This window comes from Magnolia sinica, chromosome 3 (genome assembly GCF_029962835.1).
Source record: "Magnolia sinica isolate HGM2019 chromosome 3, MsV1, whole genome shotgun sequence".
Classification (NCBI taxonomy): Eukaryota; Viridiplantae; Streptophyta; class Magnoliopsida; order Magnoliales; family Magnoliaceae; genus Magnolia; species Magnolia sinica.
Window position 1 is genome coordinate 106,055,958 of NC_080575.1, and position 72,089 is coordinate 106,128,046.

The window sequence follows — 72,089 nt, forward strand, 5'->3', positions numbered from 1 at the left end:
AATTTCGTTTTTGCTATTTATAGTAAGTTTTAGTTTGAGTATAACTCTTCATCTATTGGGCTTTAGAAGTTGCCCCCAACATTAAAAGTGTTTAGAATACTTAGGGGAACATCATGGTTAGGCTAAATAGGACACTTACTATTTTTGGCCAAAAACCATGCACACTAGTACAAATCATGATCGTCTATAAATAGTAAGTTTACTATTTATAGTAAGTCACAATTTCTAGGAGTTTTAGTTATAGTATGATTCCGAAACTTCTCCCTAGGGCTGGTAGCCTTATTTAAAGAGTTGTAAACTCATTTTTCATCATCAATAAAATGGTAAACTTATAGTGGAATTGCCCCCAACTTCCAAGGCAGATTGCAAGGAATAAGAATGAGATTGAATGCAGTCAAGGATACACCCACCACTTGGATGTGTGATCTTTAATCAAAAGGTTGGATGTCAAATAAATATTACAGTGGGCCTTAGGAATTTTTTAATGGTGTGCATTCAATCACAATTGTTTTCTGTGGTGTGGTTTACCTGAGTTTTGGATCTGTCTTAAAAAAAAAAAAAAAAAAAAAAAAAAAAAAAAAACAACGCACGCACACACACTCACTCCATAGTGGGATTTCACCACCTGTGGGCACTCGAACCCTTGACCGGGTGTTGAAACTCCTAAGGGCCCGTTTGGCCAGGGGGATTGGAACTTAAATCCCAGAATTGGCCGAGCATGCCAAACAAACTGGGTGATCTGATCTCGGGATATAGCAATCCCATGGATCTTAAGACAATCCACTGACAACACCATCATTACCTTTAAATCCCATCCAATCCACCCTAATCCATTCAAATTTGCCTGGGACGTGTTTGGTTCGAGGGATTAGAAGGGATGGGAAGGTTTAATCCCGATATTGGCCGGGCGTGCCAAACAGACTCGATATAGCAATCCCATGGATCTTAAGACAATCCACTGACAACACCATCATTACCTTGAAATCCATGCCATCCACCCTAATACCATTCAATCCCTTCCAATCCACCTGGCCAAACGGGCCCTAAGAGTCTACCACCGAAGCAAGAGTAAGGATCTAGTTTTGGATCTGCCTTATTTTTATGCTCTTACCCTAAAATGAGCTAGCAAAATAGATAGATGGTGTATTGTTGTATTTTGTTTCAAAATTAATATTAAAATCAAAATTTCAAATATTTCGGTTTCCCTCCACATTTGAAAATTTTGTTAGTTTTTGAGTTGTGGGTTTTGTCCGACATCAAATTTAACAAAGGAAAACATCTTATATATAAGATAGGTTTTTTACCTTAGGGCTTGAGCCCCATTCAAGGGACATGTGAATTTGGTCCTATGGGGGGACTGTGCTAATAGATCTAATCTATGTCATTGACTACACACTTGCAGGCGACCGAGCCGAGTCTGAATCCGTGTCTGAGTCCGTGTGTGGGATTGGACGGGACGAGCTGGGCTGGGCACGAGCATGGGTGCGGATGTGAGTGCGAGTGTACTCGCGTGGGGGGGGGGGGGTGTATGGGTACTCACAGGACTTTATTTATAAGAGTGTACTTGAGCTTCTGCCTTTTCATTTTAAACTAGAGAGATGCGTCTGTTCGGTTGGTCGCACCTGTTAGGTTAAACCCAATGGACCTAACTAATTCTAAATGGTGCTTAATACATCATTTCAGACTCTATATAAGGACTTCTGTTCCATTTTCTAAAGTACGAAAATCATTTCTTATATTATAAAACTCTCTCTGTATTCTGGTTTGTGAATTTTGATGCTGAGTTCGTCGCTGAGTCAACTCAGCACTTTTAGGTTAAACTGTAAGTGGTTTGGGCCCACGTACAGTGAGTGCACCGCTGGGACTGGGTTATAGTCATTGTATCCTGGAGGTCGATTACTTTGGAAACCTGTTGCACTTGGGATGCCGTCCAAGGGGAGCAAATTCGATTTCAAGCCGAGTGATTCACGTCATGCCTCGACTCAATTCAATAAGTCATCTTTCTCAAATTTTAATTTCTTTTTTAGTTCTTGATTTTTAATAATCTATTTAATTCAACCAAATATTTCAACATGGTGTGCATAAAACAAATACATCATGGTGGGCTCATATAGCTTTTCTAGCAACACACAGTACCACACAACCCGAGTCAGCATAGGATGGGTTGTGGGCCAAATGTGGAATTGGTTTGCTTTTGCTTGTTGGGTTTGGTCCAAGTTATTATTTTACAAGTGTAGGTCACTCAAAACCATCCAGATTAAATGGTATGGCTTTAGAACGAGAAAACATGGACAATTTAGTTAGCTCTAGCCTAAAAGCATGTATTATATGGCCCCAATTGTGATAATGGGCAGGCTCCCGTCCCATGTCACTGGTTTGAACCCTAAGCTCAGTGTTGTAAGCTTGAATTCATCACCTCTATAATAAAATGGAAAAAAAGAAAAAAAAAAAAAAATAGAAAAAGAAAACATACACACATCTTCAATGGGTGGCAGAGGGTGGTATTTGTTTCTGGTCAAGTTGGCCTGGGTCTAACTTATCCACCAAACAGGCCAACAATTCAATCTCTTACCCATCTTGTAGCTCATGACCAATAACCCAAACCTCACCTATTTACTAATTAGCCTTAGAACTTAAGCGTGTTTCCCACTCATAAACAGAGTATTACGCCCAACTGCCACTTTTTGATTCATTTATTTAAGTGGCCCGTTAGTGACTTTTTCTTTTTAGGACTGAACCATTCCTAGAAGTGGTTTTAGATGGATAGGTGAGAAGCCATTGGTTGGCCCATCTATACTATATATGACATGAGAAGCATTTGGACATTTCTGCACCTATAATTAGTTTCAGGGGTTTCAATATACAAAGGATATCGGAAATCTTTTTAATTAAAGGTAGGGGTACTTTAGAAACTTAAAAATATAGCTGCTAACCGAATGACAGTTCATATTTCACCAGCAAAAGCTAACCAATAGCTTATCTTCTACCAGCGAAAGTCTTTCCACCCGAGTCTCTTTCTCTCTCTGATTTCCAAAATGCAGTGGCCATCTGGCCCATGGACTGACCAGAGTCAATGACCACTGCCAGCTCTAATTTAATGGTCCCCTTGACTTTGGGTTGTGCAAAATAAAACCTTGTAATAGACTAGGCAAGCCCAAACAAATCAGTTAAAATCTAGACCTAATTCATCCATTCTCGGGCCCATTCCATGGAAATTTGCAAAACCCAACAAAAGAAACGAGACTTGACTTTAAAAGTTACTAAAGTTGGTTGTCCATCCGATCCTGGATAGGAAAAAGGAGCAGTACATATTGATTACAACAGGGGAGATCCTATCACTCGTTTGGACTAAACATGACGTGGGTACCACCGGGGAGAGGATGAGAGAGATGTGAGAGAGAGAGGAAAAGAGTATGAAAATGACTTAAAGCTCAGAATTTTACTTTAGGTTTTTGAAAATGACGAAAAGAAGTCATGATGCATGCATAATACCTTATGATTATAATCCTAATGTGTGTTCCAAACGGTTAAGCATAATGCATCATTTTAAAATTTTATAATTAGGTACATAACAAGCTATCTAAGTGGGCCTAGAATTCTTGAAATTGTTGAGGGATCCATTCAAGTCTCTGCTTTGGAAGTTTACCCAGAACTCAAGGGAGAAACAAGGCTCTTTCTTTGCCTTTCCATCAAAGCTTATTTTATTGTCAGTTCATGACTTCACTCTCATCTGTTTTACTTATAGGAATGCTAATTTGAGCACCTCACACATGGAATCAAGCCATACTTATAGGATCCCACCTTTTCTACTGATGTTTCTCAGTTTCTTTTATTCAAAGATAAACCAATGCCACCATAGCAATCATTAGTTTGCAAGAATATTTGTATATATACATATGACATATACACAACAAAGTATATATCAGCCTAAGAGTATTTTTATAATTATTGTATATAATACATCATCTCACCCTAATTAAGGTTATTGAGCATTCTACAAAACTATACTCTTTCTCATCTCAAGAAGTTCTTCCCACATAGCTTAGTAAACGAAAAAAAAAGAAAAAAGAAAAGAAGTCAGGATGAGGGTGCTCATGCAGTCCTTATCTTTTGCCTTCTAAATGTGGCACAGCCACATTTGTCATTATTTGGACTACTGAGTTGAAAAGGATTTTCCTGCAATAGAGATGAGAACAATCAAAAGCTTTCATATGGTCCACACAGCAATCCTAGGGCCATGGTAACAATTGCCTAATGTACACATCACACCACATGCATTGTCTGGTGGAGATGGGATATACCCTGCCCACTAGGGTGGTCTAGACGGCAACTCGCTGGTTTATTATTTTCTATTGTTAACATCAAAAAAGTAAACTTATCTTGGATGGAACAAAATTACGTACTAAATGTATGGAAGAAGTAAAAGTAAAGTGGAGAAAATTATGGGTGGCCCACCTAATGAGTCAATCAAATTGATTTTCGAGAAGGGTGATCTTCATGATGGGGTCTACTTCTTTTCATGGCATAGATACCCTGCACAATTGTCATGCTAGTCGAAAAGTTGGTATGTCACCAAAGTTGTAGTGATCTGTTCAGGCATGAAAAATGATTTGTATGGTAAGTTCAATGGTGCATTTAGATGCTTTATAGAATTGAAAATTTGCCCACCTGATTAATGGATTGGCTTATCCCTTTCCACTTGCCCCACCTAATGATTGGATCTTGCAAACGTGTGCTGTGATTTGGGGTGGTAATGGGTCAGGTTGAGACTGGGCACAAAGCCCGACCTTGGCACGAGCATAGCACCACAAGCCTAGGTTCATTGCGATCCGGTCCTGCCTAACTTGAAAATTGATGAAATATCTATTCCAAACGTTTACGAGGAGGTTTCAAAGGTAGTTATTCCTTTACCCACTATTTCATCTCGTATGACCCACTTAAGTTTCGGATCCTCCTCCCTTTTTGTAGCAGGAACTAAAATGTGCTCGGAAAATGGATGGACGTTTTAGAGTTCTCACAGACATCATAGAGGTCCCACCTAGAATCCTTGGGCAGGGACTTCTTTGCAGGAAATCAGCGTCCAAGTAACTCCTTTTCCTCTTTAAACTATCTTTTGCATGGGGCATCATTCATTAAAATTAATTAGCATTAATTCAGACAACTAGTTGGACGGTCCGACTGGTTGTGTGTAAGCATATTTCTCTCTCTCTCTCTCTCTCTCTCTCTCTCTCTCTCTCTCTCTCTATATATATATATATATATATATATATGGAAATGGTTCCAAGTGGTCGAGCTCATGGGAACTTCCCATGAGCTCGAGCTGTGTGGGTCCCACCGTGATGCATGTTCGACATCTACCCCATCAGTCAGATGCACCATCCCATGGTGGTCTATGAGCTTAAAAATCAAGTCAATCCATGACTTGAGGGGGCCACACCACATACATAAGTTGAGAGTGGTTACCCTCCCATTAAAACATTTATAATCATTTGTTGGGTCCACCGAGATGTAGTTCACAAATCCAGCCCATCCATTATATGTGTCCCACTTGGATGAGGGGTCAGACCAAGTTTCAGGCACATACAAATTTTATGTAGGCCCCATCAAGGGATTTTATATGTTTCAGGCATGTCTACACATGATTTTAGATGGTATGGACCACCTGAGTTCCGTGTATGGCTAATTTTTGGGATATCCCATAATTTAAAGGGGACCCACTAACTACACAATGTTGATGTTCGACACACATCATAGTGGGGCCCACACAGCTCGACTTCATGAGAAGTTCCCATGAGCTCAAACGCATAAAACCATTTCCTATGTGTGTGCGTGTGTCTATATATATATATATATATATAGAGAGAGAGAGAGAGAGAGAGAGAGAGAGAGAGAGAGAGAGAGGCTTCCGACTTTATGCCTCACTTTCTTTGCCTCCCCACTATACCATATGGCATCTTTTTACCAGACCCATGCTCCTGCTTTATTGGAAATGCTTTGTCTCCCATAAAGCATATAGCTACGGATTATAACCGTAGCTATTGGCAAAAATCACAACACAACCACATAATATAACGTGCTTTGAGGGCGTCTCGCTGAATTTCATATTTGCCTGTACATGGATACAGTTATAATTCGTAGCCATAGCTTTAGCTTAATGAATTTCATGTTTGCCTTGTTGAATTTTATATTTTTCTATAACTACAGTTATAATTCATCGTCATAGGATTCACATGAGGGGAACAACAACTTTTAGATATTGGATTTCTTATAAAGCAAGGGTATTTTGGTCAGATGAAAATGCAATCAAAGACTTCCTATGTAAGCGAGGCATTACTTTTATTTAATGAGGACAAAGTTCGTGCAGATGAGATCCACCCCGTCAATCAAGTGTGCCACTCTTATTTGGACGACGGCCCAAAAATCAGGCTGGTTCAACACTTAGTACACACCATGGAAAATAGCTGAGATAAGAAGTAGCATCATTTAAATAGTCCACGTTACATGTGGTGTCCACTTTGGTGCGCATCCACCATCCAATCCACTCACCTGACATTCCACATGAAGATAATTAATTGATTCTCTGAGAATCAAGGCATTCTAAAAATCATGTTGGCCAAACCACGGAATTAACAATCTTTAGGAATGATTTTCCACTTTTCCCTGTGGTGAAAAACCCTCTTCCCTATGGTGCGGCTGATGTAAGTCTCGGATGCCCCTATAGTGTGGATCTTATGCACGTTTGTCACATAATGATTAGTTAGCTAGCACAAGTCATCGCTTCCATGTGCCTACGCCCATGTGCCTACGCGATTCAAGCTATTGCAGTCCTAATTTCTCTCCTTCCTATCTCCGTGTGGCACGCCGCATCTCCTAACCTTTTCTCTCTTCCTTCCTGACCTGAGGCCGAGTACTGGCCATCTAACCCATGGGCTGACAGAGTCAAAGAACATTGCAAAGCTCTAATTCAATAATCTCTTTCAATGTAGGCCATGCAGAATAAAACTTTCTAATAGATTAGGATTGACAAGCCCATACAAACCAGCTTAAAATTTAGACCAAATACGTTCATTGATGGCCCTACTCCTTGAAAATTTGCAAAACCCAACAAAATGGAGACTTGACTCTAAGTCACTAGAGTTGGTTGTCTTAACCTCCCGGTCGTTGTTTGGAAATAAGGGAGGTGCATTGATTACAATTAAGGAGATCCAATCACTGGTTTGGACTGCACATGGTGTGAAGTCCACTGAGAGGATGAGCCAGATGGGAGATGAGAGAAATGTGACAAAGGAGAGTGCGTGAAAACGACTTAAACTTACAATTCTATGTTTTTAAAAATTAAGAAAACAAGTCATCAAGCATATATAATACCTTTATATTATTATCTTAATGAGTGTACCAAATGGCTTTTATTAACATAATGTATTATGCTATAATGCTTTTTTTTCATTATTTATAATTAACTACATTATGAGCTATGGAAACGTGCCTTAGAAGTCCCGCGATATTGGGAGGTCCATTCCAGCCTGCTTTGGTAGTTTACACAACTTGAGGGAGAAACAAAAGTTGTCTTTATCTCTTTCCATCAAAGGTCATCTTATTGCCATTGCATGACTTCATTTGCATTGTTTTACTTTTGCTAATTCGAGTACCTCGCGCGTGGATACAAGCCATACTAGACTAGAGCTGCTCCTTAGGTTATACTAACAATAACTAGTTTCCATGTCTTAAAAACATGGCCTATTGATCATCAGGTGGGCCACACCTATTGAAATGAAATGAATGGTTAGTAGAAAGTGTTCAATGATTCAAATGATGTGTTCTCCCATGAGGATCATATTTGCATGATTTTAGATGCATGGAACTCACACAATGATGATCCATTGATAAGTGCAATTTTATTTTTTATTTTTTTAATTTTTCGGTTGGGCTCGAATTCAATCGTGTGACACGTGTGCTGTGTCGGTGCCAGATCCCTTTTATTTCTTTTCAAAGTAAACAAACCATCAATTTTTTTTTTTTTTGTTTTTTTAATCCGCCCCCAATACAAAAAAGAAAATAGCACCTGAAATGTGGATGCAATCTTCCCAGTGTTGAAAAGGCTAAAGAGGCTTTCGACAATTTGGATGGCGTGGATTTTTCGTTTGTATGAGTGACACATGTGAAGAGGATCGGTCACCACCATTTTCACAGCTGCGACTGCGATTAACTATTACAGAATTGTCCCTTCATACTGTAATGTCAGAATCTTTAAAGAGAATTGAATCCTCCACTTTTATGTGCGGCCAACCGATTGGTCGAAGAGCTCTTCTACAGTTGGAAGTGGCGGGAGAACTGGAATATGGTAGAGCCTTCTCTCCCCACTGCATATGGAAGAGTGATAATCATTTTGGACCGTCTATCTAGTTATTCTTACATCAGATGGAGAATTGATAAAAAATTTAGTAGACATAGATTGAGTAATCTTGACATCCGATCGGTGTCTGTTACACCGACGGTACAAAAATAAACTTGGTCAATTTTCACTATGGAAGATTGAAGAATAGAAAGCGTAGATTCCTATAGGTGTAATTTTCTCAATCATGAGCCATCGATAGTTGGTCTAGTAGATGGATGGGCAGGATCGTAAACCTGCCACGAGTGCTATGTACATATGAATCTACCCTACTCGGGTCCACATCATTCATCTTCCATTCAACTCCATCTCAATGGAGGCAGGTGGAACGCGCCTTATCTCAATGAACGAGTACTATGTACATATGAATGTTTATTTGTTATCCAACCCGCTGATAATGTCACAAAGACGCGGATGAAGGGAAAATACAAAGTTCAGCTTGATCCAAAACTTTTGTGGCCTCGGGAAGTTTTTAATGGTGAACGTTCAATCACAGATGTTTCCTGTAGTGTGGGTCATTAGAGATTTTCATGTCCATCGTTTCTGGGCTCATGCACTAAAATGAGCTGGAAAAATAGATTTAAGGAGTGGATAAAAAGGATGAAAGGATACCTTGCAGGAAATTCCAAGACGAATGCGGGCAACACGATGGCAAATTAGAGGTTACGCGCATGACTTTATACTGTTACCTATGGTGTGGTCCAATCAAGTCTTATATTAAGTTGATTCTTATAATGTAGAGTAAAAATGTGGTGTTACACTTGATAAACGGATTGGATCTTATGCATGCTCCACTCGCACAGATGTAAGCTATCGCAAACCATGCCCTCCGTACACCACTCGGGCTCGGTCAGTCCATTTCTTTACTGCCGACGTGTCCCATTTGTTGAATATCCAGATCTTGCAAAAGGTGTGCGACACCATGATGATACATCCACTCATTAGGTGGGCCACACCTACAATGTAACATCCATCAGCTGTCCCTAGATTTTGACATTGTGGCTCACCCAATGAGGTGTGGCCCACTTTGAGTCGATCAGAGGTTCTATGTGAACCCGATGACGGTTCCAAATGGACGTATAGGAAAGAAATGACAGTATTAGATACAGTTGTACGGTACCTGATAATTTCTCATTTTATTATTATTTTCAGGGCTATTTTATCACGATTTTATAGCCGTTGATGTTGTTTCTATCATCTAAGAAAATAAACTTGATTTACGTATTAATTCACTTCAATCATCCCATTGATTTAAAATTTTTAAAACCATTCATTCCTTCTTTTCAGGAATTTTAGAACCTATAGAGCATATTTCCAGCCATCAATCAATCCTAGCCATTCAAAAGAATGAAGTACAAAAATATGACATTCATTGAACCGATCGCTGTGATTTTCTATCTATGGCCCATCCAGGGAAACTTATGATGAATGAGAAGTTTGGATCACGAAAACAACCTTAATAAACATGTGTTTTTCATGCAATCCATTTCAAACGTTATTTTAAGAAGCCGGTCCACAGCTGCGAGGAAATATAGGAATACATGGCCCACGTCAATCATCATGGTTTGGGTCCAGAAGAATGAATTGCTTCGTTCGGTAATCCTGACCATTTGTATGCTGTCCCACCGTTGATAGAGCATGCCTCAAACAACATTACGGTTTGTGGCCTATAGGTAGACGGTTAAGATGAGAATTGCAATGACGGTCCACATTCATCTGAAAGAGGTCCCAATATTGGTTGCTGGGATATTCAAATCTTGGGAAATGCTCAATCTATGGTCTGACTCAACAAACAAATGGCCTGGATTGACCAAAAAAGGGCTCAATTGTCAAAAATGGAAATTCATGTTTATTAAGTAAAGATGTGGTGCCCCGTATCAGATAATTCTGATGATATTTTGGACAGCTGGGATCTAACGTCAATGTTGCCGGTGACACGACATACGTTTTGGCCCCTTTAATTAGCCACCCTTAATTATTTTAGCCTTTCTTTTTTGATATTTTATTGATATATAGAAGAATATAGCATATCTGATTAGAGGGAATAGATTGTACTCGGATTTTCAGTTTCTTTCAAGTGGAACCGATGGTTTAGTGATCCAAACCGTTGGATGGTGGGATCCATTGAAGGATGGGCCATGCCTTTTCAATTTTGTGGACTACATATAGATAATTGAGGAATAAAACAATAAAATCCACACTAAATTAGAGAAAAAGCCCAAAATTGATGGCTAGGATTTTACAATTTGGGATCTCTGAGGCATGGTCCATCTACAGTGGGACCAAATAGACCAGCAATTTGGATCACCTATTCATCAGTGGGCCCCCACTTGTATGAACTCAAGACCTTATTGTAATGTTTGGAGGGCAAAGATAACAGCCCTCAACCCATATATCTTAAGTGACATATGAAATGTCCCATCATTGATCTGAACCATCCATTCATTCATACCATTCAGGACAAGCCATGGTGAAGAAATCACACCCCAAGGATGTTCTAACCTTCCTAATGGATAACATAAAAAATGGATGGCCAAGATCAAGCAGAGAATAAAATAGGTTCACATCAGCGTTGAACATCTATTAAATAGGTCCTACACGCCGCGAATTACATGAATTGCCATGCTAACCATCCGGCCTATGATGAAAGGCCCTGGACAGAAATGATGTTAACCATACAGTCCACATTGATATTTCAACATGGCATGCGTCACTTAGGACCCCCTTGGATACCACCAAATAAGTTGCCTTTTTAACTTACAGTAGTAGATAAGTAACTTATTTCAGGTAATCGGGTTTGGTTAATAATTAGCTAAGGAAAAAAAAAATAAAAAATTACTTAAATGCATATAATCACTTTAGTTCTTCTTTATTTTTTTTACTTTTTAACTTTTCTTAAGTTGCCGAAGAGACTCTTCAGGAGCAAGTAAAGAAAAGCTAATACATATGTTGTTTGTCAAAAATATTTTTATTCTTAATAAGTAAAGACTAAGATAAGTTACTTATGTTTCAAGTAACTTAGGTTGGTTTCTACTTATTAAAATGAAGTGATTAAATACTTTTAAGTAAAAACATTATTTATAATTAATTATAAACCAAACTTATTTATCTTAAATAAATTACTTATTTACTGTTGTAAGTAGAAAAAGTAACTTATTTGGTGGTAAAGGCTTAACAAATGTACCTTTGGATGTTAGCAATCTCTTTCTCGGTAAACGCCGCGTTTGATCTTGAGTAACCTAAGAAAAGCTACTTATGCCTTAAATAATTTATCTTGATTTCTACTCGTTAAATTGAAGTAATTAAGTAATTAACTTAATTTTATTTTTATTTTTACTTATTATTTGATCATAAACTGAATTTATTTATCTCTAATAAGTTAATTATCAACTGCTGTAAGTAGAAAGAGTAACTTATTTGGTGGGATCCAAATGGTCCGTACATGTGTAAAATTTGCAAGATTATGAGCAAGGTTGGAGAGGCGTCAATCACACTAGTGATGGCCCTTTTGGATGCACTATTAAAAGGGTCATTTTTAAACATTGTTTTAAGTTAAACTCCAATTTACATTGTGAGTTTGGATGCAATTATGCAAATCTTGTAACTTAATTCCCATAGTTTCCAATTTTTATCGGGGCAATGGTGCACTATATTGTTTCGGCATGAGTTACCATATAAAAATGCCAGTTGGAATGTGAGAAAATTTTCATTTAAAAAAAATTCCCAATCACCTCCAAGATTCCCTAATCCAATACTTGAAAGAGGCCTTGTTCAGTGACTACCACACATTTCATTGCATTCAATTATTCCCCTGCCTTTATCTGGTCAAGTAATTTAAAAACATCCCCAGTAGGGATAGCAATAGGCATGGTTGGGTACACTACTTAGAGAGGTGGTATAATGCAATGCTCGGCTTAAGAGTTTAATAGAGCTATCAATGAGCCTGGCTAGTCCACTTAAGGCCTTGCTTGGGGTGGTCCACTAGGCACGAAGTTCAGGTCCAGGCCTTAAAAGTTAAGCCAGTTTAATAATTGGGCTGGGCTTATCTCAATGATCCATTTTAAATGAAGACTTTTTATGTCAATTGATAATTTTTAAATGATGTACCACTCCAAGCTCTATCATGTGTGAATACTCAATTACAAGCGGCAAATAATTAACAAGTTATTCATATGTAGACAAGTTTACTATAAATAGATTACAACTTAAAAGCCAAATAAGACAAACTATAAACACTATCCACATAGTAATCAGATTACAAAAGAAGGCATCTACTGCATAGACATAAAACAGAGAGGAAATACCCATTTTTTGGGTGGAAAATCCTTCTATTGGCGATGCAGAGCCTAATGACGACTCCCCTTCTCCAATCTTCGTCATCTCAAGTGTACTACACCACAGGAAAATAGGAAAATAGTGGTAAATCGTAAATGATCAGGTCACACATAACTGGATGAATGGAAAATACAAATATAAGCTTATACAAAACTTTTGTAGCCTCCAGGAAATTTTCATGGGTGGGCGCTCACTTACCCCTGTTTCTTATGGATTTGCTTCATTTCTGGGATCTTGCTATGAAATGCCATAAACTGATATGAAAAAATGGATAAATGGCGAGGATAAAACACATACATCATGATGGCCCACGGAGCATCAACTAGTAATAACTCGTTGCTAGCAGCGTAAGTTGGACAGGACTTAGCCCAGCCCAAGCCCAGGCTGTTGACAGCTATAGCTTCCAGGTAATGGCAATGTTTGGTTTTCTTTTACTTTGTAAAGTGTCAATGGTTCGGTGGACCAAACAGTTGATATGATGTTGCACACTAGTGGATATCTACTGTATTAGCCTTGCTTGTACGCTACGATATTAACTGAACACTGACAAGGCAATTTGTGCCAGAGAAGGATTGAAGAGGAGGGCATGCAAGATCTTTGCTATTCATAAGTTGTGTTACCTCGAATATAGGTGGCTAGTTATGTTATTATAACAATCAATTTTCTCATGTCTATGGCCCACCTCGTAAGAGGGTCCTATTTTTGGGCCAATGGGGCCTTCCTAATCACATATATTACGTGTCAAGAATCATCTATACAATCTCTTGTTGTCCAAATTGACTCTTACTCTCTTCTGCATTTCCTCAAATTTCAGGCATAATTTGAACCATAAGTTCAATGTTGTAAGCTTGGATCCATCACCTACACAAAGAACAAACACATCCACAATTTATGCAAAGTGGCAGAGGGAGGGACTAGTTTGGGGTTAGTGGTCCGCTACGAAACATATCAACCATTCAAACCCCAAACAGAGGCACAGCCCATGGACCCGTGGCCCGATCCTCAACCGTTTACTAATTGAGTTAAGAATTTAGTTTAAAATTTAATATGTGGTCCCACTTTTCAACAAATTATTAGGACCAAGCACCACTCTTTCGACCCATTTACTTAAGGGCTCGTATTTCAAGCCCATTAGTAACTTTGTTATTTTGGGGAATTGAAGCTTTTTGTTAATACTCATGTGCCTGCTAGAAACGGTTTGATATTAGGAATGAGTCAGCCATAGCTTGATTCATTTACTTTAACAACCTTTGTTTTCTAGCGAAAACCAAAGCATAGCCCAATAAGTACACCTAAGCCCAAGTTACAAGCAAGCTCTCACCATTAAAAATTTCCCGGGGCCTGCTATAATGTTTCTGCCAACCAACCTATTGATTAGGTCACACAAACCTAGCTAAAGGAAAACACAAATATCAATTTCATCCAAAACCTTTCAATTGATGGTAAGGTTATCTTAGAAACTAAAATATGTGGCTACTGACCAAATGATGGCTTAAATTTCATCCGCAAAAGCCAACCAACAGCTTATCTTTTACCCACACAAGTCTTTCCACCCGAGTTTCTCTCTCTGATTTCCAAAATGCAGTTTCTGATATGGATGCTGGGAATTACTTTTGTTTGATGAGGAAGAATAACTTCATGTGGATGAGATCTACCCCATCAATAAGGTGTGCCTCTCTTTATTTGGATCAGCACTAACAAATCAAGTGGTACACACCATGAGAAACAGTTGAGATGAGAAGTCTCACCATTAAAATAGTCCTAGTTATACATGGTGCCCACCGTGTTGTGTGTATACCATCCAATCCATTCATCTCACATTTCATACCAGGATTAATTGATTTGCCGAAAATTAGGACATTCTACTACTACTTGTGTTGGCCAAACTATGTGAATTTAAAGTTGTTAGGAATGATTTTACACTACTCCCTATGGTGTAGCTCATGTAAGCTCTGAATTTTCAGGATTCATAGTGAAAATTTGACGGCCCAACTGATGGACAGGGTGGATCAGATGCACGTTTATCCCACATAGTGATTAGTTAATTAGCTAGCGAAATGCATCCCCACCATGTGCCTATGCAATTCAGGCTATTGTAGACCCCAATTCTCTCTTCCTTCCTCTCTCCATGTGGTTGTGCACCACATCTCCAAGTTAACAGTTTCAGGCTACAAATGAACCTTAACACAATTAAGCATACCTAAGCCCGCCTACTGGCAACCTGGTCCATGAGCTTAACAGACTCAGAACATTGCCAGCTCTAATTTAATTAATGGTCCACTTAAGCCTCAGCTGTGAAAAATAAAACCTTGTAATAGACTAGGCTTGACAAGCCTAAACAAATCAGTTTAAATCCAGACCAAACCCATCCATTCACGGCCCCACTTCTTGGAAATTTGCAAAACTGGACAAAAATGGAGATTTTGACTCTAAAAGTCACTAGATTGTTTGTTCTAATTATGCAACCATGGATAGGAAAAAGAAGTGGTGCCTATTGGTTACAATAAAGGAGATCCAATCACTGGATTAGACTACACATGATGTGGAGTCTACTGGGGAAAGGATGAGAGAGACAGGAGACGAGAGAGATGGGAGATGAGAGAGAGTATATGAAAATGACTTGAAACTTATAACTCTAATTAGGATTCTAAAATTCAAGAAAATAAATCATTATGCAAGCATAACACCATAACATTATAATACCAATTAGTGTTCTGAACCCATTTTATTAATATAATGCGTTATGCTATAATGCATCATTTTTATAATTTATAGTTAGGTAGATGATTAGCAATCCAAATGGGCCCTAGAAGTTAGATTATTAGTTTTTCCAGTTAAGTCTGCTTTGGACGTTTACCCAACTCAAGGGAGAAACAAAAGTCTGTCTTCGCCTCTTTCCATCACAGCTCATCTTGTTGTCATTGCATGACTTCACTTGTTTCTGTTTTACTTTAGGATTGTAATTTGAGTAACAAGTGCATAGAAACAAGACACGCATGCGAGACCAGCGCTGCTCGTCAGATTGACCTTACAATGCGTAGTTTCCATGTCTTGAAAAACTTGCCTATCTGATCATCAGGTGGGCCACACCTGTTGAAAGTAAATGAATGGTTATTAGAAAAAGACCAATGGTTCAAATAATGTGCCCTTCATGATGAACATATGTGCATGATTTTAGATGCATGGTACACACAGTGATGATCTGTGATAAGTGGATCAGATTTTACATAGGTGACCTATTTCTATGCACGAGGAGGGGGAAGTTTCAAAGCTCAGGCCAGCAGCTGCAACTTGCATTTCTCATTTTACTTGGAAGTTTTTGGTAGCGGATCCGGTAAATTTGAGATTGAGGAATGAGCCATTGCCATAGAAGGGGGTCAGAATCCTCTGCAACATTTGTTGCAGGCAGAACATGCAACAATCGATGTCACGTCATCAGTTGTGACATGTTTGTGACATTGACTCCATTCATCAGTTGTGCCACCTTTGGCAAACCATTAGGCCCTATTTGTTTTTCCTCCTATATCCTACATAGCTTGTAATTGGCTTGAGGGTCATTGGATGGTAATATAATCTCTGTTGGGAAATTACACAACTTTTTCTTTTATGTGCAAATCAATGAATTATTTATTTATTATTATTATTTTTTTTAAGAACCAAAAAGTATAGATTAGTAGTAGTATTATTTTTTAATTTATAACAAACGCCTCCTCCTTCAGGAGGCTATATGCCAAAACCCTAATAGAAAAGAACACTCAACATTTCAAAACTTCTTCTCAAACAATGAAGAGGACATCTGCCAAATCATCATCAAACTAACAAAAAATCATACCCAAACATTCAAATAGTGGCCCACAATGGAGCAAAAGAAAAGTGAAACATCTACAACCGAGGGAGGAGCCATGCATGAGCCTGAAATGCCGATCATGGTCAGGACTAATAAGCCGACTCTTAGCATTTAATAGAGGGCACATGCTTGTAGCCACCAGGAGCCCCATCAGATGCTCGTCTTTGATTGTTGCAACTGCATGAGTGACCACAATATATCCATCCTCTGCGAGCCATCATTTCCCCTTCCCTCAACAACAAAGCATGCCCATGTCTTCTCCTCACGGGATTCTGTTACACCTTTTAAGACGGTAAAACCCAAGCCTCTAATTACCTCAGCTATCTCAAGAAAAAGGCTGCAATCCTCGCACAACATCTCAACTAGCATCTGCCCATTCATGTTTAGATTTTCCACTATTATAGGGGAAGCTTTGAACTGGCTTCCCACCTCTAGAGCCCAGCTTGCACCACGGTCTTGACTGCAGGTCCGTACTAAATGACTTCCGTTGCCACAAAGCTTTGATTCTGCACATCCCTTTGACTTGTCGGCATGGCTAGTAACACTTTGTAGAAAGATCATGTGCTTGATTGTGCGCTCCAATAATGCATCGATGCTGCACTTGGACTCATTGGGCACAATCTCTCGTAGTTCCTTGACGCGATCTTGGATCAGCTCTGTCCCTGGGCCGTGGTCTACAACTTTCACCAGGTCTAGCCCTCTTTCTGTTAACTTTTGATGGCTAATATATGAGATTTAATGGATGATAATCACTTCCAGCACAAGCAAGCAAATCATCGAATATGTAAAGTGCAAGAGACAAATTTTATACATAGAAAATCCTATGATGTGAAGGAAAAAATTACAGGACCCAGTTCGGTGCAAAGCCACTATGTTAGATAATAAAAGTACCATCATCAAGAGAACAACTCTCTTAGATGCCCAAATAAATTACCTAAAAGTTGAATTTCCAGAAACAATAAAAGAAACAATTTTCTCGCCGACTAAGGATTGCACAAAATTCCTACACAACCTTATAGTCAACAAGATTGAAGAAAGAATACACCTTGCTCATCTTTCTCCACCAACTATTCTCCTCTTTATCACTGAGAGTGAAAACCAAAATATAACAACAAGTCTCTCTAGATAGGAAAAAAAATATTATTTTTCTCTCCTTTCACTTGCTTTAAAATAATAATAATAATACTGAAAATAAAAATACCCCACACACAGGTGGTTAGAGGAAAGACTACTTAAGGCTATACATGTGGGTCCCATTTCCACATGCCGAAGGACCCTCAACAATCTTTTATTCATCTTTCAAGAAAAGTAGGGGAAAAAAGGAATTAAAAACCATTACAACATATACAATGGTATGGCAAGTTGGCTACTAATATTTGATATATATAATGCTATTGTTATATTGAGACATTTCCTCTGCCTCCACTATTAAGGTAGAATGGCAGCGAGTATGGGATTAGTGTGGGGTCATTGGCCTAATACAAAACAGATATACCATTCAAACCCCAACCCGAGTCACAACCCATGGACCCCTGACCCAAAAGTCATTCATTTACTAATTGGGTTTACAATTTTAACACATGATCCCACCCATCAACAAATTAATTGGCCCAAGCAACACTCCTTCAATCCATTTCCTCAAGGGCTTTGATTTCAAGCCCACTAGTAACATTTGTGAGATTTGGGAAATGAAACCTTTTGCTAATACTTAGGTGCATATTAGAAACAGTTTGAAACAAGAGTCATAGCTGAACTCATTTACTTTATCAGCCACAACTTACTTAGTATACTTGAGCTTGACTTAGAAGCTGACCCAACCGGGTGGCCCATGGGCTAACCAAATTGAGTTGCAGGCCCATTTCCTTTCATAATTTAGTGCTCCACTAAAGCCCGGGCCATGCAAAATGAACCTTCAAATAGACTTTCTCCTGAAAAGTACAAATAAATCAAAAAATACATAGGCCCCACTCATTGAAATATAGTAGTACCCAATAAAATGAAGCCTTGGAGACTTAACCCTAAGAGTAGAATCTGGCCCAAAACTATCCAGTTCCAGGACCACTCGTTGAATTGTTGATGCTCCATGAAAAATTAGAAACTTCACTCAAAAAACTAGAATCTAAAACGTACATATCTAGTTTGGGGCCCACTCATTGGAATACTACAGTGCCAAACAAAATGGGGACTTAACTCTAAAAGTAGAATCTGGGCCAAAAATATCCCATCCTGACTCCGAGGTCACTCCTTGAGTTGTTGATGCTCCAAACAAAATTATAAACTTCACTCTAAAAGTAATATCTAAAATGTATCTACTTTGGGGCCCACTCATTGGAATACAACGGTACCAAACAAATTGGAGACTTAATTGTAAGAGTAGAATTTGGGCCAAAACTATCCAGTCCCGAGGCTACTTCTTGAATTGTCGATGCTCCAAACAAAATTATAGACTAGACTCTAAAAGTAACATCTAAAATGTATCTAATTTGGGGCCCACTCATTGGAATATAACAGTATCAATCAAATTGGAGACTTAACTCTGAGAGTAGAATATGGGCCAAAACTATCCAGTCTCGAAGCCACTCCTTAAATTGTCGATGCTCCAAAGAAAATTATAGACTTGACTCTAAATCTAAAATCTAGAATGTATCTAGTTTGGGGCACACTTGTTGGAATACAACAGTACCCAACAAAATGGAGACTTTTCTATAACAGTAAAATTTGGCCCAAAACTATCCAGTCCTGGGGCCACTCCTTGAATTGTCGATGCTCCAAACAAAATTATAGACTTGACTCTAAAACTAAAATCTAAAATGTATCTAGTTTGGGGCCCAGTCGTTGGAATACATCAATAACAAACAAAATGGAGAGTTTTCTCTAAGAGTAGAATCTGAGCCAAAACTATCCCATCCTAAGGTCACTCATTGAATTGTTGATGCTCCAAAAAAAATTATAGACTTGACTCTAAAACTAAAATCTAAAATGTATTTTAGTTTGGGGCCCACTTGTTGGAATACATCAGTACCAAACAAAATGGAGATTTTTCTAAGAGTAAAATCTGGGCCAAAACTATCCAGTACTGAGGACAGTCCTTGAATTGTCGATGCTCCAAATAAAATTATATATATACTTGATTCTGACATTAAAATCTAAAATGTATCTAGTTTGAGGCCCACTTGTTGGAATACAATAGTACCCAACAAAATGGAGACTTTTCTATAACAGTAAAATTTGCCCCAAAACTATCCAGTCCCGAGGCCACTCCTTGAATTATCGATGCTCGAAACAAAATTATAGACTTAATTTTAACACTAAAATCTAAAATGTATCTAGTTTGGGGCCCACTTGTTGGAATACAACAGTACCCAACAAAATGGAGACTTTTCTATAACAGTAAAATTTGACCCAAAACTATTCCGTCCCGGGGCCACTCCTTGAATTGTCGATGCTCCAAACAAAATTATAAACTTGACTCTAAAACTAAAATCTAAAATGTATCTAGTTTGGGGCCCACTCGTTGGAATACATCAATACCAAACAAAATGGAGACTTTTCTCTAAGAGTAGAATCTGAGCCAAAACTATTCCATCCCAAGGTCACTCCTTGAATTGTTGATGCTCCAAACAAAATTATAGACTTGAATCTAAAACTAAAATCTAAAATGTATCTTAGTTTTGGGCCCACTTGTTGGAATACATCAATACCAAACAAAATGGAGATTTTTCTCTGAGAGTAGAATCTGGGCCAAAAGTATCCAGTCTTGAGGTCACTCCTTGAATTGTCGATGTTCCAAACAAAATTATAGACTTGATTCTGACACCAAAATCTAAAATGTATCTAGTTTGGGGCCCACTTGTTGGAATACAATAGTACCCAACAAAATGGAGACTTTTCTATAACAGTAAAATTTGGCCCAAAACTATCCAGTCCCAAGGCCATTCCTTGAATTGTCGATGCTCCAAACAAAATTATAGACTTAATTCTAACACTAAAAGCTAAAATGTATCTTGTTTGGGGCCCACTTGTTGGAATACAAGTGTACCCAACAAAAGGGAGACTTTTCTATAACAGTGAAATTTGGCCCAAAACTAGGGGAAAAAGTTGAGATGAGAAGTCTTATCATTAAACTGCTGCAAGTTATATGTGGGGTCCACCATGGTGTGTGTATACCATCTCATCCACTCATCTCACATTCCACACTAGGATTAATTGATTCTCCAAAAATAAGGACATTCTAATGCTCATGTTGGCCAAACCATGTGAATTTAAAGCTTTTAGTAATGATTTTACACCCTTCCCTATAGTGCGGGTAATGTAAGTCTTAAATTTCTCCGAATTTCTAGAAAACATGGTAAAAATGTTATGGCCTAACTGATGGACCGGGTGGATCTGATGCATGTTTGTCCACACATAGTGATTAATGATTTAGCTAGTGCAAGCCATCCTCTCCATGTGCCTATGCAATTCAGGCTATTGTAGTCCTGATTTCTCTCTTTCTTCTCTCCATGTTGCTGCACGCACATCTCTTAGTTTACGTACTGTTTAAGGCTAAAAATGAAGCACAAATCAATAAGCGTGACTTGAGAATAACTATGCCCATGGACTAACCAGAGTCAATGACCATTGCCAGCTCTAATTTAATGGTCCCCTTGAGTTTGGGTTGTGCAAAATAAAACATTGTAATAGACTAGGCAAGCCAAACAAATCAGTTAAAATCTAGACCTAATCTATCCATTCTCGGGCCCCATTCCTTGGAAATTTGTAAAACGCAACAAAAGAAACGAGACTTGACTTTAAAAGTTACTAAAGTTGGTTGTCCATCTGATCCTGGATGGGAAAAAGGAGCAGTACATATTGATTACAACAGGGGAGATCCTATCACTCGTTTGGACTAAACATGGTGTGGGTACCACCGGGGAGAGGATGAGAGAGATATGAGAGAGAGGAAGAGAGTATGAAAATGACATCTGTTTTACTTATAGGAATTAATGCTAATTTGAGCACCTCGCACATGGAATCAAGACATACTTATAGGATCCTACATTTTCTACTGATGTTTCTCAGTTTCTTTTATTCAAAGATAAACCAATGCCACCATAGCAATCATTAGTTTAAAAGAATATTTGTATATATACATATGACATATACACAACAAAGTATTTATCAGCCTAAGAGCACTTTTATAATTATTGAGTATATATAATACATCATCTCACCCTAATTAAGGTTATTGAGCATTCTACAAAACTTTACTCTTTCTCATCTCATGAAGTTCTACTCACATGGCTTAGTTAACCAAAAAGAAAACAAATTGCTAGGATGAGCTTACTCATGCAGTCCTTATCTTATCTTTTGCCTTCTAAATGTAGCACAGCCACATTTGCCATTATTTGGACTACTGAGTTGAAAAAGATTTTCCTGCGATAGAGATGAGAACAATCAAAAGCTTTCATATGGCCCACACAGCAATCGTAGGGGCACAGAAACAATTGCCTAACATACACATCACACCACATGCAATGTCCAGTGGAGACGGGATACCCTGTCCCCTAGGGTGGTCAGGTGGCAACTTTGAAAGTATGTGCGGAAGAGTGAGCCCTCAAGATCTAATGGTCTACACGATATGAAACCTTCACAAAGTCAAAGATGAACTATCCAAAACTAGCGGTCCGCCTAACCACTACTGGAGCAGATTGATCTAATCACCCATCTGATTCTACGGTATAGATGACCCCGGATTACGGTCTATGGTTTAGATTGTCCCAAGGACAAGTTAAAAGGACATATTTCAATATGTCACTTTTTCTCTTTTTACTCCTCTTAATCATTAATGTATTTTCACGAGAGAGCCTCATCCTATTTATTAGAAAGATTGAGAGTTTGGATGAGACTAGAAATTATCCGGTCTTATCCTTATCTCCTCATCTAAATCCTCATTCAAATTTGAATTTGAAATCCATCTTCTAACGGAAGAGGAAGAGGCTGAACCTCATGGGACTCACCCATTAGTGATTGCCAACCCTATGTCTAACAAACTCGATGGTTTATTATTTTCTATTCTTAACATCAAGAAGTAAACTTATTTTGGATGGAACAAAATTACTAAACGTATGGAAGAAGAAAAGGTAAAGTAGATTAAATTATGGGTCTGCTAATCAGATTAAGCCGTTACCAGTACCACCAGCCCTCAAGAAAAAGTACTGTGGAGAGATGAATCTACTGTATTCCCATGTCAGTAGCTCTACCGTGTCAGCTTGCTAGCATAAGATAGCATTCGCATTCCCCACTCGTCTTTATTGATAGACAGCTGAGATCATCCATGTTAGTGAACATAGACATCATATGTGTGTCATAAATGTGGGATCGTGGAAATCTTGTTCCAAACTGCATGCGGATGGACTATAAGCCGAGAATGGAAGTCTAGATCATGGCACATGCAGTCTATATGTATGTGTGTGGCTGAAATGTGCATGTTATCCACTTTTACAATCTCAATTATGATCTGATTGCCAGACCCGTTCTCATTAAATCATTGGCTGTATTTCAATGTTATCTGCAACTTGCAGGGCTTAAATTTAGATGGTTATATTCGTTCAATGCCACCCATTAAATGGGTCCCAAGATTCCCAACAGATGAACTGTGTGGATCACTGAAAGATTACCCTTTCTTATATCATGATTCACCTCTGTTTAAAAACCTATTGATATGTTTGTATACTGTTGCATTTCTGGGTCAAATATATATTGGGTAATGCCATCCAACCCATGTATTAAGTGAAAATCACCATGACTAATGGAATGCCCCTGAAAACAGGCCTATCCAACCATTAGGCTGGCCACACTATGAAAAACAATTTCAACCACCTAAAGGCCTCCAAATTTAAGTGGTGGCCCACCGGACAGTTGATTGGATTATTTTTAGGGCGTCCAATGGAATGTCTCTGTAGGAGAGGTTTGATGCCATACACATATGACAGTTGATGCCATGTGCAACTTTTATAGACTAAGTTCGTGGGAAAGGACTTGCAGAATAACCACGATCAACTTCCATGACTCAATCCTCAACTATTTATTAATCTTAGAATTTAAGCTCATGTCTCCACCAATAAATAAATTATTACGTCTAAGCCGCTCTTTGATCCATTTACTTAGGTGATGCATTAATGATTTTTTTCTCAAGGTTTGGGAACTGAACCAATCATAGAAGTGGTTTTCGACAGATGGGTAGAAGCCATAGCTTGGCCCACACACACACACACACACACAAGAAGCAATTAGTCATTTCTACCCCGCTTACTTTTTACCCCGAGTAAGTAGTTCGACCCCAGTCTCTCTCTCCAATCTTCTCTGCTTGAATTCCAAAATGCAGTCCAAGACTTGCGTATGTATTCGATGCATTACTTTTATTTAATGAGGACCAAGTTCATGTGGATGAGATCCACCCCGTCAATCAAGTGTGCCACTCTTATTTAAACCAGGGCCCAAAAATCAGGCTGTTTCAACACTTAGTACACACCATGGAAAATAGCTGAGATAAGAAGTCTCATCATTTAAATAGTCCACGTTACATGTGGTGTCCACTTTGGTGTGCATCCACCATCCAATCCACTCACCTGACATTCCACACCAAGATTAATTGATTCTCCAAGAATCAGGGCATTCTAATGTTGCAAAATATTGATTTTATAAAATATATTTTAAAATAAAATATAATAGAAAATATATTAAAAGTTTTGTAAAAAGCTTTTTGAGGGTTTTTTAAGAATAGTCCTATATGGGAAAGTGAAGAGAAGATTTTATGGTTTAAATGAAAACAATGGAGTATTATTATATTTGCTTACCTAGTCCAAGGACTATGGACCTTGCTTGTACGCACTGAAACATCCGTGCGCGCTTGGGCTCGATCTCGGGTTCGGGCTTGGTGCTAGGGTGTGGGCATGTGAGGCAGTGTGGCTATAGAGGTGCGACCCGGAGCGAGACGTGTGTGAGTCGCGGTGCGACTATTTGGTCAAGGCGGATACTAGAGGACTAAATGAGAGTCCTCTAGTATATATAGAGAGTTGAAAAGGAACTGTTACAGTAGATCTGTAACAGTTGCGCCATTAGTGTAGGGTTCAGTTGTAATTGCTGCATGGCTAGTCCAACAGGTAAAAAACGACTAGCTGCTGTCTCACAACAGTCAGCATGCAGTAGCTTAATGGCTCATGCACAAACGTCAGAAAATGACCATAAATGGATAGTTTTCTCCAACAACTAGAAAACGGTCATGTGATTTATTTCCCTGGACCATAACCCCCAGCCACTATAGCCTATAAAAGGAGGGCCTGGATGGATTTCCAAACCATCTCTCAACCCACTCCATCAGACTCATACGAACTGAGACAGCCCACTACTCCTCTCCTATACTTCAGTGATTCCAGCAAGACAGCAGGGGTTGAACCTTAGCTTGAAGAACAGACCAAAGGTATAGTCTTGAACGGTTCAATTAAACCAATGGCTGAAAAATTGACCAGTGCAGTGGTCTAAATCAAAATTTTCTTCTCTTTCTTTCTTCTGAGATTTTTTCTTTTATTGTATTTCTGCCAGACTGAGTGTAACAGATTTCCAATAGGTGGGCCTTTGTGTTTGCTGAATGCAGACCCACACCAGGCTCGTCGTATCCTACAAGCAGTTTACCTGTAACCTATCAGCATACTCAATTCACTTGAGTAGGGGCAAATAACGCTTTAAGGACAACGTTTCGACATGCTTCAGCCTGTCCTTATTCAAGCTAATTTTATTTTTCAGTTTCCATATTATACAGAAATTATATTAATCTGTATAATTTTCAACAATCTTAAAGTGTTATTTGATGGAAGCCGACAGTGTTTCATCCATCAAGTTGATGAATCAGGACTTGATATGTCTTGATCGGTTCGATGGAACCAATTTTACGAGATTGCAAAACAAGCAAAAATTTCTTCTGACGGCGCTAAAGATCTACTACATATTAGATCCAAATTTGCAAGCACTACCTGAAGCATCCGACACAGACACACCTGAATAGGTGACTACTCGCACCAAATGAGCTGAATACGAACTCTTATGTTGAGGACACATACTGAACACACTCTCCGACCGCCTATACGATCTGTACCAATAGATGTCATCAGCAAAGGAGATTTGGGCCGCTTTAGAATTCAAATACAAGGCTGAAGAAAAAGGTACCAATAAGTTTTTCATCCCCAGGTATTTTGACATCAACATGGTAGATAACAAACCGCTGCTGCCCTAAATCCAAGAACTGTAGCTAATATTAAACAAAATCAAAGCTATAAAGATTGATATTCCTGAATCATTCCAAGTCGGGGCTATAATCGCTAAATTGTCACCGATATGAAAAGACTATAGAAAGAAGTTGCTACATAAAACTGAGGACTATACATTGGAACAAATTCAAAAACACCTCAAAATTGAGGAAGAATCCCGTAACCGCGATAGAAAGAATAATAACGGGAATGCCTCGTCCAAGGTACATACAGTAGAGAACACTAATAATAAGAATCCCGAGAAGGACAATTCCCTAAAATCCAATAAAGAAAAATTCAAGAAAAACACCCAAAAGAAGAACAAAAAGTTCAAAGGCTCATGCCATGTCTGTGGAAAAACCGGGCACTATGCTCGAGTATACTGATATCGCAAATCTAAAAAAGAGGCAAGTGTAGTAAAAGAAGGTGATATTGTGGTTATGATCACTGAGGTGAATACCATCCAAGGCAAAGTTCCAGGTTGGTGGTATGATATTGCCGCTACAGTACATGTGTGCTATAACAAATCAGCCTTCAAAACTTATGAGGAATTGACCGATGGTCAAGAAGTCTAAATGGATAGTAAAGTCCCATCGAAGGTCGTCGGTAAAGGAACTGTCGAACTGATATTTACCTCTGGGAAGAAAGTGATTTTGACTAATGTACTGCACATCCCAGACATGAGGCGAAACTTAGTTTTTGGGGATCTTCTGGGTAAACTAGGCATAAGGGTGGTGTACGAGTCAGGAAAACTGATTGTCTAAGAATGAGAATTTTGTCGAAAAGGGATATGCTTGTAATAGGATGGTTAAGTTTTCTCTAAATGAAAGTAGCACTTCTGTGTATATAGTTGAATCCGCTAGACCGTGGCATGATAGACTAGCCCATATAGGGTATAGTACCTTGAAGTTCATGGCTAAAAATGGTTTAATCTCATACACAGATAATGAAACTGATAAATGTGAAGTGTGCATACGATCCAAAATGACGAAGAAACCTTTTCCAAGTGTTGAAAGAGCGTCTCAAGTATTGGATCTTGTGTACAGTGACATCTATGAATTAAATGGCGTTCTTACTCATGGAGGTAAACGGTACTTCATAACCTTTATAGATGATTGCTCTAGATATGTGTATGTTTATTTATTAAAGAGCAAAGATAAAGCATTGAACATGTTTAAAATATATAAAGCAAAAGTAAAGAATCAACTAAACAAGAAGATAAAAATTCTTTGTAGCGATAGAGGAGGAGAATACTTCTCCAATGAATTCGATAACTTCTATGAAAAACATGGACAAATACATCAATGTACTACGGCATACATGCCTCAACAAAACGGAATAGTTGAAAGAAAGAATAAAACAATAGTAGAAATGGTCAACTCAATGCTGATAAGAGCAAAGTTGCCACAAAGTCTATAGGGTGAGGCACTGTTTGCAGCGTGCCATATTCTAAATAGAATTTCGTCTAAAAAATATAAAATATCTCCATATGAAACATGGAGAGGTAGAAAACCTAACCTAGGATATCTTAAAGTGTGAGGGTGTCTTGCATATTGCAGAACCCTTGATCCAAAAAGAACTAAGTTAGGACCAAGAGCTATTAAGTGCGCCTTCGTAGGGTATGCACAAAATAGTAAAGCTTATAGACTTCTAGATATATAGTCTAACACAATAATAGAATTAAGAGACGTTGAGTTCTTTAAGAACTCACTATCCTTGGAGTTAAAGGATAATTGTCACGCCCCAAACTCGGAAACCGGGCTCACAAAATTCCCGATCGCCGAATCTGGCGCCGACAGCCTCCGTAGAACCCCATTCTCGACTCCCGACGCCCATTCGCCAGGTTCCGATCCTGGGATGCTACAAGGAGGATTTTCCACATCAGTTTGATTCGTAATAAGCATAACCAAAGGCATAACCCACAAACACAACCAAAAACATTCATCACATTTCCACTATAAACGAGAACTTTACAGGTACAATGAGCATAAGGGAAATACAATGAAGATAGACCAAAACTCCAAAAGAAGATCAGCCACGCGTCCAAGCCTCAGCGCTGCTGCGATCCAACGTCACCTGCACGCAACGGTCGTGCATAAGCTTATAGAAAGCTTAGAGGGTGGTGAAAGTGTATGCTCAAGGTGATAATGTAGTTATGCAGTATCAGAGTAATGCGGAACATGCTGATGAATGCTAAGAATCCCATTAGCCGTACCAAGGCCATGCGGTGCAAAGAATGATGTCGGCCATACCAAGGCCATGCAATGCAAAATGTAAGTCAAGCATACAAATCCTCATCTAAGTCCACATGTCAATACGGCTCAAATCTGGAATATCACCGGGGTCTAGTACACTCCAAGCCAGATTGCCGCCCCATCGCGCGCAATAAGGTGAGTGGAAAAGACCTCACTATCCGCCTGCCAATATCGGGCTCGGCTCGTCAATAGCGGACCCATTCCTCGAGCTGGTCTTTCTCAGCCTAGGTTTGCCCCGTTCTGTAGGTCGGGTAAGGCCGGACAGCCTTTCAACCGACCACGACACGGTGGAAAGCGCAACCGTCTGGTAATCGGCACTCAGCGCTCATGCATCCACTCGGTCTAGACGTTGGAGCAACCTCCTGGTACCATAAGGGTTTAGGGACTTTCACCCAGGGATATCTATCGCACCCCATGTAGAACAGTATTTCCGGTATCCAATCCTGCCAACCACGATACGTCTGTGGAGGCTACGGCCCTGATGTCGCTAGGGCATACAGTAACCATATCACACAATGCGAATGCATGAATCACACTATCCAGTCATGCAGCAATCCTGCGCGTATCGTGCGCTCATGTAGGGCAACACCCCTTGTACGGGAGTCCCTAAACAATCTGCCCAAAGACATATGCTATGATCAGTCATCTCTCATATCAAGCATACATATGATGCATATGATCATGAATCATGGAATTTAAATATGTTATATGGGGTGGATGACGTGCATAACGAAGGTGGGCCTAGACGGCCTACACATAACATGCACGAGCCTAACAATGGGCCCTAGGGAAAGTCATAATGCGGACATTTAACCACACTATACTTGCAATGTGGACATCAAACCACCATTGCTCCCAAGGCATAGCCCTGACGTGAACATCATCATGTTGGGATCGTACATTGCAATGGACCTTAGGCACGTCCCATTGGGCCTTAAATACGTCAAATGGGCCATATCATATGGGCCTTGTACTCATCAAGTGGGCCACATCATTGGGCCGCATCAATGGGCCTTATGTGCATTGCAATGGACTATAAACTGTGGGCTTTAGAACGTATCAAATGGGCCTAATCTCATGGGCCTTATGTGTATCACATGGGCCACACCAATGGGCCCTGAATGCACATCAAATGGGCCTCAACCCATAGGCCCCAATATGTCTCAATGGGCCTTAAAACATGGGCCCTTAATACCTCAAATGGGCCTTGACCCATGGGCCCATAATACATCAAATGGGCCTCGACCCCTGGGCCTTGTACATACATCAAAGTGGGCCTCAACCATGGGCCACAAGTACTGAGGTGGGCCTTACCTATATATCAAGGTGGGCCTCAATCAAGGGCCTCAACATAGGTAAAAAAAAATATATATATATATATACATAAATATAGTATATAATATAGATATAGTATATAATATATATATATATATATATATATATATATATATATACACACACACACACACACACATCACAGTGGGCCCACACACTCATCACAGTGGGCCCACGCACTCATCACAGTGGCTCCACGTCCACCGTCCAGGCGGACGGTGGGAATGAAACACATACATCAATGTGTGCTCCATGTGGGGCCCACCATAATGTTTATGTTCCATCCGGACCGTTGATAAGGTCCAGCAGACCTAGGTGAAGGGTGAAAATAAATTTCACCCTGATCCAAAACTTCTGTGGGCCCAAAAAGGGGTTCCAACGGTAGACACTAATTCACACTGTTTCCTTTGATGTGGGCCGCCCGAGTCTTGGATCAGTCTGATTTTTGGGGTGGGCCCACGTCAGATAGTGGCCCACCCGATGAACGGTTTAGACAGCATATAAACATCAAGGTGGGGCCCACGGCTACAGCCGTGGGTGGCTGTTCACGGACACGTCCGCCCGGACGCTGGCGCAGGCAGCGCCTGCTGCGCTTCTGACGCAGCAGCAGCAGCAGCTGCTGCTGTTTTTATTTTTTTTTTTGATTTTTCGTTTTTCCATGGAATTTGTAGGTGGGGTCCACCTCTTGCAGATCTGCTCCGTCCAATGACTCCCCATGCCTCGCGACAGTCAAAACAAGCCCAATATTGGGCCTGTTTCAGTGTATAGGAGCAATATGGGACATTTCAATGGTAACCTCACTGTTTGCCATGTTATGGCCCACCTGAAAGTCTGATCAGTCCCATCTTTGGGTTCAACGCCTAAAAATGGCTTGGGAAGGGAATGGACGGTATGGATTTAATACATACATCAAGGTGGGGCCTACATGAATAGGCCACCCCAAAACTTGGGAAAAAGTTGATGTTTGTATTTTTCCCATTTACACGTCCAGCGTCCAGGGACGACGCTGGACTGTCTGGACACTTGAGGTGGGCCTGATCAGGTGGGCCACCACTGATGAGTGGTGTGGGTAGTACACATATAAGGTGGGCCCCACTCAAATAAAATACTTACTACATGGTGGGGTCCATTCAAGCGGGCCATACAACCTTATCATCATACAACAAGATAAAAATAAAATAAAATAAAAATAAAACAAAAAGGGAGAGATATAGAGAGTGAGACCGTGTGATGGAGGGACCCCGGCACTATGGGCCCTCCCTTGCACTAAATCATACATTAAGTGGGTCCCATTACAAGTGGGTCCATGGAATTGAAATCCAACGGTGGAGATCCCTTCTCCACTAAAATAAATGGTCTAGATGACCCTAAACATGGAAGGAAATAAACATCATGATGGGGTCCATGGAGAATGGCCCCATCATGGAATGATCATGATGATCCAAGTGGGCCATCGGCCACATCTTAGGGTCCAAAGTGAGATCCAAACCATTGATCGGTTGGCCTCACTTGGCCCATCTTAAAAACATGAAAATCTACCCTATCAAGGCACCCACCACTTGATCTTCTTGCTCCCTTGGCTTCCTTAGCTCCTTGAGCTATCCTTTGATGGAGGAAGATGGGAAATGGATGGTTGAGATGAGAGATGAAGGGTGGGAAAGGTGGGCCACACAAGTAGCTTGGGAGAAATGGGAGAGGGTCTCACGTATGGATTTTTTTGCTTGAAAGAAATATGAAGGAATAAAGGAGAGAGGGAGAGATAAGAGAGAGGGAGAGTAGCTTAGGTAGGTAATGATGAGTTGTAAGAGAGGGTGGCTAGCATTAAATGCTTGTAAGAGGGATAGGGGTAGGTAGGGTGGCTATAGCTAGGGTAGGGTGGCTATAGCTAGGGTAGGGTGACTATAGCTAGGGTAGGGTGATGTCATCATTCTCATAATTTCCTAGAGATTAGTGCCACATGGAATAGGTGGGCCCCGCAATACGCGGTCCACGGTCATTATAATGCATAGTCCCCAACTTATGATCTAAGCGTCGGTTTGACGCACAAGACGCGGCGTTGGAATCGCAGCGACGGAGCGGTCGCTATGATACAACTTTCGGATCAAGCCGTCGTCGGTGCGCGGAACCTGGCCTAGGATCGTGTGCAAACACCGGATATGGTACGAAGGTTGACGGAATTTTGACCGGAAGGACCGCGGAAGCCAACGGAACAGTAAGGATTAGGACACGGGTCTTACAATAATGATGTCCAAACTCTTGATAGAGAACTAGATAGCAAAGCTTCACAGATAGTGGGAACTCCTGTTGAACCTCGTAGAATTCAAAAGACAATAATAGAGAAGAGTCTAGGAGATGACTACATAGACTCACAACACATCATTTTCCATCTTGTAAAAGGAGATAAAGAAAATGTTATATAAAAAAATACCTATAGTGATGACTATAGAAGATGATCATAAAACATATAAAGAGGCTGTATCCTCTAAAGACTCAACTTTCTGGAAAGAAGTTCTAAATGATGAAATGGAATCCATAATTTCAAATCAAACATGGGAACTAGTTAACTTACCTCCAGGTTTTAGACCTATAATTTATAAATGGGTATTTAGGAAGAAATATCACACTGATGGGACTATCCAAACCTTTAAAGCTCGATTAGTAGCTAAGGGTTTTAGAGAAAAAGAAGGGATAAATTACTTTAACACATACTCTCTTGTAGCTAGGATAACATCCATTAGGATATTATTTGCGCTAGCTTCCATACATCATCGTCACATCCACCAAATGGATGTAAAGACTGCATTCCTGAATGGTGACCTTAATGAAGAGGTATACATGGAACAACGTGAAGGATTTGTTCTACCAGAAAATGAAAACAAAGTATGTTGATGGCATGTTAATAATAAGTAATAAAATGGAAGGTGTGACTGAAACAAAGAGGTTTCTATCTTCCGTATTCAAAATGAAGGATCTTGGACAAGTTGATACTATTCTAGGTATCAAAGTTAAAAAATATTGTGGAGGTGATGCTTTGTGTCAATCTCATTATATTGAGAAGATACTACACAAGTTTAACCATCTAAATATAAAAGAAGCAAAAACCTCATTTGATCCAAGTTTCAAGCTAAAAGAGAATAACGGAAGAACAGTTGCACAATTAGAATATACGAGTGCTATATGGAGTCTTATGTATGCTATGCAATGTACTGGACCTGATATCGCATATGCTGTAAGTAAACTTAGTATGTTTACTAGTAACCCCAGTACTGAACACTGTAATGCAATCAATAGAGTCCTTGGTTACTTAAAAACAACCAAAGACTTAAGACTATTTTATTCAGAGTTTTCTGCCGTATTGGAAGGATATACTGATGCGAGCTGGATATCGAGTGCAGGGGACAACAAGTCTATTACAGGGTGGGTATTCACCCTATAAGGTGCAGCTGTATCTTGAGGATCTAAGAAACAGACTTTCATAACACACTCGACTACGGAGTCTGAATTCATAGCCCTTACTGCAACAGGCAAAGAGGCTGAGTGGTTAAGGGACCTTCTATTAGAAATCTCTTTCTGTGTAAAGTCTATATCAGCTGTGTCACTACATTATGATAGTGAAGGCATATTAGCTAGAGCCTATAGCGGTACTTATAATGGTAAGTCTAGACATATCAGTCTTCAACATGATTATGTCAGATAATTGATTGGAGATGGAATCATTGTTATTTTCTATGTGAAATTAAGCAATAACCTAGCAAACCCTTTTACTAAACCTCTACCGAGAGAGATAGTAAAGGCTACATCTAGAGGGATGGGGTTGAAACTCTTCAACCAAAGTTCCACTAGTAACGGTAACCCAACATAAAGTCAAAAAATCTCTAATTTTGGGTTTAATGAGTAAGAACAAGTTATTGATATGAGGAAAGTTTTTCAGCACTAAAATACATAACCTCATCCATAATAGATAAGTGCTGAGCGTTATGATAGAGGGTTGAGTCTTAGAACTCTTAATGAAATCCACTCTAAAGGACAAGTATCTTATACTAACAGAGACACTGGAAGGATTTCACCTATATAAACGTAGAGATGGTGCCGTATCTCATGAGAGTTAGGAGTTTTATTTCGGAATCGTTTACGAATTAGGATAAGCACATGGTTATTAAATGTGTTGAGCAAGATTGTGAGAATTCTAATAAACACATAGCGAATATGTGTGTGGTTTCTCCGACTCTGTTATCTAGGAATAACTGGTTCAAAGCTACAGCTACTAGTCATTTTGACAGAATTTTGAGATACTTACACTAAGGAAAGATTAAAATCGAAAGATATCATTCTTTATGCATATAAGCTGATTATTCTGGCAGAAATGTTTAATCGAGAAAATATATTTAAAAAAAATCAAGTGAGGGATTGTTGCAAAATAAAATAAAATAGAAAATATATTAAAAATTTTGTAAAAAAACTTTTTGGGGAGTTTTTAAGAATAGTCCCACATGGGAAAGGGAAAAGAAGATTTTGTGGTTTAAATGAAAACAGTGGAGTATTATAATATTTGCTTACCTAGTTCAAGGACTATGGACCTTACGTGTTCCAGTTCGTAGCACTGGAACACCCCCACACGCGCGCTCGTACTCGGGCTCGAGCACGGTCTCGGTCTCGGTCTCGGTCTCAGTCTCAGGCTTGGTGCGAGAGCATGGGCATGTGAGGCAATGTGGCTATAGAGGCGCTAGTGGCGAACACAGACCCACACCAGGCTCGTCGTATCCTAGAAGCGGTTTTCCTGTAACCTATCAGCATACTCAATTCACTTGAGTAGGGGCAAATAACGCTTCAAGGACAGCATTTCAGACGTGCTTCAACCTGTCCTTATTCAAGCTAATTTTAATTTTCGGTTTCCATATTATACAGAAATTATATTAATCTGTATAATTTCCAACATCTAATACTCATGTTGGCCAAACCATGTAAATTTAAAATTTTTAGGAAAGATCTAACACTCTTTCCTGTGGTGAAAAACCCTCTTCCCTATGGTGCGACTGATGTAAGTTTTGGATTTCCTTATAGTGTGGATCCGATGCATGTTTGTCCCATAATGATTAGTTAGCTGGCACATGTCATCCTTTCCATGTGCCTATGCAATTTGGGTCATTGCAGTCCCAATTTCTCTCTTCATGTCATTGCACGCCACATCTTCTAACCTACTTAATAGTTTTAGGCTAAAAACGAAGTGCAACACAACATGCATGACCTGAGGCCTAGTACTAGCCATCCCTCCATGGGCTGACAGAGTCAAAGAATATTGCCAGCTCTAATTCAATGGTCTCTTTCAATGTGGGCCATGTAAAATAAAACCTTGTAATAGACTAGGCTTGATAAGCCCAAACAAACTAGCTTAAAATCTAGAGTAAATACATCCATTGATGGGCCTACTACTTGAAAATTTGCAAAACCCAACAAAATGGAGACTTGACTCTGAGTCTCTGGAGTTGATTGTCATAACCATCCAGTCATGGATTGGAAAAAGGAGAGGTGCATTGATTACAATTGAGGAGATCCAATCATTGGTTTGGACTGCACATGGTGTGGGGTCCACTGGGGAGAGGATGAGACAGATGGGAGATGAGAGAAATGTGCGAGAGGGAGAGAATGTATGAAATGACTTAAGCTTACAATTCTAGGTTTCTAAAAATTAAGAAAACAAGTCATCAAGCATGTATAATACCTTTAGAATATTATCTTAATTAGTGTTCCAAACGCCTTTTATTAATATAATGTATTATGTTTAATACTTTGTTTTTATTATTTGTAATTAACTACATTATAAGCTATCAAAACGTGCCTAAAAAGTCTTGAGATATGGGAGGTCCAGTCCAGTGTGCTTTGGAAGTTTACACAACTCAAGGGAGAAATAAAAGTGGTCTTTACCTCTTTCCATCAAAGCTCATCTTAATTATTTCCATTGCATGACTTCACTAGAGCAATTTGAGTACCTCGCGCGTAGAAGCAAGCCATACTCATGCCACACCAGAGCTACTCCTCAGGTTGTCCTAAGAATACCTAGTTTCCATGTCTTAAAAACATGGCCTATTGATCATCAGGTGGGCCACACTTATTGAAATGAAATGAATAGTTATTAGAAAGTGTCCAATGGTTAAAATCATGTGTTCTCCTCTGATGATCATATTTGCATGATTTTAGATACATGGAACTCACACAATGATTATCCAGTGATTAGTGGAGGGCTTTTATTTTTTTTTTCCTTCTGCTATGCCAGAGCCCTAATCTGATCATCAGGATCCTTTAGTTTTTTTAACCATTAGGTTGAGCCCCCCAAAAAATGGGCCTCACCTATCATGTAGATCTCTGAGCAGCATGAACAAAATTACAAAAAAGAAAGTAGCACCTAAAAAAGCTTTCGACAAAACTTGGCCGCAAAACATTAAAGAGACAACAAAGAGGCTACTGAAGCACTCACAACAACCAGACCCTCAGGACTCAATTAAAGGTTTTGGCTTTCAAGCCAAAGGATCCATGGATCAACCATGTGGATCCCACCTTAAGAAGATCCAAATCTCAGGTGGACCATATCATTAGAAATAGTGATGAATGATCACAAAAAAGCTTTTTGTGGGCCAAAAAGGTTTTGGATCAAGCTGATCTCTATACTTCCCTTCATCCAGATCTTCATGACATTATTAACAAGTTAGATTTCAAATAAACATTATGAAAACCTTAACGGTGAGGCACTCAATCACCGCTGTTTTTGAGTGGTTCACCTGAGATTTGGATCTTGATAATTTTTGTAATCCCATCCTAAAATGGTATGAAGAAACAGATGGATTGCGTGGATATACAAAAAATCATCAACGTTGGTTGGGTACGCTGCTTGTAGCAAGCAGGCAACTTGTCCGCCCTTTGACGCCCCATCATGATGTATGTGTTTTATCCATGCCGTTTATCCATTTTTTCAAGATTATTTTAGAGCTTGATTCAAAAAATGAGGCAGATCTAATCTCAGGTGGACCACATTACAGGAAAACAGTAGTGATTTAATGTCCACCATTAAAAACCTTCTAAGGCCCGCTGTATTGTTTATTTGACATCCGACCTATTGATTAGGTCATACAGACCTGGATGAATGGAAAAAACAAATATCAGCTGGATCCAAAACTTTTGTGGCTCAAGAAGTTTTTAATGGTGGGCATTCAATCAACATTGTTTCCTGTGAAGCGGTCAACTTAATATTTGGATCTACCGCATTTGTAGGCTCATGCCGTAAAATGATCTGAAAAAAAAAAAAATGAATGGACAGCATGGATGAAACACATACATCATGGTGGGGCCCACAGAGCACCGACCAGTGGCCAGAAGCAGCATCAGTAGCCAATCCGCGTCCTTGGCACGCAGTCCGCGTCCATACAGAGGTCTGAAATGTGGGCCCTGCGTATCTAATTTCAGCTATTATTCCTCATCTAAGTTAGGGTCCACAAATTGGGGGCGTTTAGATCGTGTGCACATGCATTTCTACGATCAGCGCCTGTATCAATTAACTCTCTCCTTTTCTTCCGTTTTTTTTTTTTTTTTTTTTTTTTTTTTTTTTTTTTTTTTTGTAAGAGTAAGACAAGCTGTTCTTGTCCAGAGTAGGATCAACCTCCTTCTATAAATACCCATCCTCGTAAGTTCGTAACAGACCATAAGCAACAACAGCCATGGCCATACAGAAATCTCTCTCTCTTGCTTTTCTTCTTTTATTTTTAGAATTTCTTTCTTCCAATGCCTTTACAACAGCAGCAGCATCCACACTTGGAGAAGCAGAGGCTCTCATGGAATGGAAAGCCAGCATCTTCTCACCACATGCTCTCCATTCATGGTCACTTCCATCTGCTAATGCTAGTACCAACACAATCTCTCCATGCAAATGGTATGGGATCTCCTGCAACGGCCTTGGAAGCATAATAGAGATAAGCTTACCGAGTGCAGGCTTGCAAGGTAAGCTTGATAACTTGAGCTTCTCGTCATTTCCAAACCTCCTCCGTCTCAATCTCAGTGACAACACACTCACTGGAACCATCCCGGCTGATATTGGAATTCTTTCCATACTCGTCTCCCTCGATATCTCCATGAATAATCTCTCTGGAGTTCTGCCTCTTTCAATGGCTAACCTTTCTCACCTTTCAGACCTCGACATCTCGTCTAATGAAATAACTGGGGCTATTCCTCCATCTTTAGGTAACTTAACCAGGCTGACAATCGTCTACCTCTATAACAATCAAATTTCTAATTCAATTCCTGTACAATTAGGAAATCTCAAGAACTTGGTCAAGTTGGGATTGTCAAATAACAATCTAACAGGTCCAATCCCTCCTGCTTTAGGTAATTTGAGAAACCTTACAGCTTTGTACCTCTACAACAATCAAATTTCTGGTTCAATTCCTGCACAATTAGGAAATCTCAAGAATTTGGTCACGTTGGCATTGTCAAATAACAATCTAACAGGTCCAATCCCTCCTGCTTTAGGTAATTTGAGAAACCTTACATTTTTGTACCTCTACAGCAATCAAATTTCTGGTTCAATTCCTGCACAATTAGGAAATCTCAAGAATTTGGTTAAGTTGGACTTGTCTGATATGAATCTGACAGGTCCAATTCCTCCCACTTTAGGTAATTTGAGAAACCTTACACATTTGTACCTGTTCAGCAATCAAATTTCTGGTTCAATTCCTGCACAATTAGGGAATCTCAAGAATTTGGATGGGTTGGCATTGTACAATAACATTCTGACAGGTCAAATCCCTCCTGCTTTAGGTAATTTGAGAAACCTTACACTTTTGTACCTCTACAGCAATCAAATTTCTGGTTCAATTCCACTGGAAGTTGGGAATTTAATGAATCTAAACATTCTTGACCTGGCAGACAACCTTCTAACAGGTTCTATTCCTTCCACTTTTGGAAACTTGACCAAGCTTGAACGCTTCATTGCATTAAACAACCATTTAAATGGCAAGATCCCAAAAAGCTTCAGAAATTGCTCTAGGTTAACTAGAGTTAGACTTGAAGGAAATCATCTCATTGCAAATGTATCAAAAGCCTTTGGTGTATACCCACATCTCGATTTCATGGACGTCAGCAACAACAGGTTGTTTGGTGAACTCTCACCGAACTGGGGAGAATGCAGAAACTTGATGATGCTACAATTCTACGGGAACATGATCACTGGTAGAATTCCTCGCGAGATTGGGCGGTTGGCGCGGCTACAAGTGCTTGGTCTTTCTTCAAATCGTCTGGTAGGAGAGATTCCAAAGGAATTGGGGAGGTTGACTTCATTGTTCAACTTGAATTTAAGTGATAACCAGCTTTCGAATAGGGTTCCTCAAGAAATTGGGAGACTGTCCAATTTGGAGAGTCTGGACCTATCAATGAACAACCTAGCTGGTCCAATACCACCTCAGTTGGGGAACTGCTTCAAACTACGATATCTGAAATTGAGTGAAAATTATTTCAATGGAAGCATTCCATTTCAGATAGGCAACCTGATACACCTACAGGGTGCATTAGACCTTAGTCATAATTCACTCAATGGAGAGATATCATCACAAATTGGGAACTTGCATATGCTGGAAATGTTAAACCTCTCCCACAACATGTTTTCTGGCTCAATTCCAAAATCTTTTGAAGGGTTGCTCAGCTTACAATCCGTAGATTTTTCATACAATGATTTGGAAGGCCCTATTCCCAACAGCAAAGCTTTTCAGAAGGCTCTTGGAAAGGCATTCATAAAAAACAAAGGCTTATGTGGTGAAGTGCAAGGTTTGAGACCCTGCAATGCTCCTTCAACAAGCCATGGTGATGCAAGAAAAGGTCATCAAGTTGTAATCTTCATTGTTCTTCCTCTCTTGGCGGCCTTGTTTCTTTTATATATAGTCGTCGGCGTTTCTTCCATTTATTACCAAAGACGAAGAAATAAAGAGAAAGAGGTTCTCGAAAGGAGCAACAGAAATCCATTTTCAATATGGAATTATGATGGGATTGATGCATTTGAACAGATCGTAGAAGCGACAGAGAGTTTCGACGACAAATATTGCATCGGAATTGGAGGGTATGGAAAAGTTTATAAAGCAAATCTACCATCAGGCCAAGTAGTAGCTGTGAAGAAACTTCACCCATTCGAAGGTGGGGATCAATCCAATCAAAGAAGTTTTAGAAATGAGATTCGAGCATTAACAGAAATCCGTCATCGCAACATTGTGAAGCTTTATGGTTTTTGTTCCCATGCTCAATTCTCATTTCTAGTCTATGAGTACATGGAAAGGGGAAGCTTGGCTAGCATTCTAAGCAATGACAGAGGAGCTACAGAGTTGGATTGGACTCTAAGGGTGAATATTATTAAAGGTGTGGCCCATGCATTATCTTACATGCACCGTGATTGCACCCAGCCAATTGTCCATCGAGACCTATCAAGCAAAAACGTTCTGCTGAATTCGGAATTTGAGGCCTGTGTCTCTGACTTCGGCACTGCAAGATTGTTGATACCTGATTCATCCAATTGGACTACGCTCGCAGGCACTTACGGATACATCGCTCCAGGTTAGCTGTTAATTCATTCTCCACGCTTTAAAAGTTTTATTAGAAATTGATCTTTATTTTTCTTAACCTTTCCTGGTTTCTTTTCTTTCTTTTTTTTTTCTTGTTGGCAATTACATACTAAGGTTTGCGTACAAGTTATCGTACTGTTGTCAAATATTGCAATCTAGGGAAACTAATCCAACAGCTGCAAGAGGCCTTCTAAAGAAACATACATGGGTTTGTATTTTTACAATCCTCAACCCCAAAACTAATATAACAATGCAAATGAAGATAAAAGTTAGAATAATGTTTTCTCTTAGTTGCACTTGTAGTCCATCGTTTTTACATTATGCATGGTGGAGATAATCTGGCTGCATGGTAAATCTAACCATGATTTAAGTTACCCAACTAACTTAACCATATGTTATTAGCTATTAAATTTGTGGTGCTGACTATCTATTTTTCTTAACTGTACATTTGTTGGCCACTAGTTGGATGGATAAAATCCTCCAATAAGTGTAATTTTTGGGATCTGCTCCATCTACAATATGGGCCATGTTTTCAGATGGTCTGGATTGATTTACATGGATACCAAGTGTAGATGGATGAGTTATCACTATTTAAGAAATTATTGAGAAAGCTCATTGCTTTTATCCCATACGAGTAGATGTGAAAATGATGTATATGGAAAGATGGCATCCTCTGCAATGTTCAGCCAAGAGATCCCTGAGAATGGTTGGCTTTCCTTTATTGTACAAGGGTTCAACAGCTCTATGATCGAAACCGTTGATATAATGTCCCGCACGGTGAATGCCACATGCAACAAAAGAAGTTCTAAGATTGGAAGAATCCTTGAAACAATGCCCATATCACCCAATCCTTGCAGAAGAAATGTGTAGCTACAACAATACTTATAGACACATCAATGCACTCTGGTTTACACGTGCCAACTTCTCATGAACTTCGGACACCTGAGGCACACGTAAAGGTAGGCCCAACAATGCAAATCACCCAATACAATGATTAATCTGGTTCTTTATTGGGTGGGCCACTACCATGTGAAAACAATGGATAGTTTTCGGAGAAACAATGTATACATGTAGCATGACTGGTGAGTGGACAATCATAACTTTTTAGCAAGATCACCCAAAAGTTTGGCCCATCTTCAATACCTCATAGATATGCTACATATATACTTCTCAGTTGGCATATGCACAGTTGATCATAAAGATGTCTTGAGCTTAATAAGCACAAGAAATTAAAAGATATGAAACCTTGGTTAAGAAACCCAGGTGACTTTGATATATGATTAAGAGTTTAGCTATTAATCATATATGAAAAGATCATGACTGAAGTATCTTCTTTCTTGCAGAGCTTGCATTTACAATGAGGGTGACTGAAAAATGTGACGTATATAGCTTTGGTGTTGTGGCACTTGAAGTGATGATGGGAAGGCATCCTGGGGAGCTCATCTCTTTGTCATCACCAAGTGGACATGATACACTGCTAAAGGATTTGTTGGACCAACGTCTCTCGGATCCAACGACTGAGATTGTGCAGGAAGTCTTATTTGTGGTGTCCATGGCACTTTCATGCATTCGGCCAGATCCAAACTCTCGGCCAACCATGCACTACGTGGCTCAAGAGATATCTATTGGTCGGCCTTCCTCTCTTGGACCATTCCATGGACTTACATTACGTCAACTGATGGATCTCAAGGTATAGTAGGGTGGATGAAAATCATTGAGGTTGGGGGTGTGGTGTGTAGTGGCAAGGACATTATTATTATGTGTGTTTATTGTATGAAAATCATCCAATGTAGAGAAGGTGTTTTTCTTATTATGATATGCATGTAATTCAATGTGTGGAATCCATGTTTACGGAAAATTTAGATTTCCAGGTGAGGTCTATATCTTTCTTTGTGGTTACCACCCTGAATGTTTGTATATAAATTTTATTATATCAATAAAGTTATAGATGGTGTTCTCCAACCTTTCTCCAAAAAAAAAAAGCAAAAAAAAAAAAAAGTGCATGCATTTCTATAATTAGTGATCATAACCCAAATGTAATATAAGTATGTTGAAAAATAAAAAATGTTTTCATGTGTGACGGTTATTTTCTAATTGAAAATCTTCTAAGCCAAAGAATTTATATTTTAGGAGTTATAATACTTTTTTGAAATACCAATTTTGTACCAACATATTATTAGGAAAAGAAGAATGATACATTTATCAATGAGAGACGAAGGTATCAATTGTGGTTTCTTTAATTGGAAGGGAAAAGAAGGAAAAAAAAAAATAGAGAAATAAAGAATGACGACTTCACACTTTGGTAATGTGAGTCAAGATGATTATACTAACCTCAATGGAAAGTGTATACCAAATCTATGTTGGGGATTTGTACTGCGGAATCACACAGATCTAGATCTAGAATAACAATCTAGTAACGTCAAATAATCACAAGAGAACACAAAGTTTTAGCATGGAAACCCCTTATGGGAAAAACCACGGCACAAAGCGATAGAAATCCACTATGAAAAAGAAATTACAAGAGAGAGAACTTACCCGATTCGAACAATCTCGAATCTCACCCTTGCTACACCCTTTGATAACCCTAGAACCCTTTAAGAACCCTTGAAAAACTTTTAGAAAGCTTTAGAATACCCTATAATAGCCCTAGGGACCCCTATTTATAGTTTTGGAAACTCCACTTACGCACCTATTTTGGAAAAGTTGAAAACCACCTCAAATTTACGCAGTACACGCATCTGTGTAACCTCGACTAGTTAAAGGAGGGCCTCGACTGGTCAAGCCATCCCCTCGACTGGTCGAGAATCCCTGACACCCAAAACATGTGCTCGCTGGACTTTGAGTCGAGCAGTGCTCGACTAGTCGAGTGACTCACTCGACCGGTCGAGCCAGACTTTTGACCGGTCGAGCAGCGCCAGATTAAAGGCATCTGACAACAATCTCCACCATGCCTTCAATCTTCAACCGTGTATCTTACTGCCCTCTTTTCTTATCTCTGCATCATATCATAGCTTCAATCAATGCTTCTCGTGCATACTCCGTCATTCTTTTACTACATCGCCAAGCTCAGAGAAGTTGCACAGAACTTGAACTTCCCTTTAAGAACAACCTTAGTGAGCATGTCTGCTAGATTCACATTGGTATGAATCTTCTCCAGTGTTACGCCTCCTTCCTCAAGCACTTGTTGGATAAAGTGGTGACAAACATTAATGTGTTTAGTACGTGAGTGATAAATAGAATTTTTAGCTGAATTGACAGCGCTCTTCTATCACAGCTAACCAGAACGGTCTCCTGCTGAAGTCTTAACTGATTTATCATACCTCTGAGCCAAACACCTTCTTTAAACGCTTCTGTCACTACCATATATTCTGCTTTAGTCCTGGAAAGAGCCACCATGGACTGAAGCTTTGACATCCAACTAATTGCTCCACCCGCTAGTACAAAAGAGTATCCTAAAGTAGACTTATAACGCCTTGACTTTTCAGGACCCGAGTATATGACCCGTGTCCCAAAAACCCGAGTGTTAACCTTAATTAAAGGATGGTCAACTTCAAGTGTACTTTTTTCTCTTATTAAAGTAAGTAAATGAGCGTAGAATGGACAAATCGATATAAAGGAAAATTTCATTACCATTCAAATATACAAGAAGCTGCCCATAATGACTTATACAAACCAATGTCCTTATTCTTACAATTACAAAATAAAATAATATTACATGTGAAATAAAGTAAATTACAACAAATTTGGGATATGAAATCCTGTAGCAACCCTTAACAATTACAATCATGCATCCCTGTCAAATATAGCTGCTCCTCGTCAATATAAACATGAATTTCACTTGGGCCACCTGTGCTACCTGTATGGTTATATATTTGATGAATGAGTGGCCAACATAGTGTGAATTCCCCTCAAGATTACACACCATCGCATTAGGTAAGAGATAGTATAAAACATCCATACAACTAAAACAGAGTAAATGCAGTCTTGTTAAATGCATGGATGCATGAATGCAATCATCGGCCCGGGGAAAACGTCCAGACGGCTTATGTCTCCGGTAAAACATCCGGACGGACATTGGGGTCATCACTCAGGGATAAGACTGGTCATCAGCGCAACATTCAGCGTAATCGCAGGGCATAATAATCCGAGTCATTATCGCAATCAAATGACTGGTTATAAGTGCAACGTTCAGCGTAATCGCATGGCAAAATAAGCCAAGCCATCGTAATATATCATGCATGCATGATTTGCTAGCTCATTATTAGTCCAATTGCAATCAACCAATTTAAAAAAGCTCACGGTCACTACGGGTAGAGCATGGCCTAGCGTAGGCCGACGACTCGGGCATAGTATCCCATGACTACCATCCTCGGCCCATGAGGCTACTATCTTAGGATATTTAATGGAAACCCCTGACTTGTGGCCAATCATATTACAGTATATGGGGCTTACCATTGCATGGTTGCACAGTATAAAACATCAAACCCATATAGAGAAAATATTAAACAAAACCACGTAGGGTGAGTATCAAAATATGTCACATAGAGCTGATATCAAAACTATACGATAAAGACCATCCTTAAAAGTCATTGGGCACAACAACCTTGGATGGTAGGCCCATATCAATAATCCATCTAGACCACCACTCAATAACCACCAAGTTGAAGGTCCATTACGATCACAACTAGTTAAGTTACATCTCAAGTATGGGTGTACATTCATATGTGGGAATTTTCCACTAATGTACCAGTTTAAGTTCCATAAGCAATCCATAAAAAGAAATCCACAAGCATGAACAATTACACAGGATAATCATAAAGCATGTAATACAGCAATTCAATTTCCACTAGCTAACACAGGTGATTTTAAAGGAAAATATCAATTATGAATTTAAATAAAAACTATAACTTAAGCTAATGAGAAGATGGAAAGCTCAAGGGGAAGAATCATCACCTTATGCCTTGAACTGCCTTCGCCATCATTAGGAGGTACATGCGCCCTTAAAGTCGAACCCTACTACAAATCAAGAATCTTATACAATTAGATTCAAGTTCTACACACTACCTAGGGTTCAAGATCATCGCCTAGGGTTTGAGTTATTTATCTTAGGGTTTTAATGTAGAATTTAGGGTTTTCATCCCAGGGTTTAGTTCTATGAGTAGGATTATGATGTATGTGCAACTTAAGTACAATATAATAATAATAATATGGTTAGTTACAATTTAGTGTAAATGATATAACTAATATTTGTGACCATGGTAATAATTAACATTTCAAGACAATGTTTTCAAGCGATGGATACCATGTTAATATCATTAATGGTAGTTTTATTCATAATAACTAATATTAACGTAACATGTTCATGGTAATCATTATGATGATAATTAATATTATGATCTACCATCATGATAATATTTAGGAATGGTAATTAAAATATAGCTATTTACTAATTGTAATTTCTTTTACAATAACTAGTTCTAGGCATAAGTTATTCGTAAGTGGCTAACCATATGTAATGTTAGCAATCGTAATGATAAGAGTGTGACAATGATAATTTAAAAAAAAAAATGAGGCATACCTATTCTAGAAGGGGAAAAAAACGACTCATTGAGTCGACTTAATCAATTTGGATTCGGTTGAGAAAGGTTACCTGATGGCAATGCATGGCACTAGGATTGGGACTAGGAGCTCCAACATCATCGATCTGCTGGCTGAGTACGGTCCCCGAATAGCATGGGATTCAGGTAAGCCCTGACTCAGTGAGTTGACTTGGTTTAAACCCGAGTTGACTTGTTCGAACACAACTTCCCCATATATTCTCTCTCTCTCTCTCTCTCTCTCTCTCTCTCTCTCTCTCTCTCTCTCTCTCTCTCTCTCTCTCTCTCTCTCTCTCCCCCCTTCATTTCTCCTCCTTGCTTCTCCCTTTTTTTCTTTCTTCTCCTCTTCTTGCTGCTGGAGGCATCTAGCAATGGCCAGCAACCCGGCCTGACTCAACCTTGTTCGAGCAGAGTCGACTCAGCGACTGCACGAAAGCAAGCAACCAGTCAGACTTGACTTGGTTCAAGCTGGTGCTACACACACCAACTCCTCCTCTTTTTCCTTTCGCCAACACATATGGTAGACCTGGAGCAGGTCCAACTCGATTGACTCGGCTCGGACTCGACCCACATCCCATTCCTGACCTGGCAGCGAGTCGGAACCTCACCCCGACTCGAAAGTGTGGAGTTGCAAGAGGCGATCATCAACTCCACTTCTTACTTCTCTTCTTTGTTTTCTCTCTTCTCTCCCTCTGGATCTCTCTCTTCTATCTTTCTTTTCCAAAGCCCAGGGGTGCTGGTTGCTCTCCGACTTAGCCCAAGTCGAATTGTCCAGTCGACCTGACGTGGTGCGGTCCCAAACCCAGTGCCGGATTTCACTCCTTCTTCCTAACCTCTCTTTTTTTTCCTTTCTTTCCATCCCAGAGCAGGCTACTAGCCACCCCAATGCGCCCCGAGTTCGAGCATAACTCGGACGGTCAGATGGTGCGGCACTAGCGGCCCGACTTCTCCTTCATTCCTCTCCTATTTTCCCTCCTCTTTTCTCTCTCCTTTCCTAAATTTTTGGTGCCGTTCCCAAGGAAAACTCCTAGCTTTTATAGCCAAGGAGTCTGCTCGAACCCTACATCCAACGGTCGAGATAACCGACCCTGTACACACCTCCACTTCCTTTCCTCGATTACAGGGGGGAAATCCGATTCGAGGGATGGGTTTTACACACTGAGGCCCACTGGAAAAACAACTTAGATCTTAAAGTGGGGCCCATGCCATGATGGTGGGTTACCCAGCTTAACGGAGAAGATGACATGGCCAAAAATGGCGGATTCTTATCTACAGAGTATTCGGACGATCTGGTCCGTTTGAATGGCTCAGATGAGGCCATTGATCACTGTGAGGCTCACTTCCCGAGCCTTTCATCCGCGTTTCACCACACTGTACGAGATCTCCCGCCTCAAGTGGTTTTCTCGCGAGAAGAACGCTCCCAGCGTGTTAGCTGTTGTCGCCCTTAAGGGAACGGTGGGGATTTCTCCGCATAGACTGCCGTGAGGTACGGATCACGCCAGATGGGGTTTCCCAAGGAGGAAATGTCTCCCCACACCTTTACGTCCCGCGGTCGTATGTCTGCCCTTCTTTGGCAGTGGAGGAAGGGTGCGGATCAAGGCCTGGAAGAACGGTTGGGATGGAGAGGGATAGTTTGACACGGATCGCCTACGTGGAAACCTGCAAGCGGCCGATTTACTGAAACACTATTGGCCGTCCGAGACTGCCCATATCCCATGCACATGCAAGTTTGCATGGGTCGGATGGATTTTAAGGTTTTGGTCACCCGGGCCCCATGAGTCTGATGGACAGTCCGGATCGTCTAGATAGAGGCCGAGGTGGGCCACCTAGAGAGCTAACATTCATCAGTTTTGAAATACAAACGGGCGGGAGGAGTTTTTCGCTTTTTTAAGTGGAACTCGGGTCAGTGCCGGTCAACCAGCAAATGGCGTCCCGTGCACGAAGCACTTGCATTCCACGTGGGGGTCCACCATGATTTTTGTAACCAATCCACACCGTCCATTCATCTCGGAAGCCTTAATCGGTGCCTCTGTTTGAAGATCAGGCATATTTAAAGCCTAGGTGGACCATACTCAATGAATTTCGTCTCGTTTATTGATCTTTACTGATCCAGTGATTGGATTGATTCTGTTTTGAATATTAACGGTCAAAAAGACTATAAGGATCATTTTTGTGTTCAAACCTACTTTCTTTGTGTTAATGATTCTATTTTTGTTATTAATATCCCTTCACTAATATTATTCATAACCATGTGTTATTATCACTTATTTTATATACTGTTATTATGTGTAATACACATATACTTATTTACTTATTTATTTGTAGGACTTATCTTTGGTAAGAGTGATAGTGTCATATTGAGCCATGTGCACACGCTACTCCAAAGGTTTATGGTTGATTTTATAATCCGATGGTTGCTTTTAGGAAAGTCAATCATTACACTACGCCAAAATGGTCAATTTGCGACGTAGTCCATTGCAAAAATCTCTTGGTTTAACGACGGATTTAATTCGTCGCTAAATGAAAAAGTCTGTCGCTAAACTCGTCCTTCTCGAATATCCGGTCCGAACGTCGCGGAATTTAGCGACGGACCTAAATTCGTCGCTAAACTCTGATTTACGACGTATTGACAACGGATTTTTGTCCGACTGAAAACGAACAGTTACAAATTCCCGCCCAAAATACCAAATGGGGTGCTGTTCAATTGCTTTTGCGACGGATCATGGTCCGTCGTAAAAAGACTTTTGCCTTGACATTTTCTTTTTCATTTTTTTAAGAATATGGTGAAAAAATAAGTTTTTTTGTAGTCTAATAATTGTTTTTTTAAAAGAATTTCAGTGGTTTAATTGTATCTAAGATTATTTTTTAACAATTGATTGAATGCAAAAAGAAAATTTATTTTGTTTTTATATCAAATGAGTGGAATTTTTATTTTATTTTTTAATTTAAAACTAATATTTAAATGATTTGTAATATCACATGAAAAAGAATATTGAGAAGTTTAAAAAATTTAACAATGTTTGAGAAAATAAATTAGATTTTGAAAAAATAAAAATCGTGATTTAATAAAAATCTATTTTGTGGGAACAAAAAAGAATATTTAATTAAGTTGATAAATTTGAAAGAAAAAAAAAAAGCATTTGATTTTGAGAAAAAATAATATACTGAAAAAGAAAATTAAAAATATTTTAAAAAATGTGAAAATTTTCAGAATGTTGAAAAATGAAAATATTTTTAAAAAGAAAATGAGAGTTTGAAATTTGAAAAATAAAAAATTGTGAAGTTCAATAAAAATTGACAAGTTTGAAAAAAAAGGTTTTAAAAAAATGGAGAAGTGAAAAAGAATTGAAAATTTTAAAATAAAACAATATTAAAAAATTGATACTTTATCAAAAAAAAAAACATTTTGAAACGAAAAATAAATAAGTTGAAAATTTTTGTGATTTTGAAAAATAATTGAAAATGTTCAAAATTCGAAATTAAAAGAAAAAGTTATTTATAAAAACACTAAGATTTTGAAAAAATATATATAATTTTTAAAAAAAATTGAAAAGTTGAAAACAACATGATGCTTTGGAAGAAAAAAAAAAATCGGCATTTTGGAATTTTTGGGAAAAAAAATTAAAAATTGTGAAAATTTAAGATATTTTGAAAATAAAAATTCAGAATTTGTATTTTAATTTATTTTTTGAAATATTTTATAATAAAAATGATATTTTGTTAAAAGTTTTCAAAGAAAAATTAAGAGTAAAAAAATATACATTTTGAAAAAAAAATGTTAAATGGAAATTGAAATTTATCTGTGAAAAAAATATTTTTTAATAAATTATTAGGCACATCCACTAATCGAACATTTAACCATTTTTGGACAATCGAATTAGTCCAGATTGAAGAGTAAATAACTTCATATGTTTAAATCAAATTTCACTCAAATTGTTGATCAATCTTGTATTCCCAATACCTTTCTCACATGTAGCTAGCCTGATTGGGGCGAGTAACTAGTCAAATTGAGGGTATTGATCAATAAAATAGAGTGAATGGACTATGCATATAAAATAGGCTAAATATTATTGTCAAAATTGTGACCCAACTTATTGATCTCGCGGGAACCTACGAATTGATGTTAATAAGTTTGTGGGCCCTATCATGATGTGTGTCGAACATCAACATTATGCATTTAATGTGTTCCCTTTAGGTTATGAGATATCTCAAAAATCATCCGTAAACGAAACTCAGGTGGGCCATACCATCTAAAACCATGTCAAGACATCTTAAAAAATATAAAAGCACTTGGTGGGGCCCACATGAGTTTTGGATGCGGCTAAAACTTGGTTTGACCCCTCATCCAAGTGGAACACACATAATGAGTGGGTTTGATATATGACTCACATTAAGGCAAGCCCAATATATGATTATGAATGTTTTAAGGAAACCCCTTTATATTTAGGTGAGTTAGTCATTACCCTTACCAGAGTAAACTCTATGGGGTCCACCGTTATTTATTTATTTTATCCACTCCGTTTATCCATGTAAACAAATAATTTGAGGTCTAAAGAACAAAAATGAAGCATATCCAAAGCTCAAGTGGACCACACCCCACAAGAAATAGTGTGATTGAACCTCTACCATTGAAAAGTTCTTGGAGGCCATAGAAGTTTTGGATCAAGCTGATGTTTGTGTTTTCTCTTCATTCATGTATATTTGATAATATGAATAGGTTGGATGGCAAATAAACGTTACTGTGGGCCCATTAAAATCCATGTTAAGGCCCACTATACTATTTATTTGACATCCAATCTGTTGATTAGGTCATACAGGACTAGATGAACGGAAAAACCAAAGATTAGCTTGATCCAAAACTTTTATGGCCCCCAAAAGGTTTTTAATGGTCCACGCTCATTCAACACTGTTTCTGTAATGTGGTCCATTTGAGATTGGGATATACCTCATTTTTGGTCTTTTACCATAAAATTATCTGGAAAAATAGATGGATGGCGTGGATGAAACACGTACATCATGTTGGGGCCCACAGAGCACCGACCACCAGCCATTGGCTGGTCACCACTTTGAATGACGGACGCGAAAGGAGCCCTTAGCATGAATTTCCTGCGTAAGGATGTAGGGTGGGGCCCAACACCATGTGTTTGGAAAATCTACTTCGTTAATCCGTTTTTAGATATCATTTTAAGACAAGAGACCAAAAATGACTTGGATCCAAAAAACAAGTGGGTCACATGATAGGAAACAGTGGGGAAACAAATACCTATGGTTGAAAACTTCTTGGGCTGCACCTTGATGTTTATATGCCATCCAAACCGTTGATAAGGTCATTAACACTGGGATGAAGTGAAAATACATAAGAAATAAGAAAAAAAAAAGCCTGAAACAAAGCTTTTTATGACCATAAGAATGTTTCAACGGTTCTCACTGAATCCCCACTGTTTCATCTCGTGTGGCCCACTTGAGTTTTGGATCCACTTAATTTTTGGTATGTTTTTCTAAAATGAGCTCTATAAACGGTTTAACGGAGTAGATTTCCCATAAACATGGTGGTGGCCCCACCTAGCATCCTTTCACAGGAACTTATCTGCGAAAGGCTTTAGCACACGGAACGCTCAGCTGCGAACCAGTTCACACGGACTATGTACGAACTTTTTTTGAGAAATCATCACACATGATGAGTCTCTAAAATCTGAATGGTACACATGAAGCAGAACCTCATAAAACCCCCTGGTATCAATTTTTACTTTGAACCAAGACTTCGGTGGGCCATGAAAAATGCAAACATTTTCTTCCCTTGATTTGCATTTCTCTTTTCTATGGCCCACAAGAATCTTAGATGAGGGTGAAAATTCACCCTCTAGGATTTCATGGGATTCTACATCTTATGGACCGTTCGGATTCAACACTCATGACAGGTGTGCAAAGGTGCGTACGTGCGTAGGTGAGCATGCCTCCTTTAGCATGAAATCGACATTTGAGCTTTGAGGACTGGTTAGGGCCGGCGCCCTAACCAGTCTCTGTTTCAATCCCTCTCTCACACGCTCTCCTCTCTCCCTTCCTACAGATCTCTCCTTCCTCTCTCTCTTCCTGTCGATCTCTCTCCCTCCTCTCTCTCTTCCTGTCGATCTCTCTCTCTCTCTTCATGGTGAAAATCTGGTGACTAGCCTGATGGAAAAGGTGGATTTGAAGCTCGGGTTAAATCAGATTCACTCTCTCTCTCTCTCTCTCTCTCTCTCTCTCTCTCTCTCAATATTAATGCCGATTTAGGAATTTGGGAGTTAGTAGTTTGTAGAATCCCGATTTGAATGTGGACCCTTATTTCAAGATCTGGAGATTTTTGGGTTTACAGATTTGAATGTGGACCCCAAATTGGGGATTTAGGGATTTTAGGATTTTGGGGATTTGCGGACTTTTAAAATTGGGGATTTTCTGATTTTACAAATTGGGATTTTCTGTTTTACAGTTTTTTTTTAACATTCTGTTGCTGTTCTCTTTCTAATTTTCACTATGGATCCTAAAAATCAAGGCCACGCCACAAGGAATAGTGTCAAATCATGCTAAATTTACTATATATGGCCAAGATGAGTCTTGAAATATCCTGATTTTCGGGGAATCCATTCATTCCAGTGTGGCAAATCATATAAGTAGATTGGAAGGCATATAAATATCAGGGTGGAACCTGTATGTACTTTGGACGATTTTAGTGGTGGGAATTACTATTTCAACTGTACCCCGATATTACAGTTGATTAAAAAAATTCACCTTCATTGCTCCATATAAGAATCACATGTAGTTGCCTTTTTATGTTTTGTCCTGGAACACTACTGATGTTATGCTGTTTCATGTGTCATATATTTTGGCAGGGAGATGTTGTAGAGTCTGCATTGCTATACACGCATGTTTTTTGCTAATTAATTTCATGGCCCTTCCTATGTCACAGAATCTTATTGTGATGGTTCTTGTGAATTTTATGCAGTTGTTTTCTATTAAATTTTTTTTATATTATTATTAGATGTGTGTGTGTGTATGCGTGCATGGCATTGTGTTGTGATGATTCTTGCGGATTTTATCTAGCTGCTTTCTCAAAAAAGAAAAAGATATGCTCGTTCACATGCACATGTGCAGATACTTTTTAGATATTTTGTTTCCTTTTTGCATTCTACATTTATAGATGAATACATGTAAACGTGCAATGGGTTGATTGTTTTGAACTTGACACAATGACAGATTTATTAACTTACAACTATACCCTACACAATTATTCAATTGATAATACCATGATTAGTAATACTTTTCTTGGTGCATATTCACAAAAAGTGGATGATTGATGATTTTCTTTTTTATTTATTTATAAATTTTTAAAACTTTTTTTCCAATTTTTTATAAAGAAAATTGGAGTAAAAAAATCTTATGGTTAGACTGATTATAATTTGCAATATGATAACAACAATAACAATTATGACAACATTGGGAACAATGGTTTCCATGAATTAAATCAGCTGGATTCGACCATAAGCCATTAGCTATTGTGCTAGAAAATGGTAAGAGAAACTCAAGCTTTTGCGACTTCAAACAATCACTCCCTTTGGTTGAACATGTAATCAAGGGCTTATAGAATGAAGTACAATCCTTGCTTCTCATCCTAGTCATATATCCTAACACCAATGGACTATTCACAAACTACCTAGTAACTAAAATACCCATGGTAATGGAGATTGCAACTAAAAACACATCCAATTCAAGAAAACAGCTGAAGCAGAAAGAAGGGAAGAGGTGTAGGTTGGCTGGACTTTAGGAGATGGCTTGGGTCGAGGAGAAGTCTCATGTAGCACCTTCCACATCATCTCCAACAGGCCCAGTACTCTGCAATGCGTCCATCCAAAACTGAGACAATAATCCACATGTTCAGTTTGGGTCTGTCCTGTGGACCCCAGTGATCTAGATTGCACAATAATCCTGGTCATCTGATCTTCTTGGGCTGATGCAAATGGTCCGTGTAGTGTTCTGCATCATCATGGTTGTATTTTGTCTAATGAATTTTGAAAGGGCGAACTCTCTCCCAAACCACTGATCCTTTTTGGCTGCAATTCAGTTTTTGTGCATGAAGCAGTTCAGAGTGGATTAGATGATCCTGGAATCAATTTATTTGCCAATGGGGACAAAGGAGGATCTTATATATGGTCTCTCTCATTCTTAAAGAAGATTTGGTCAATATATGATTAAAGAAATCACAAAACAATCATGAATGTACCTCCCAGTGTCAATCAAGTTACTGATAAAGTGAAAAGTAGTGTAATCTCATGGACTAGGTCTTTAAAAAGAGTTCAACATCAGTGAAGAAATTGTATTGTTTACTTGTTATATCACTTTGGTTGTCATTTCTTCTTGCTGTGTTTTGAATAAAATCCCATTCATATAGCTGAGACAAGGCTATGATTCTTTCTTTCTTCTTGATTGACAAAACAGGTTCTGTAAACTGAACCCGAAATAGCTGAGACAAGGCTATGACGATGATGGTGTTTCTTATTCTTCTTTTTCAATATGTACACTGCTATGTACACTTATAATATTTCATCTCTATATCAAGGTTATGTGTGCTTTTTTTCTTGTTATATTGATCTCTATGTTTGTATTGCCTTAGATGGGAACTGCAGATGCTATTATTGATATTGTAAGTACTGGAACAACATTACGTGAAAATAATTTAAAAGAAATTGAAGGTGGAGTTGTCTTAGAAAGCCAGGTAATTCCTTAGTCCTACACCATACTGTGGGATTCTCTAACCATGCATTAGCCTAAGCAAGGTGCTAGATTTCAGTACCAAATAGGGCAGCTGCTTCATCTCTTTCTGAGTTCACCGAACCAACCGGTGCTCTATTTTTCCACAGGCTATACTTGTTGCAAGAAAGAAATCCATCATCCAGCAGAATGGTGCCCTTGATACTACCCGTGAGATTCTTTAAAGACTTGAAGCGCATCTTAGGGCACTTGATCAATCCATGGTATTGTTATAGTTTAAGGGCGTGTTTGGGGTGTCTTCTTGTTCCTGTTTCTTTTTGTTCCAAAAAGCAAGTGGACGTCTGCTGATGACAACTCAGCAGTACTTGTGTAGTGGTAGTACCCTCTTGTTCCTAGAATGTGGGCATTCCTACCTGTTTAGAAATCCACCTTCTTGAAATGAGAGGTGGCTCCTGCTACATGACAGCCTACTGCTGAGTTTGTTGTTTGGTGGGTCCCACATGCTTCTAGAACCAAAAGATGGAGGAAACGTATGTATACTTTGAGAAAACAGTTAATTGTGTCTCCTGTATAATATAATCTAATTTTTTTCCAATGGTTTAAACATTGCATTATCTCGTTTGGCATCTCTACTCTAATGGAATAAGAACTTTTAAAATAAGAGCTACTCTAATAACCTCTTTTTGTTCTAGCAGTTGTTTTAAATAAGCTCATTTGGTAAAATTACTTTTTCAAATATGAAAATAGCTCTTATTTAAAATAAGCATGTTTGGTAACATGTTGAAATAAGGGCATTTTTTAAGGGCAGTAGATATCATTTAAAATAAAAAATAAAAAATTACAACATGGCTGTGTGTTGATTCATTTAAGAACCTCCTGTTTATTTTTATTTTTTGCAGGGTTTGAAGATAGGAAAAAAAAAGTTTGAATCATTAACCTTGATCATCAATCATTTAGGCCACGTATGATTAATAATAACTATTGGGAACTACTTTGATTGGATGAATCCAACCATTTGATTAGTGGTCATTGATCAAATGGCTTGCATTTTTGTTGTCAATTATGTGGGTGGAGAAAAACATGAGAATCACACCCACTTTTCAATGATCTAACAGTTACGCTTTAGAAGTGGACAATGTTCTCCTCTCTAAGTAACTGATATGCTACTCTCAGCTTATCCTTTTGTAACTGATATGCTTGAGAACACACAAAGCTGAACTACACTTTACGGGGAACAAAGTATAAGGGAATGTTCAAAAGAGCTACCTTGATAAGCTTTGTGGGCCAGATTATGCATTTTTATTTGCCAAACATCTTTCAGGAAGTTTTACATCTGTGATTTATAACAATCTTATGGTTGGATGCAAAGTATGAGCTTCAGAAGTTTTAGTCCAATAACCAAGAAAATTCAGGCATTTTGATTTCCTGTTAGATATCCATGTGTAGTGTCAGCTTTATTTGGACTAGTATTCATATTTAGATTAATTAACACAAAATTCTGTTACTAGTTAAAGATTATTGCTCCCAATTCCCAAGACAGAAACTGTGATACTACCAAACTGTGATACACAAAATTCTGCCTTTGTGAGCTAACTCCAAGAATGATTTCGATAATGCTGAAAGGAGTACGTGCTCTCTTTGTTGCAAGGTGAATAGATATAAATGAGCTATTTAGGTGCATTTTTTTTTAAATCTTTCCACAAAACCAGTGAATAAGACTTCCCTTCCCTTTTTCAACCAATAATTAGGACTTGGCTTAGGCAATTTACATAACTCTGCTTTATGGGCTCCCATCCCATGTGAAATATTGAATATCAAGACACTATTATATAGGCTTTAACCATGTAGAGCATCATGATTGATTTATACTTTATAATGAGGCATGTTGGAAATGTTTTCCATGATATCTGATTCGGGAGTTGGTTTTCCATGTTGACTATTTTATTTTATTTTTGCACCTTATACTAGTCTTCTTGATGTGATTCTTCGACCCATAACCCGGATTGTGTGTTTATTTCTTGTCCTAATAAGTTGCAGTCTCCTTTGATAGGCAATAGCCTACATACTTTTGAAATATTTTGACACAACAATGTTACCTAAATTGCCAACACCACTACATTTTCCAGTTTGAATTGCCCCGATTATGGACCATTTACAATTACGCATCAACTATTTTGTCTCTCCATTATCGCTTACTTTCATTTATTTTCCAAATGTATTGTTTCTCATTCGTCTTTCCATTATCTTTCTATCTGGCCTTTAATTATCTATCTTGGGATCTTCCATTGTAGAAATTTTCTTCTAAAAAGTTGTATGTACATTTCAAATCTGTTGCAATTAGTTAGATATCAATCCTAGTTGCTTCAACTATCTTGGGATCTTCCCTCGTGGAATTTTCAACATGCATGTGCGCAATTTTCTCATATATATGCAGCCCCTCTCAGCAATTTTGGGTTGGCTTTTATATAAAAGTTGTGCTGCCATGTTTGGATATGAATTTGTTGCTCAAATTTACTAAAACTTTTCCTTTGCGGCTATCATGAATGTTTTGATGGGTGGCTTCCAGTGTTACTATGACACTTCCAAGGCAACATATGAGCTCATTCAAAAGATACTTACAGGACTGGAGCCTGGAGCAGTTGATGTGTTTCTTGATTTCATTTACTACTCAGGTGATCCTCTACCTGACGAACTGCTCACCCAATTAAGGTTAGGCATCACCCCACATGATGTCAAATTCTATTTCTTTTAGCCTTTCGGTTCCTCCAATTCATGAAGCTGGTTCTGCATTTCTATGTATTGTTTTCTTCTTTCTTTGAAGTCAAGGTTTATGTGTTATTTTGTTGATATAATTTAGAAAATTTTCTGCATTAGTATGCAATCGTTCTTCAAAGCATTTTCTTTTATATGATGTTATGAGTTGTTCTTTATCTTTATTCAATTTCCTTATGCTATTCAATTTTTGCTCATGCCTCATCTTGAAATAAGGTTTTTCTAATGGAGTTATTTTGTTATAACCAGGGAATTCATGTTTCAGAGGACTTTGTTGCCAAGCAATTGAGGTCCATGATTTCTGATATGTAGGTTGATGTGGTAAGTGACAAGTACTCAAAAGCAAGTTATGATAATGATGGTGGAAAAGGATTCATGTAGCTGACCCCAATTAGTTGGGATAAGGCTTAAATGATGATAATGATGGTCTTCCTTATTTTGCTTTAGGTCACTCAGGTTGGCAGCTGGTATACAAGAAGTCAAAGTTGAAATGGTAAATGGTTTCCTTTATTCGCTCCATTTTTATACATGCAAATTGATTTTCACATTCTGTCCTTCATTTGATATGATTGTGTGCCAGAAAATGATGCCCATCCCAAGCATTACAACAAATATGATGTTGAATTGTGGTGCCAATTATTTCTGTTGTTAGTTATTATGTTGGAGGTAACTTCGATTTTTTTCAGCTAGCGGTATTGAGGGATTCATTGAGCTAACTGGATTGTATACAGGAACTAGGGTCCATTCTGCTACAAGTCTACTTATACTTCTAAGATGTGAAACTATAGATGAGCCTGAGTCTCTTCTTTGTTGATTTGTCCTAGGTTCCATTGTCTTTCATAAGGTTGATAATCGAGATATTTATTTTCTTAAAAAAATTAATGCTTAATCTTTTGGAGCGCAGTTTTCTTCTTGTTGTTCTTTGTTTCTAAAATGTATTGCTTTCTTGCAGGTATGGGCAAACAAAGCCAGTTTATGCATATCGTTTGATGGCACATGGAACTATGGAAGAAAAAATATATAAACGGCAGGTACAGACAAAACATAACTACTAATAAATGATGTGTATGAGGCTTTACCATCACATTGTGAAACTCTAGATCTCATTTTATTTTCAAATCTTGCTTCTACAATCAAAGTTTGGAAGAAAATGTTTTTTTTTTTTTTTTCTTTTGTTACTGCAATAGGTGACAAAAGAGGGACATGCTGCAAAGGGTGGTTGACAGGCAACAAATACATCGGTCCATTTTTAAGTAAGGAGGTCCTGCATCTCTTGGATTTGTATTTTAATTGATGGGACATAATTATGATAATCATTTGTTTAAGTTTTTAGGGAAAATGATATTCTTTACATTATCTTATTTCATCAATAGCTAACCTAATTTTGGCTATTTACTATATATTTAGATCAGTTTCTATTTCAGGCCTTTTGAGCATCCAAACACATTGATATTTAGTCCAGCTTCATATTCATTCTTATCTTATGAATGTTAAACAATCTTGTGAATTATTTTTTGAATGACTATCAGGTGTAAGAAATAAAAAAATCTCATATATATATATTGTTAATTAGAGATATTTTAGCGACGGACCAAATCCGTCGTTAATTTCTGAACGTTGAAGTAAACGACGGATTTGAGGTCTATTGCTCTACTCATATTAGTGACGGACCTTATCCGTCGCTAATATTTTAATGATGACGTAGTTTTCCAATTTTAGTGACGTATTTTATTTTCTGCGACGGATCTTATCCGTCGCCACTATGCGACGGACCTTATCCGTCGTAGATTAAACGACGGATTTTATCCGTTGAAAATAAAAAAACGACCCAGTAAACAGCGACGGATGAAATCCGTCGTTTATTTGGTTTTACGATGGATTTGGTCCGTCGTAAATTCACAATTTTGGCGTAGTGTTAGATCGATCATTGAAATGTTGCGGACCTAATGATGGTGAAAGATCTCTAGGGAGCCCTATTAGTGTGACTAAGCCACATGTCAAGGGACAAGATATCGTGGCCCCATTGATTCATGCTTTAAGGCCTAAGACGCATGATTAGGTTTAGCCTAATGAAGGTGAATGTTCAATGAACTAGGTTTACGCTACTAAATTAGATATCCACGGTAACACCTGAGTACAGTAAAGTACGGGGCGTTACAATCTACCCCCCTTAACAGAAATCTCGTCTCGAGATTTGTTATGTGTATCCCTAAGTGTTAACATTACAAGCAGTAATTTTCTTTTAGTAGTGCATTCTATTTCTCACTTGTGCAGTCACATCCCGCCTTGTTTAATGTTCACTCCCTAAGTATAGGGTTGTGATGTAGTAATAAACTCAGTGAGACTGAGGTCGAATCCCAAGGGACTGATACCTGTACGTAATCTGAAACTAAGTAAAACTAGAATTAGACTAAGATGTAATCTAAATTAAATAGAATTTAATGAATAATTATGAAATAATTATCTAAAACTTAAGGAATTCATGGAAAGGAACTAGGGATTCAGAGGATCCACTTGTAGAGATCAGGGAGATCTTATGCCTACTTGAAGAACTCAACTGGACTTAGTCTCATTTTCATCCGGTTGAAGAGTGTAACCATGGAAATCAAATTGAACTTCCTTTGATATAGTTTTCAAAAGATGAAAGGTATATGAATTAGAATGGATTCCATCAACAAACCATGTCCAGGAGACAAAGTAAATAACAGAATTAAACTAATTACCAACCAATCAACAATGCATGAAGGTTAGGAAGGGTACCGTCATCCGACCATGCCCAGGAGACGATGGTGAACAACAAGGCTTCCTGACGTCATACACATAAAAGGAAAGGAATATGCTCAAAGCTATCGCAGACCCATTGTAATTTGAGTCACAACAGACCATTAAAAAAAACTAAAAACATTCTCTTAATTAAACCAAAATCAACATCAGTTCAATCTAAATAAAAGACACAAACAAATAATTCTCCCATCACACTATAAGCTTCACCTCTTAGCCTTAGCTAACAGGTTTAGCCTATCAACATAATTAGGCTACCCTTAAAAGAAAGAAAAATAAAATAAAATAGGAAAATAAAAAAGACTACTTGATGCTGATGATGCCTCTACGGCTGCCCGTCCTCGTCCCCGTCAAGGATGATCCTTCACTGCGCCACTCTCTCTCCCTCTTTATAGCAGCAAGGATGGTGGCTGGGTCGGTGGAGTGCGTAACAAGCAACTCTGTTTATGCAGGAATTTTCTTACGCACTCCCTTCTTGTGTGATGATTGGCTAGCCCATAATCAATGCTCTGGAATAAAAATCCACTCCGTTCACTGGATTATACTCGAAAAACCAATTGGAAATGGCTAGGTTTTTTATTAGATTCGGTGTGGCCCAATCATTTTCTGCTCTGCCGTCCATCCTATGTTTGGACGGATAGGAACTCATCCTCGCTGTCGCATCTTATTTTGTTACTTAGGCTTGGGAAAGATGAACCATGTGAGTCACATGGACGGTCTAGATCAGTGATCAGACTGATGGGTGGGGCCCACTGTAAAAACCCAGTGGATAGCACGTCCATCACTGGACGTTTCGCATGGCTCTATTTGGATGGGTGGAGCCCACTTCTGATGGCATTTTCGAAGATCTACTCCACTTATCATTTTCTTAATAAAGTGTAAGCATATGGGTCAAAGTATGAAGTAGATCCAAACTCTAGGTGGGCCACACCATCAACCTGTGATGAGTCAATACCGAACATTGAAGTAAACCTCTTCTTGCTTACGTGCATACATATAGAGTTTTGGTTATTTACAAATTTGTCACTCTCTTTTAGAAACGTCTATCGTTCGTTTCTCCCTACTGTACCGTCTAAAAGAAGTGAAATTTGACGGGTATCTACCGCTTTTCATGCTCTTTCCATCGGTTCAGTTTGGGTCTTGATCTCCCAAGGATGTCCAAGATGCTTTCTTAATGGTTATTGTCTGATCTTGTCCATCGGGTCACTTACATACTGATCCAAGGGCTGAATTTTGACGTATACGGTTAATTTGTGGTTCCTTGGCCATGTATGAAGTTTCGAGCCAAACGGATGGTGGGAACCCCGTGATCTTGCATTCTGGACTAATTTTGGGCCACTTGAGCTTCAGTTTTCCAATTTTCTCGAATTTCTGGCGTGTAAATCTGTTGATCCCAGTCCCCTGTAGTCCTATCCATTGCCTTGATAATTCCTGAGCATTAAATCCATGTTTTTAACATCCTTTTCGGTCCAAGCTCATAAATACACCTTGCACCAAAAATAAGATTAAAGCAGGGCGTTAAGCATCATCATGTACTTAAAATCAGGTAATAATTAGGGTCTAATATGCAATATTTGACCCTCAACATTTAACAAGCCATATTTGAATGTACCACATCCCTAAGCATCTAGTCTAGCATATCAATTCCTGCTAAACATTTGGAACCGTCCTAACATCAACCAATACTAAGGATTTGTTAAAGGTTTACCTAGATCAAGGGTCTTACCGCATCCACTAAGAGTTAGGCGACCACTAATGATAATATTTTACATTTCTTTTTATTTTCTTTTACTTCTAATGATAGTCCCTAGCTGTCCAAAGTGTATTACCAATTTCTATTTTTCAGCGTTCAGGGTAACATGAATAGATGGTCATAGTAGGTTTAAGCCCGATACATCGATCATTTGCCTACATAGAACAAAAGATCTACTGGTATCGATTCATAATCCTAGTAAACCTTGATCTTCTGCTTGATCAGGGCATTGAGATCGTTAGAATTTGCTAGGATATGGAATTTGATTCAAACAACATAACTTAGCTTAAGTGTGGTTACATCGACTCGCGATCCCAATTATTCTAGACTTATGGAAAATATCATGAATCTTTTAAATGAGAGCGCCCGAAAGTTTACGTGAATAGACGTGAATGACCATCATACTTCTAGCGCGCACTCTGATTACCTAAGCACTACTTGGAAATTCCAGGTTTAGGATCTCCACACGAACCTGAGCCTGAAATTTTTATCAAATCCATCTAAGATTTCAAATCTAACCTTAATGTGTGCGGCTTAGGGTTGAAAACCTACCCAAGGTTTCATAGCTTCCCCTCAAATAAGTTTCATGCACCAAAATTTTTAGGAATCATTATTTATACGTAAAGAGATGTATCAGGGATTTCAAATTAAGTTCCTAGTGCGATTTTATTTATTTATTTATTTTTAAAGTCTAGAGAGCATTTGTTTTCAATCAAATGTGCAGTATGATGGTTAAGGAAAGGCCTACGAGTCTAAGTTCATTTCATCCACTAAGTGTTGTGACAAGGGTATCTCCAACTACAGAAAATTATAGAAAGAGTGTGAATCCTAGATTTCTAAAATGTCCTTTGGGGAGTCAAGTCCAAGGAATGTTCTCATTTGCACATCATAGTGGGTATTTGTCCTCCCACGATGCATGAGTTAAATTCCTAAGTTCAAACAACAATTCTGGTAGTTTTCAAGGGAACTAGAGTTTAACCTAACATACGGTATGGTGGTTTACAAGGGAAAAAAAAAATTTGTTTCTAGTTTCATACAATAGTTTATAGGGAGCCCAAGTTTTTGTTCCTACGTTCAAATGTCTAACCCTTAGATGTTCAAAGTGGACCTGAAAACATTTCTAAGTTCTATGGTTATCCAAACAATTCTCTAAGGAACCTAAAATGTTGAGTATCTATATTTTCAACTTTCCTAAATTCCAGGAGAAATGTGCCTAAGTTCAAATGGTTATCCTTATCATTTCTAGGGAGTAACTACGTAAGTTTAAGGTCCAGGGGTCTAACTTTAAACTCTTAAGGGAGTCTCAAGTTTGAAATTTCTATGTTCTCAATTGCTCCTAGCTACTAGGGAATTTCACATCAACTTAAATGGCTACCATAACAATTTATGGGGGAGCCTAAGTTTGGATCTCTACCTTCTTAACCATTCTTATAATTCTAGGGAAAATTCACCTAAGTTCAAACTTCTAATTTCAAACATCCTAACTTGAGACATTTAAAGTTTGTATAAGATCATTTCTCAAGGCCAAGTTTGTCCAAACTATGCTCTGATACCAACTTATAACGCCTCGACTTTTCAGGACTAGAGTATATGACTCGTGTCTTAAAAAACCGAGTGTTAACCTTAATTAAAGGATGGTCAACTTTGAGTGTTTTTTTTTTTTTTAATCAGAGTAAGAAAATGAGTGTAGTGTAGACAAATCGATATAAAGGAAAATTTTATTACCATTCAAATATATAAGAAGCTACCCATAATGACTTATACAAACCAATGTCCCCATTCTTACAATTACAAAATGAAATAATATTACATGTAAAATAAAGTAAATTATAATAAATTTGGGATATGAAATCCTGTTGCAACTGTTAGCAGTTACAATCATGCATCCCTGTCAAATATAGCTTGCTCCTCGTCAACATAAATATGAATTTCACCTGGGCCACCTGTGCTATCTGTACGGTTATATATTTGATGGATGAGTGGCCAACTCAGTATGAATTCTCTTCAAGATTATACATCACCGCATTAGGTAAGAGATAATATAAAACATTCATACAACCAAAACAGAGTAAATGCATGGATGCATGAATGCAATCATCGGCTCGGGAAAAACATCCAGACGGCCTGTCCTGGGTAAAACATTCGGATGGACATTGGGGTCGTCACTCAGGGATAAGACTGGTCATCAGCGCAACATTCAGCATAATCGCAAGGCATGATAATCCGAGTCTTTATCGCAATCGAATGACTTGTCATAAGCGTAACATTCAGTGTAATCGCAGGGCAAAATGAGCCAAGCCATCGTAATATGCCATGCATGCATGATTTGTCAGCCCATTATTAGTCTAATTACAATCAGCCAATTTAAATAAGCTCATGGTCACTACGGGTAGCGCATGGCCCTGCGTAGGCCGACGGCTCGGGCATAGTATCCCATGACTACCATCCCCGGCCCATGAGGCTACCATCTTAGGACATTTAATGAAAACCCCTCGACTAGTGGCCTATTATATTACAGTATATGGGGCTTATCATCGCATGTTGTACAGTATAAAATATCGAACCCATATAGGAAAAATATCAAATAAAACCACGTAGAGCGAGTATCAAAATATGCCACATAGGGCCGATATCAAAATCATACGATAAAGACCATCCTTAAAAATAATTGGGCACAATAACCCTAGATGGTAGGCCCACATCAATGATCCATCTTGACCACCACTCAATAACCACCAAGTCGAAGGTCCATTATGATTACAACTAGTCAAGTTACATCCCAAGTATGGGTGTACATTCATATGTGGGAATTTCTCACTAATGTACCAGTTTAAGTTCCATAAGCAATCCACAAAAAGAAATCCACAAGCATGAACAATTACATAGGATAATCATAAAGCATGTAATACAGCAATTCAATTTTCATCAGCTAACACATGTGAGTATAAAGGGAGATATCAATTATGAATTTAAATAAAAACTATAACTTAAGTTAATGAGAAGATGGAAAGCTCAAGGGGAAGAATCATCACTTTATGCTTTGAACCGCCTTCGCCATCGCTAGGAGGTACATGCGCCCTTAGGGTCGAACCCTACCACAAATCATGAATCTTATACAATTAGATTCAAGTTCTACACACTACCTAGGGTTCAAGATCATTACCTGGGGTTTGAATTATTTATCTTAGGGTTTTAATATAGAATTTAGGGTTTTCATCTTAGGGTTTAGTTCTCGGAGTAGGACTATGATGTATGTGCAACTTAAGTACAATATAATAATAAAAATATGGTTAGTCACAATTTAGTGTAAATGATATAACTAATATTTGTGACCATGGTAATAATTAACATTTCAAGATAATGTTTCAAGCAATGGATACCATGTCAATATCATTAATGGTAGTTTTATTCATAATAACTAATATTAACGTAACATATTAATGGTAATCATTATGATGATAATTGATATTATGATCTAACATCATGATAATATTTAGGAACGGTAAGTAAAATACAACTATTTACTAATTGTAATTTCTTTTACAATAACTAGTTCTTGACATAAGTTATTCGTAAGTGGCTAACCATATGTAATGTTAGCAATCCTAATGATAAGAGTGTGACAATGATAAAAAAAATGAGGCATACCTAATCTAGAAGGAAAAACAATGACTCATTGAGTCGACTCAATCAATTTGGATTCTGTTGGGAAAGGTTACCTGATGGCAATGCATGGCACTAGGATCGGGACTAGGAGCTCCAACATCGTCGATCTGCTGGCTGAGTACGGTCCCCGAATTGCATGGGATTCAGGTAAGCCCTGACTCAGTGAGTTGACTTGGTTTGAACCAGAGTTGACTCGTTCGAGCACAACCTCCCCATATATTCTCTCTCTCCCCTTCATTTCTCCTCCTTGCTTCTCCCTTTTTTTCTTTCTTCCCCTCTTCTTGTTGCTGGAGGCATCCAGCAATGGCCAACAACCTGGCCTGACTCAGCCCTGGTCGAGCTGAGTCAACTCAGCGATTGCACGAAAGTAGGCAACCAGTCAGACTTGACTCGATTCAAGCTGGTGCCACACACACCAACTAACTCCTCTTTTTCCTTTTGCCAACACATATGGCAGACCTGGAGCAGGTCCAACTCGATTGGCTCTGCTCAGACTCGACCCACATCCCATTCCCGACCTGGCAGCGAGTCGGAACCTCACCTCGACTCGACATGTGTGGAGTTGCAAGAGGTGATCAGCAACTCCCCTTCTTACTTCTCTTCTTTGTTTTCTCTCTTCTCTCCCTCTGGATCCACTACACCAAAACTGTGAAAAAAAGACGGTCCAAAACCATCTCAAATGACCAAAAAGGACGGTCATGGATCGTCGCAAGGGCCGTCAAATTTGACGTGTCATATTACTTAAAGGACGATTGAAAACCGTCATTTTTATTCACGAAAAAAGGACGGTCATGGACCGTCCTAAAAAAGGACGGTCTTGGACAGTCTCTTATGAGCCTTTAAAGGACGACCATCGACCGTCCTTAAAAAGGACGGTCATGGACCGTCATTAAAAAAGACTTGTAAACCGTCTCTGATGGGCCTTTAGAGGACGGCCATTGACCGTCCTTAAAAATGACTGTCATGGTCTGTCTCTTATGGGCCTTCAAAGGATGGCCACAGACCGTCCTTAAAAAGGACTGTCATTGACCGTCCTTAAAAAGGACTGTCATGGACCGTCCCTTATAAGAGGGTCAATATACACCTGTTACATCATCATATTCTTCCTGATATACACCTATTATATAATATATTTCATCATATTCACATTCACATTCATCTAAACCTAAACTACGTAAATCCAACATAAACTACATTCATCCAAACATAAACTACATCCATCTAAACCCAAACTACGTAAATCCAACATAAATTACATTCATCCAAACACAAGTAATCTTATCCACATTACATTCATCCACACATAAATACATATAAGTTTAACATCAAAACTAAAAAAAGAAAAAAAATCAGCAACAATTTTCTTTTTGTGTCTTTCACCTGAAAAAAAAATATTAAACCAACAAAACATTATAATTCAAAATCATGAAGAATTGCATAAACTTCTTCCAAAAAAGTGAGCACTTTTTAAAAATAAAACTGATCGTTAAAATAGGTTCAGGTTTAGGTTTTAGGTTTTAGGTGTTAGGTTTTAGGTTTAGGTTCAGGATTAGGTTTTAGGTTATAGGTTATAGGTTTAGGTTATAGGTTATAGGTTTAAGTTTAGGTTAAGGTTTAGGCTTAGGTTATAGGTTTAGGTTAAGGTTTAGGTTTTAGTTATAGGTTATAGTATATAGGTTATAGCTTTAGGGAATTAAGAATATGTTAAGGTTAAGGTTTAGGTTTAGGAAATCGGGTCCGAGTTCGGGATCGGGTTTAGGTTTGGGTTATCAAGTTTAAGTTTAAGTTTAGGTTAGGGAGTTGAGATTAGGATTAGGTGTAGGTTTAGGTTTTGGTTTAGGTTTTAGGCTTATGTTTAGGTTATAAGTGCAGGTAATAGGTTTTGGTTTATGTTAGGTTACAGGTTAACGTTTAGGTTTAGGAAATCGAGTTCGGGTTTGAGATCGGGTTTAGGTTTGGATTAGGGAGTTGAGATTAGGATTAGGTGTAGGTTTAGGTTTAGGGATTTGAGAATACATTTAGGTTTGGGTTAAGGTTTAGGTTTAGGTTTAGGTTTAGCTTATAAGCAATAGGTTTTAGGTTTAGGTTTAAGTTATAGGTTACAGGTTTAGGTTACAAGATAAAAGTTTAGGGAATTGAGAATAGGTTAAGGTTTAGGTTTAGGAAATCGGGTTCGGGTTCGAGATCGGGTTTAGGTTTGGGTTTTCAAGTTTAGGTTTAGGTTTAGGTTAGGGAGTTGAGATTAGGATTAGATGTAGGTTTAGGTTTAGGGATTCGAGAATACATTTAGGTTTTAGGTTTAGGTTAAGGTTTAGGTTTAGGAAATTGAGAATAGGTTAAGGTTTAGGTTTAGGAAATCGGGTTCGGGATCGGGTTTAGGTTTTGGTTTTCAAGTTTAGGTTTAGGTTTAGGTTAGGGAGTTGAGATTAGGATTAGGTGTAGGTTTAGGTTTAGGAAATCGGGTTCGGGATCGGGTTTAGGTTTTGGTTTTCAAGTTTAGGTTTAGGTTTAGGTTAGGGAGTTGAGATTAGGATTAGGTGTAGGTTTAAGTTTAGGGATTTGAGAATACATTAAGGTTTAGGTTTAGGAAATCGGGTTCGGGTTCGGGATCGGGTTTAGGTTTGAGTTTTCAAGTTTAGGTTTAGGTTTAGGTTGGAGAGTTGAGATCAGGATTAGGTGTAGGTTAAGGTTTAGGGATTTGAGAATACATTTAGGTTATAGGTTTTTGTTTAGGTTATAGGTTATAGGTTTAGGTTAAGGTATAGGTTCAGGTTTCGGTTTAAGTTATAAGCAATGGGTTTAGAGAATTGAGAATAGGTTAAGGTTTAGGTTGAGGAAATTGGGTTCGGGTTCGGGATCGGGTTTAGGTTTGAGTTTTCAAGTTTAGGTTTAGGTTTAGGTTAGGGAGTTGAGATTAGGATTAGGTATAGGTTTAGGTTTAGGTTTAGGGATTTGAGAATACATTTAGGTTTTAAGTTTATATTTAGGTTATAGATTACAGGTTTAGGTTAAGGTTATAGGTTATAGGTTTAGGTTAAAGTTTAGATTTAGGTTTAAGAATTTGAAAATACATTTAGGTTTTGAGTTTAGGTTTACGTTATAGGTTACAGGTTTAGGTTTAGGTTTAGGTTTATGCTATAGGTTATAGGTTTAGGTTACGGTTTAGGTTTAAGTTTAGGTTATAATCTATAGGTTTAGGTAATTGAGAATAGGTTAAGGTTTAGGTTTAGGAAATCAGGTTCGGGTTCGGGTTCGGGTTTAGGTTTGGGTTCAGGTTCGGGTTCGAGTTTAGGTTTGAATTTTCAAGTTCAGGTTTAGGTTTAGGTTAGGGAGTTGAGATTAGGATTAGGTGTAGGTTTAGGTTTAGGGATTTGAGAATACATTTAGGTTTTAGGTTTATGTTTAGGTTATAGGTTATAGATTTAGGTTAAGGTATAAGTTTAGGTTTCGGTTTATGTTCTAAGCAATTGGTTTAAGGAATTGAGAATAGGTTAAGGTTTAGGTTTAGGAAATCGGGTTCGGGTTCGGGATCGGTTTAGGTTTTGGTTTTCAAGTTTAGGTTTAGGTTTAGGTGAGGGAGTTGAGATTAGGATTAGGTGTAGGTTTAGGTTTAGGGATTTGAGAATACATTTAGGTTTTAGGTTTAGGTTAAGGCTATAGGTTACAGGTTTAGGTTAAGGCTATAGGTTATAGGTTTAGGTTAAGGTTTAGGTTAAGGTTTATATTTAGGTTTAAGGATTTGAGAATACATTTAGGTTTTAGGTTTATGTTTAGGTTATAGGTTATAGGTTTAGGTTTAGGTTTAGGTTAAGGTATAGGTTTTGGTTTCGGTTTAGGTTATAAGCAATAGGTTTAGGGAATTGAGAATAGGTTAAGGTTTAGGTTTAGGAAATCGGGTTTGGGTTCAGGATCGGGTTTAGGTTTGGGTTATCAAGTTTAGGTTTAGGTTAAGGTTAGGGAGTTTAGATTAGGATTAGGTGTAGGTTTAGGTTTAGGGATTTGAAAATACATTAGGTTTTAAGTTTAGGTTTAGGTTATAGGTTATAGGTTTAGGTTTAGGTTTAGGTTTGGTTTTGGTTTTGATTTAGGTTATAGATTATAGGTTTAGGTTAAGGTTTAGGGAAAGGTGGTTTTGATTTAGGTTATATGTTATAGGTTTAGGTTAAGGTATAAGTTTAGCTTTCGGTTTAGGTTATAAGCAATTGGTCTAGGGAATTGAGAATAGGTTAAGGTTTAGGTTTAGGAAATCGGGTTCGGGTTCGGGATCGGGTTTAGGTTTAGGTTTTCAAGTTTAGGTTTAGGTTTAGGTGAGGGAGTTGAGATTAGGATTAGGTGTAGGTTTAGGTTTAGGGATTTGAGAATACATTTAGGTTTTAGGTTTATGTTAAGGCTATAGGTTACAGGTTTAGGTTAAGGCTATAGGTTATAGGTTTAGGTTAAGGTTTAGGTTAAGGTTTAGATTTATGTTTTAGGTTTATGTTTAGGTTATAGGTTATAGGTTTAGGTTTAGGTTTAGGTTAAGGTATAGGTTTTGGTTTCGGTTTAGGTTATAAGCAATAGGTTTAGGGAATTGAGAATAGGTTAAGGTTTAGGTTTAGGAAATCGGGTTTGGGTTCAGGATCGGGTTTAGGTTTGGGTTATCAAGTTTAGGTTTAGCTTAAGGTTAGGGAGTTTAGATTAGGATTAGGTGTAGGTTTAGGTTTAGGGATTTGAAAATACATTAGGTTTTAAGTTTAGGTTTAGGTTATAGGTTATAGGTTTAGGTTTTGGTTTAGGTTTGGTTTTGGTTTTGATTTAGGTTATAGATTATACGTTTAGGTTAAGGTTTAGGAAAAGGTGGTTTTGATATAGGTTGTATGTTATAGGTTTAGGTTAAGGTATAAGTTTAGCTTTCGGTTTAGGCTATAAGCAATTGGTTTAGGGAATTGAGAATAGGTTAAGGTTTAGGTTTAGGAAATCAGGTTCGGGTTCGGGATCGGGTTTAGGTTTTGGTTTTCAAGTTTAGGTTTAGGTTTAGGTGAGGGAGTTGAGATTAGGATTAGGTGTAGGTTTAGGTTTAGGGATTTGAGAATACATTTAGGTTTTAGGTTTAGGTTAAGGCTATAGGTTACAGGTTTAGGTTAAGGCTATAGGTTATACGTTTAGGTTAAGGTTTAGGTTAAGGTTCAGATTTAGGTTTAAGGATTTGAGAATACATTTAGGTTTTAGATTTATGTTTAGGTTATAGGTTATAGGTTTAGTTTAGGTTTAGGTTAAGGTATAGGTTTTAGTTTCGGTTTAGGTTATAAGCTATAGGTTTAGAGAATTGAGAGTAGGTTAAGGTTTAGGTGTAGGAAACTGGGTTTGGGTTCAGGATCAGGTTTAGGTTTGGGTTATCAAGTTTAGGTCTAGGTTTAGGTTAGGGAGTTTAGATTAGGATTAGGTGTAGGTTTAGGTTTAGGGATTTGAGAATACATTAGGTTATAGGTTTAGGTTTAGGTTTAGGTTTGGTTTTGGTTTTAATTTAGGTTATAGGTTATAAGTTTAGGTTAACGTTTAGGGAAATGTGGTTTTGATTTAGGTTATAGGTTATAAGTTTAGGTTTTAGGTTTAGGTTTAGGTTTTGATTTATGTTATAGGTTATAGGTTTAGGTTAAGGTTTAGGTTTAGGTTATAGGTTTTGGGATTTAAGAATGGGTTCGGGTTTAGGTTATAGGTTTTGGTTTTGGTTTAGGTTATAGGTTTTTGGATTTGAGAATGGGTTATGGTTTAGGTTTAGGAAATCGGGTTCAGGTTCGGGATTGGGTTTAAGTTTGAGTTTTCAAGTTTATGTTTAGGTTTAGTTTAGGGAGTTGAGATTAAGATTAGGTGTAGGTTTATCTTTAGGGAATCGAGTTTAGCTTATAGGTTTAGGGAAAGCTTAGGTTTAAGTTATAGGTTTTGGGATTTGGGAATAGTTTTAGGTTATAAGTATAGGTTTAGGTTAGGTTATAGGTTAAGGTTTAGGGATTTGAGTTTAGGCTATAGGTGTAGGTTTAGGTTTCGGTTAAGGTTGAGGTTTAGGTTATAGGTTAAGGTTTTAGGTCATAGGTTTTGGTTTAGGTTAAGGGTATGGTCCCTGTAAATACAGATATAAACACGGCCATCCGACACAAATTGCCAGGCCCTTCCAATGCTGTCCATAAAAAATGGACAGCTTCATCATGGTCATAATAGCGGTTCCCTCTTTCCAGGGAACCCCGCTCTTCCGGATAGCTCCGACGCACATCCGGGTCTGTTCCATCAATTTCGAGTTAATACATAAACATGGCCTGTCCAAATGGTCAGGCCACTCCAATGCTGTCCATAGGAAATGGACAGCTTCATCATGGTCATAACAGCGGTTCCCACCTTCCAGGGACCCCCGCTCAACATCCGGATAGCTCCGACGCACATCCGAGTCTGCTCGATCAATTTGTATTAAATACATAAACATGGCCTGTCCAAATAGCCAAGCCACTCCAATGTTGTCCTTAGGAAATAGACAGCTTCATCATGGTCATAACAGCGGTTCCCACCTTCTAGGGACCCCCGCTCAACATCCGGATAGCTCCGACGCACATCCGGGTCTACTCCATCAATTTCGAGCTAATACATTTAAGAACAACATAATTATATCTAAAAGCATCTGAATACCTGGAGAAGGCCTCTCATATTCGTATTGTTGGTTACTCATCCTTTTGTCTATAAGCCACAATCGACCAACACTTTCTATTGCTACCT

At 38.5% G+C, this 72,089-nt stretch overlaps 1 protein-coding gene and 1 pseudogene across 1 annotated transcript; one reads left to right on the top strand and one right to left on the bottom strand.

The window, feature by feature from the left end:
* Positions 1-16,397: 16,397 nt before the first annotated feature.
* Positions 16,398-37,567, bottom strand: LOC131239037 (transcription factor EMB1444-like; annotated as a pseudogene).
* A 107-nt stretch (positions 37,568-37,674) lies between these two features.
* Positions 37,675-41,733, top strand: LOC131239038 (MDIS1-interacting receptor like kinase 2-like). Its single transcript, XM_058236598.1, has 2 exons — positions 37,675-40,029; positions 41,381-41,733. The coding sequence occupies exons 1-2, from the start codon at positions 38,073-38,075 to the stop codon at positions 41,731-41,733; spliced, it is 2,310 nt and encodes a 769-aa protein (XP_058092581.1). The 5' UTR covers positions 37,675-38,072.
* Positions 41,734-72,089: the final 30,356 nt, after the last annotated feature.

Coding starts and splice junctions, on each gene's coding strand:
- LOC131239038 (XM_058236598.1), top strand. CDS start 38,073: ATGAATCTGACAGGTCCAATTCCTCCCACTTTAGGTAATTTGAGAAAC. Junction 40,030..41,380: donor TTACGGATACATCGCTCCAG/GTTAGCTGTTAA, acceptor TCTTTCTTGCAG/AGCTTGCATTTACAATGAGG.